The 72,089-nt window shown below is 38.0% G+C and overlaps 1 protein-coding gene across 2 annotated transcripts; it reads right to left on the bottom strand.

The window, feature by feature from the left end:
• Window positions 1–38,554: 38,554 nt before the first annotated feature.
• On the bottom strand, window positions 38,555–71,627 carry ramp1 (receptor activity modifying protein 1). 2 transcript variants are annotated; one of them, XM_053497076.1, is made up of 3 exons: window positions 71,600–71,627; window positions 51,505–51,640; window positions 38,555–39,837 (listed from the first exon to the last, which is right to left on the bottom strand). In XM_053497076.1, exons 2-3 carry the CDS (start codon window positions 51,618–51,620, stop codon window positions 39,582–39,584), a joined length of 372 nt encoding a protein of 123 aa, XP_053353051.1. In that variant the 5' UTR covers window positions 51,621–51,640; window positions 71,600–71,627; the 3' UTR covers window positions 38,555–39,581. The 2 variants fall into 2 exon arrangements, with proteins under 2 accessions (XP_053353051.1, XP_053353050.1); XM_053497075.1 differs by lacking the exon at window positions 71,600–71,627 and adding an exon at window positions 71,174–71,585.
• Between the last annotated feature and the right edge of the window lie 462 nt (window positions 71,628–72,089).

Genomic DNA, 72,089 nt, shown 5'->3' with positions numbered 1-72,089 from the left:
TTTGCATCTGACTGGAACAATAGCTTTGTGTAGCTTAGGATGTGCAGTGGTATGTATGTATTATTAGTGTGTGGTTTATTAATTGCAGATTTCAATATAACCCCAGGTATACCAAGCATGCTTGTATTAGTGTATATAACTCTATAAACAGGATGTAAACATTTCTTAATTCACATTTCCTAATAATGTGGGAGTTTATTAGCAGGTCAACTGAAAAACAAGCTATATGCAGAGAATTTTCATGCTTTGTTAAATGCATATTTTTTCATGTGTGTTTAAATATTCCAATTAAGCATGGAATTCATTGACAATAATGTGACATTCTGTAGGTTTCTTTTTGTATGTCAATTTTCACACTTTTAGTTCGTAAAAGCAGCATTTTTGATTATTTAAGGAATGTTTAGTCATTTTTATTGTTGCCAGGAATGATACTTTTTCACTAGATATAATTTTTACATATCTATATGCATAACGTTAAATTTATTTTATGAACATTTTAGTTCTCTGTAAGCCAAAAAAAAATAGTAGGTTAGGTATTAGAAGCAAAAACAGTTTGTCTGTGGCATCAGTTTTTTTAGGACGTTTATTTTTAGAAATAAAGAGTAATAGAGAAAATGTCTAGCAGAAGACTGATGACTACAAATATTACATTGGACTGTTTAAATGGATTTGTATAGATCAAGCTTGTGTCTTTTCTACATATTTCATACATGCCTAATTAATTTACTGTCAATTGTCTACATGTCACATTTAAATCTCATAAAACTTGGAGCATAATGGACACAGTGGCATGGTATAGTTTTGTGGCTTTGCACCTCCAGGGTCGAGCATTTGATTCCTGTCTTTGTGTCTGTATGCATGGAGTTTGCATGTTCTCCCCGCGCTTAGTGGGTTTTTCCAGGGTACAGTACTCTGACATGTAGAGTAGGCTGATTGGCGTTTCCAAACTCCCTGTGGTATGTGTTTGTGTGTGCATGTGTGTACTGCGATGGATTGACACCCTATCCAGAGTGTGCTGTGCTTAGCGCCCGAGTCCCCTGGGATAAGCTCAAGGTCTCCCGTGACTACAGGATAAACAAATAAGTGAGGAATAATGGTCAATTAAAATGTCAAGATTATTAACAGCATTTTGGCATGAAAGTAAATGCAGAGAGCCATGTCTTGTTTTTTACATGCAATACATGTAATTGTCTGAGTCTGTGTATTATCATCACACATCTCCTTTGCAAAAAGTGTGAAGTGTTAAATTTACTTTCTGTCAAGCTTTTGCTTGGCTTGCTTCCTCTTTAAATGCCTCACCATGTAGTGAGCCAACTGGGAAATGGGATAGATATTCAGATAACAGTAGAAAAGGAAAAAGAGGCGTACAGGTCACATGAATATGGAAATGAATGTACATAAGTTCCCAGGAAGCTTTGTCATTTGCAATAGTGCTCTACTGGGGTGCTTCGGGGCTTGATGGCTCGGTCTTGCTCTGTTACACACTCCATGAGGTCTTCTCACCTCACCCCTTCCTAACCCTGTCCTGATAAAAAATCTTTTTATAATACAAGGCACACACTAGAGGAGCCCATTCAACTCCAACAGTGTATTAAATATATAATTTGAATCAGAGGTTCAGAAGTGAAAAATGTGACCGAACACAAACTGCTTTATTATTATGAATCAATGTTGATATTTGAAGCTATTGTAAATGCATTAGCTAAGCATACACACAGCCAATATAGCTTGGACCAAATCGTCCAAACCGACTAAACTTTTTTGCAGATATCCAAGCGCTTCTGTTTATCCTCTTCTGTGAGTTGTTTCGACACCGGGTACACCCTCGGACCACACAAAAATGAATCACTGAAGTTTAAATATAACTGGAGTGTGGATAATTTTTGACTCACACTTGTAGAAACCACTGTGTATGCTCGTATACTCCTACACTACCACCTACCAAAGAATTATGCTTTTAAGCACTCATTTTCCATTTTTCAACATATTGTGCTTTTCTTTGCTTTCAACTGATTCAACTAATAAGGTGAGTTAATAAGAATAATCATTTAAATTAAGAATTGATCCTAAGTTCATACTGTAAAGAGAGTTCATCCAGATGCCTGAAGAACAAAGACAAGCCAGAATACAAATACACACCAGTCTGTTACACCCAGTAATAAAGCAAGTAGGAAGTAGAGCCTTGGAGGTTTTTATTTAGTGCCTAGGTTCGAGGTGTTTTTCTTGTTCTACACTAATGGAGGTTGATTGGGCAGACAGGTTAAATAACTCTATTTAATGAGTGCTTCCATCAAAGATAAGGGAACAGACTAATAATAAAAGAGAATTAGATGAATGTATCAAAGCATTGCCAGATTTAATAACCTGATCGTATGATCTGCTTATTTTGTGAAGCAACCTTAAATTCCTTATGCTGTTTGATTGCGTCTAAAGCAGTACTTGCAAACATCTCTAAGCTGATTTGAGGTACTATGTCAAAAAGAAGCTGAGGGAGAGAGATAGAAAGAGAGAATCAAGGAAATGAAGCTCATGGAGAAAAGAAGCTCATGGAGCAGAGCATTCTTGTCTTGTCCTTGGTGACTTTTGATCTGCTATCCAGGCTTCCTGGCTGCCGATCAGCATGGTTTGTTTTTGAGCAGTGCATGTGCATGTGTTGTGAAAGATAATTGAAAGATTAACAAGATTAACAAGATTAATCCCTGTGCTAGGTCTAATTAGAAGTCATCTTGCACCTTGTACCTACCTGATCCTAAGAGGGATTACTAAATGTTTCAGATACAGACTCAGAATCTCAAGCTTTCCTCTATTAGCCAAGCGAAACTGCTTAAAGGTGCAGTGAGTCCCCTGAGATATGTTCCAGGCCTCCGGTGACCCAGCACAGGGTATGTGGTATAGAGAATGACTGAGTGAGTTGTTATTCAAACAGCCTACTCTGTGTCTGCCCGGGTGCTGTTTGAATTAATGTCGGCACAAATGCATTTATCACTGGCTCGTCAACATAATTTCGCTATTATTCAATATTCACACTTCTGCGTTCTTCTGCGTCATTGAAGGCAATAGCAAAAGGAAAGTACCGGTACGCAAGTGTGATGAAAAGGATGACGAAAGCAGAAGGTCGAATTCACAAAAGGCAGATCTTTTTTATCCCATATTCCTCCTTTTTATTTTATTTTATTTTATTGTATTTTATTAACCACCATTTCAACAACAAAGTCTTGCATTGGCCAATTCAGCTTCATCGACCTTGGAAACGAGTTGTGAGTGCATGTGTGTGCACACTAGTGAGGGATGACTGCATCCCTAAAGTATATATCTCTAACAGCCGTCTGTCTCTGCTATCTGCTTTATAAAACAGCCGGCGTTGCCACTCTTTCCTTGCCAGCTGGCTCAGAGAACAAAGTAAAGGTTATTTTGGGAAGCCATAACCGGTTGTGTGATTTAAAACAATTGCTTTTTTTCCTTAAGACAATGACCACATCTGGTTTACATATGTGCCCATTGAATTGGAAATGTTTCACATGATTAAGGTGGGTGTTAAACCAGCACAGAAGAAAAGGAAGATTTAAGGGTGCTTGCTAGGTGTGTCAGCCAGTGAGCTATAGGTTGGGTTATTAATATGGCATTGAAATATTAACTAATGTGTCAATGATATGAATTAATCACAAATCAAAAAATCTAATATTTGGATAATATCTAATAATATGTGTTTTTGCACAAGAAAAAGGAAAAAGAATAAAAAATCAGCCCAGTGGTTATGGGACACTTTGGTCATTGGTAGACCCTTTAAAGGGGCCAGTTGGCACATGGAACCATCAGTAGACAATCGTTTATAATAAAACTAATTAAATTGTAATTAAAGTTTCATTTTTTTATTGATGAATACTTTTTTTTAAATAAATTAATATATAATATATATAAAATATAAAAATAAATAATTGAGTGCCATTTTTTTCAATTTGAATTCCTGAACATTCTATCACATAATGTTTCTGCGAGACAGCAACACATCTTTCAGTATTTACAGAGAACCCTGATTAAGCTGGCAGGTTAAAGTAATCTATAAACAGTTCAAAGCTTTCTACAAATGTTTTTCCCTAATCAATGTCCATCTAATGAACAGCATTTTTTAAATTCAGTGTGTATACTGTACATGCAAGAGTTGCCCCTGTTTAGCCCATGGGTAAGGGCCTATGCCTGGAAAATTGTCACAAGTGAATTCCACAGACGAAATGGATGATCAACGAGAGCGGTTAATTCAATAACAAAAATTTAAAGGCAGAATCATATGCACAGGCTCACTGGACAGTTAGGATCTTTCTTACTCTTCAACTGGTCAGGTTTGGCAAGTCTATGTCCATGATAGCTTTGATATAAAAAGCATACTTTTCCATTATAATAAAATTTTGTAGCATTGACCTACTGTTATTTACTCAAAGCATGTTACCTGAGGGTCTTCTTCCATGCATGCAAAGCGCTGACAAATTCAATTCTTCTTCCTGCAGCTCCTTCTTAATTAATTACTGCATCAGCATTTGAATTGATGAGCTATGCAAAAAAGAGACAAAAGCTAAGAAGGAAACTCTAAGAGGTTTTCTGTTAAGGATATGAGCAGGTGTTAAAGGGTCAATGTTTTTTCAAATTCTCGAATGTTTTAGACATAACCCAATCAGCCAGAACATTGCAACCCAAAACATTAAGTCCATTATTGTGTAGGTTCCCCTTGTGCTGTCGGGGCAGCTCTGACCCCTCTTGGTGGGTTCTGGTGTCTGGCACCAGGAGGTTGGAAATGGATCCACTGGGTGCTGTGGCATGTGGGCTGGGGCCTCTGTGGAACAGATTTGTTTGTTTAGCACATCCTTTGGGTGCTCAGTCAGATTGGGATCTGGGGCTTCATCAAAGGCCTTACAGTAGGGCCTTAGGCTCTTTGCTAGATGTCCGGCAGGTTGTGGTGCACTGGGTGTTCTGGTGCCTTTCTATCATGGCCAGCACTGAGTTTAATTGCTTATTTTGTGCTGCACTGGTTTTTCTGTGGGATCGGACTAAATGGGCTGGCTTTTGCTCCCTGTGGGCATGGCTCAGCCTTGGGCGTCCATGACCCTGTCACCAGTTTACTGGTATTTAATTGATAATCAATATTAACTTGTTAACCTTATGTTGTATAAATGTGATGGCCGATTGGTGTAACAGTTGCAGCAGGATAAACTTATTATTAGGGTTTGCAATTTTCTGTATTTTGTCCACAATAAATTTTCTTGCACAATGTACAGTACTTGGCCTCCTCTACCCCAAGCAACATTTCTGAATTAAGCTTTCTGACAACTGAAACCTTTCGGAGCTACACTTCAACCCATCAGTGATTAACCTGAGCGCAGGCAGCATTAGAGGGAAAGAGAGCAGGGTATGATTAGATAGAAAAGCAGGCGGAAAGGGCAAGCTGAACAGTGGCCTCTAATAATTACCTGGTCACTCGACTGAGTGGCATGGATCAAAGGTCTTTGTGTGGTGTGTGTGTGTGTGTGTGTGGTATCTTTATCTAGTATTAGAATTCTCACCTGACATCCTTATCCACCTGGATTTATGACTCAGTCTTTCTTATATACAGTAGATCTAAAGCTACATGTTATTAAATTGATCATGGTATATCCTGACATAAGTTTTAGATCAGATTGGAAAAGGACTGTGCTACCTTCAGTGAGGGTGACATGTCTTTCTGTGTTTTCGGGCAGACTGTGTGTAGCGAGTCTGTGAGAGTGACAGCGGAGCTCTGCGCAGTAAGTTCACTGGCACCTCACCTCAGTGAAGCGCACCAACCTACGCAGTAATCACATGGTATCACATGTCAGCAGCCTGCCTACGCACACACATTCACTCACCCAACTCTCTCTCTCTTTCAATCACTCGTACGTACTGCACGCACACACACTAGAGTAACTCTGTTCTTACAGAGACACATTAACTACCCTTCCACTGTGTCTGTTCAGTGGCTCTACCATTCTGTGCCATTTGGATACAGCACTGGAAATAGTGTTGCCATCCAATGTGAGATTTATACCGTAAACATTTCTCAGGACTCTTGTTCGAAAAATGTTATTCACAACATTTTATGTACATATGAGGGCAATTTCAATTTCAATCTGCTTTATCTTTCTTTAGGCAACAGTATGTGGAGTGTCCTCGATGGCTGCACTGAGCTGCTTTCCATGTAAAAGTAAACTGACAAGTGCTACAAAAAGACATGAAGGACTTTCTATCTCTGCCAACCAAACAGTCCAGACCAAACCCACAAAATTCATTTTTTTTAGTTGTTGTTGTTTATAACAATATTGCTGAATTACTAGCTATGACAGTATATACTGTACTTAACTGTCATAACTGGTTTTATTCTGGCTTTGTTGTTACATTTGTTTGCCGGTTTTCATTTGAAGCCAATTGTATTTTATAGGGTATTTTCTGTTTGTTTATTTTTTTATTTGTTAGTTGCCTTATAGTTATACATTATATTGGTCATATTATTATGATTATGTTTTGTTTATATTTTGGTGAACTTGAAAAATGATGTTTCAATTTTTCAAGTTTTTATTTGTGTTTTGGTCTAATGAAGAGACCACATGGGCTTTAACAATTTCAGTCTCCAAGGAACAAAATAAAATAATGTTACTGTATTACTCAGGGTTATAATAATAAATGTTATGCACAGGTTATTGGACAATATTTATCATGTTTAAATAAGATGAACCAATACTACCATTGTGGCACAGTGGTTTACAGTGGTTCAAGCCCCACCTTGGGTCTATGTAAGTGGAGTTTGCATGTTCTACCTCATACTTACTGTACTTTTAGGCATTTGGCAGATGCCCTTGTCCAGTTATATTTTTAAAACATTATACACCTGAGCAGTTAAGGGTTAAGGGCCTTGCTCAAGGGCCAACTTGGTGGTTGTGGGATGTGAACCTGGCACCTTCTGAAGCGTAGTCCAAGGCCTTACTGTAACTATTGAGCTACCACTGGCCCATGTTTTACCTGTGCTTGATGGGTTTCCCCTGTTTACTCCGGTTTGCTCTCACACTCCAAAGACATGCTGATTTGGCTAATTGGCATTTTCAGTTTGCCAATTGTGTGTGTGTGCTTGCGTGCGTGCGTGCTTCCATGATCTCTGATGAACTGGTACCCCGCCCAGGGTGTATCCTGCCTTGTGCTCCTTGTCCCCTCAGATAGGCCCCAGGTCTCCTGCAATCCTGTACAGAATAAGTGGGATAGAGAGTGAGTAATATCACCTTTAGCATTAATAATATATAATAATTAATAATATCTTTAGATATGTCATTTTATTTACTTGTCCTAAATGAACAACTGTAAAACCAAGAAATAATCTCTCTTTTTCCTTATTTAATGGCTCTCCACTGGTTCACATCTGATCTATTTATAGATTTTTTTTTTTTTTTACTTCTACATCTCAGGTTTAAGTGTTTCATTTCCTTTCCTTTTCTTTCCTTCACTTGCCACCAAAAGTCAAATGTCACAGCTGTAATTGCTTGGCTGCATTTTGTGAAGCGTCTGATGTGAACAACACAGAAGTATGTTTCTTCAGCTTCCATCTACTGGACAGAGAAATTCAGGCACCGGAGGTAATTTAATGGCTCAGTAGTCATTATAGTGCTTGCGGAAGCTTGAAGCATTTTGTGTTTTTAGGCGAGACGATGGAATTTCACATGAGACTAAGGTTGTTAGGAGGAGAAAAGCAGGTGATATGTATCCTGGTACACTTCCTGTTTTATTCCTGGGTTTTAACAACTTAATTGTCAACATATTTGTCACATCCCTGTTGTCAGGGATTAGCAAATCTAAAACCATGACAGATTGAAAATGCATGAGTGCTGGCAGGAAAAGGCACCATGCTGATATACTCTGAGGGGTTGTTCCATGTTCAAGGTTCGTCTATTACAGAGAGACAAAAACAGAGATTTAGTACAACAGTGTAGTGAATGAGGCACTGGACTGTTTCGATACAGAAGATAATTGCAGAGCATCACAGGAATTCAGATCACTTTCCTCATCATTGATCCTCTGCCTCTGTGACCTTGAGGTGCTCACTTGTTTTCCATTTGCCTCCTGTTAGGAAGTGTGTTTCTGTATTGGTCTGACATGGCTCATTGGGCTGTCCCTCCCTATTTTAGTACATAAAAATACATTTCATTCCATAATTGTTAAATGTCAGGTTGCACTGGTTATTTTAATCCAAAGTGGACGGCCTTGTATCAGGCAGGAAGAGCACAATGTCCACTAGAGTACCGTAGGCAAACAGAACACATTATTAATAATATACATGCCTGCCTCTTTCCTCCACTAGGTCCTTTAATCTGTGTCTTTATTTATCTCTGCTAAGGGTCTGCTGGTAGGGTATGCCAAAAACCCGGCACTGTACAATGTTCCTGGAATATGACATGGTTTCCGTGTTTATTGTCTTTTACTCTAACAAACCAGGGACTTTTTTTTTTTTTTGGCTAAAATTTTACCAGCCTATATACTGTAGCACATGCATACAATTACATAACATAATATGATTTTTTTTTTTCATTAAATGCTTCCTCATGCAGGTACAAAGTTTACGGAGGATTTTGCGGTAACAGATTTTGAGAAATGTTTCCCCCGATTACCTCGGGCTTTTTTTCCTTCTTTCTGCTACGTCAGGCCTGCTCAGGGGTAAAGTAAATATGTACATAAAGAATAATGTAAGTAAGTAAGTAGATAGATAGACAGACAGACAGACAGACAGACAGAGAGAGAGACAGATTTCTGTAGACATGCTTGTAACCGGTAAAAATTTAATAATACACTGCTGACAATTGGACAAGTCATTTATTGCTGATGAAACACAAAGAGACATTATTCAAACATTTCTGAGTATGGAGTGATTTATAGACAGATATGGATAAAAATTTCAAAGTAAGTCTGCACATTAAACATGTAATTTAAAAGATATTAGATAGGTATACCGGAAAGCTGAGTCATATTCGTGAACAAGAAAGAAGTCCAGTTCACATGATTTAACTTCCAGAGAACCTCACCTAGATGACTGAGGATCTTTACAGACATTAGAAAGATATGGAATATTTTGTAAAGTTGACTTTTCTTAGCCTTCTCCCTATAATGAGCAGGAGAGATGGGGAAAACATGTATCGCTGCACTGACTACAAAATAGATTTATTTTTTCCAAAAAAAAATCATTTAAATATGTTTGCATTTAAGATGAAAAAATGTAGCATTTTTTCTAAAGGTGGTGGATTTACAGTAAACTATTTACACACTGGCAGGCAGCACAGAGGCACATTTTATGCTAAGTTTGTTTAAAATTGCAACAAAATCTGAAAGAAACCAGTATTGCATTTAAAACTCTACGTAATTAAGATACTTATAGATTCAAATACAACTGAATACAATTCAAATCAGCATCTAGGTACTGTGATATTGTAATCGGGTAGTCCCTGGTGATTCCCATCCCTAATAAGTAGCAACAATTATAAGCATGTGTAAATTTAACATTGGTAACTGATCTCAGACAATCCTGGTGAGTTAATTATTTTTAGATAGATTTCTAATATTGCCTTGCAGTATTTACAGTGGGGCAAAAAAAGTATTAGGTCAGTGTAACGAGTTTGACCCGTTTTGCACGGTCGGCACCATAAAGAACGGAGAAGAGGCGAGGTCTTATGGGAAAAAGGGTAATTTATTTAGGTAAATGTGGAAGGAAAGGGTTAAATAAGGGAGTGTGGAAAGATAGGAAAGGAAGGTTGTGCACGTGTAGTTCTGGTGGGCAGTGCCCCGCTGGCATGGGGGCACAGGCTGGAGAGCGGTGAATATCTCAGCCTACAAAATTTAAGAGTCGCTCCTGCTGATCCTGCTCTCTGTGGATGGCCAGACCAGCCCCTCCCAGCTCTCCTCTGACGTCCGGCCGCTGGGTGGCTTTCCCCGGCCGGGAACAGGGGCTCGCTTATGAGCGCGAAAGAGATGCAGCTGTCCTTACTGTGGGGATCAAAGGCGTACTCGCCTCTTTGAAGTCCCTGGGGAACGTTCCATTGCTCCGCTTGCATGCCGCTCTTGCGCATTCTGCGCGTGCGTTGCACTTACACCGCTTAGTAAAGTCCAGTCTCCCAACTAATCCTGAGCTACACTCCCCGCTGTGTTTTAAAGCGCAGGAGAAGCCCGGGATCATTAGCGCAGATGGCTCACCAGCCGTGCCTAATTCCGCGGCCCTGCTCCTTCACGCACCTGCAGAAGGGGAGGCTGCCTAACTAGTGAGAGAGGAGCGATATTGATTTGGGCGCACGCCCATCACAGGCGCATGCCGTGACAGTCAGCCACCAATTGTGCAAGTTCTCCAACTTAAAAATATAAGAGAGGCCTGTCATTTTTATCATGGGTATACCTTAACTATGAGAGACAAAAAAAAGAAAAGAAAATCCAGAAAATCACATTGTAGGATTTTTAAAGAATTTATTAAATAAATAAATATATAAATAAGTATTTGGTCACCTACAAACAAGCAAGATTTTTGGCTCTCACAGACCTGTAACTTCTTCTTTAAGAGACTCCTCTGTCCTACACTCGTTACCTCTATTAATGGCATCTGTTATCAGTATAAAAGACATCTGTCCACAACCTCAAACAGTCACACTTCAAACTCCACTATGGCCAAGACCAAAGAGCTGTCAAAGGACACTAGAAACAAAATTGTAGACCTGCACCAGGCTGGGAAAACTGAATCTGCAATAGGTAAGCAGCTTGGTGTAAGAAATCAACTGTGGGAGCAATTACTGAAAAATGGAAGACATATAAGACCACTGATAATCTCCCTCAATCTGGGGCTCCACACAAGATGTGGGGTCAAAAAGATCACAAGAACTGTGAGCAAAAATCCCAGAACCACACGGGGGACCTACTGTAGTAAATGACCTGCAGAGAGCTGGGATCAAAGTAACAAAGGCTACCATCAGTAACACACTGCGCTGCCACAGACTCAAATCCTGCAGTGCCAGATGTGTCCAACCTGCTTAAGTCAGTACAAGTCCAGGACCGTCTGAAGTTTGCTAGAGAGCATTTGGATGATCCAGAAGAGTATTGGGAGAATGTCATATGGTCATATGAAACCAAAATAGAACTTTGTGTTTGGAGGAGAAAGAATGCTGAGTTGCATCCAAAGAACACCATACCTACTGTGAAGCATGGGGGTGGAAACATCATGCTTTGAGCTGTTATTCTGCAAGGGACCAGGACGACTGATCCGTGTAAAGAAAAAAATTAATGGGGCCATGTATCGTGAGATTTTGAGTGAAAACCTCCCTCCATCAGCAAGGGCATTGAAGATGAAACGGGGCTGGGTCTTTCAGCATGACAATGATCCCAAACACACCGTCCGGGCAACAAAGGAGTGGCTTCGTATCAGTGGTCTAGCCAGTCTCCAGATCTCAATCCCATAGAAGATCTTTGGAAGGAGTTGAAAGTCTGTGTTGCCCAGCAACAGCCCCAAAACATCACTGCTTTAGAGGAGATCTGCATGGAGGTATGGGCCAAAATACCAGCAACAGTGTGTGAAAACCTTGTGAAGACTTACAGAAAATGTTTGACCTCTGTTATTGCAACAAGGGGTATATAACAAAGTCTTGACCAAATACTTATTTTCCAACATAATTTGCAAATAAGTTCTTTAAAAATTCTACCATGTAATTTTCTGGGGGTTTTTTTTCTTCCTTATTTTGTAGTTGAGGTATACCTATGATAAAAATCACAGGCCTCTCTCATCTTTTTAAATAGGAGAACTTGCACAATTGGTGGCTGACTAAATACTTTTTGCCCCACTGTAAATTAAGAAGAATTTAGAAAGCCTGTCAGTTGATAGTGAAGATCAGTAATATTTAGTAAAAATCTAAATTTTTATTTAATTTTACTTTACTTTTATAATGTTTTTTTATTACTTATATAATATAATGTTTTTACCTTATGTTATTTCATTTAGCTTTATGAATAATGAACTGTCTGAACTATCCACAGCGTAATAGGTAGGGAGCAATTCGGCTCTGGAAATAAAGCGGATAATTTCTCACTCAGGTCATCCATCGAGACACATACGTAAACAATTATTCATGGGTCAGCACACCACTCTGTGGAAGAGAACAGCACAATCTGATCAGTTATATTTATTTCCTTAATTCAGAATAACACTTTAGTGCGCTGTGTTCTCTCTAGTCCTGGGGATAAAAAAGACTTAATATTTCATTCAAAATGGGCATTTCATAACTTGATGATTCTCTAAGTAAGAAAAAAATAATGGTTAGGAAATATGATTTATGACCCAATAAAAACTATAAATGTTCATTTTCGTTTAGTCACAAATTCATTAAGGAAATTTTCACCTTGCCAAGATTTTTTTTTTTTTTTATGATTTAGCTGAACTTTGCTGACCCATTGTAGATCATTACAGCAGAACATCATCTCTAGAATTGGGCAATAATTGGAAAGGTAGAGGTCATGATAACCTCGAGGTGTAGGCATTCACTTTCTACATACTCGTAGCAAGCCGACAGCTTAATAAAGGAATATATTTTTATAGAATGTAGGAAACACGCTGGTATTGTTTGGAAATACCATTTTTATTGTTAAATTGTTTTTGTAAAGAGATTAGAGATGACTAAATACAACTTGGGTGAGACAGGAGGTGGAATATGATGAGGTTCTTCCAGTGAATTGTTTACTCATTGTTTTCTTTATTACTCATTGTTTCCCAGAAATTATATTTAAAAAAAAAAACACTGTCTTGTTGAAGTGACTGATTACTTTTGCTCTGTACTTCTGGAAAATAAAAGCATGTAAATAATGACTCATAGACATATATACAAATAACAGATTAGTTTAGAGTGGCAAATGCAGTTAATCATGACAGAAACCATACCATGCTATAATACAACCAAGAGAACAGGCCACGTGTTAGCAGCACATCACACAACTACATCAAATCAACACTCGGGCTTCTGTAATAATTATAATTAGGGTCCTGAGTGGCAAGGGCTGACTTTATGTATGTGGGGAGCGAACGCTGGCCTGTATAGTCCAATCCAATAGAAGAACTAGTGTAGTGTAGCTCATATTGCTGAATTAGGTAATACTGGTGTCAGGTGGTTAGTTTTTAGACCTACTCAATATTAGGTGGGTGGTCATAATGTTATGGCTGATTGGCACATAGGCTACAAGTTGTTAGATGGCAAAAAAATTAATGAATTGAACACAAAAATACCAAATATAAAAAAATATTTGTAAAAAATTATCAATTCTCAGCAAAACAATGGACACTATTAGTGTATGGAGGAATGTATGAGCCAGTGTTTAGCATTTACATAACCACATCATTTTTTATTACATGGTCAAAACCATTGAATATAATAATACCTATACAGTGGTACCTCAGCATACAAATTTAATCCACTCCAAAGGCGAGTTCTCAGGACAAAAATGCGTATTGGGAAATGCATTTTCACATAGGAAATAATGTAAATGCAGATAATCCGTTCCTGCCACCCAACAATATTACTGATATTACAAATGTCCAAGACTCAAATATGAAATTGACAGTAAATAGACATGTTCGAGATACCACAGTATCAACTGTAGACTGGTGTACATGCAGAGATTTGATCTTCATGCTGCTGCTGCATTTAAGTCACATTAAAGCTTCCACAACCCTGTCAACGACCCACAGTTAAATATCTCCCAAACCAAACTGAAAAGCCAGAACACCGCCATGTAGAAGGACATTAATAGCAAGCATAAATCAGCCATTTGACTAGTTGCTAAGGTCATTTAGAAAGCTCCAGATATGCTGTGTGGAGTGCATAACCCCATCTGGCTAGTGTCCCTCCAAAAATCTTCCTCTTCATTTTAGTTTTTTTTTTTTTCTTGACAGCTCCAAAAGAGAACTGGAACAAGGCTGCAATTTTAAATGCCTCAGTGAGTTGCAAATTTACACGTTTGTCCTGTTTTTTTTTTGTGGTTTCCTCTATGTACAGTACTCTGGTTTCCCCAAATAGTGCAAAGCCCTACATTGTAGTCTGACTGTTATTCCCAAAGTGCGAGTGTTTGTGCCTGTGCCCTGCAATGCGTTGGTGCCCTATCCCCTGTTCCCTATGCCTGGTATTATGAACTCCATGTCCCTATACAGGCTTAACCTTAATAATTTAATTAATACAATTTTTGAAGATAAGTTTAAATCACAGACACTTTTTAAAGAATATGCGACAATGATAATTTTTTTTATGATTAATTAGCTTGTTTTTTCGTTTTCTTTCAGTGTTCTTTTATTCTTGTGATGATTTTTCTAAAACAAGAGAATTTACTTTTCACCAAAACACCTCTCCTCTAATCATCATTTAATTAAATGTCCAATTTATAATAATAATAAAGATGCACTTAATGATAATATTGTATAAATATATGAATCATTAGTCATTTATGACACATTACCATGCTTTTTAGGTTTCTCTGAAATGACTGCCTTCCCTGGACGTTCCCACAGAAAGGACCCTGCTGTCACTGAGACTCCTAAATTACTTGTCCCCTGTGTATTCAGAGAATGCTGCTTATGAGGGGAAATTGGTCTGATGAGACTATGACTCACTGCAGGAGATTCATGAGGCATCATTTTGATAGAGCCCCAAAGTGGAGTCAAACAAGTTAAGCACAAATTATTTTATTTTAAACTCTGTGGGTGAATCACACCTTTTATGAAACTCATTAAGGTCTTTTCACAGTTGGTGAAATCTGTGAGGAGTTCTTCAGAAGATCAAACTTTCACATATTAAAATTTATATTAGGTAACCACAAAAGACAGAACCAGTGCATCCAGAATTAGAGCTGGGCAATTCTGTATGGGAGGCCAAGCCAATCCTTGTCTGGGCTTTTAGTTTAGTTTAGTTTTATTTTTAGCGTAAAATAAAAATCCTCCATAGTAACTCCTTAGTGACATTATAAAAACGCAATTGGTTATGTAGGTATGTTTCAACATACAGTACTCTGTGACATGCGCCAAATTGTCATGGCTAGGTTAAAATGTCAGAGCAATTCCAAACCCACTGACTTTTTTTGGATGTTTCCAGGCTGCAGTGGTCAGGATCTTAAACGATAGACTGGACATACACGCTTCCTCCAGCTTCAACTGAATGCCATATGAGTTGCTGCTACTGCGCAGAAACCCAAATGTATAACATAGCTTTTGCTTCTTCTTCAAGTGATCGGTCATTAATGACATTAAATCAAAAATCTTGACAAATAATTAGAAAAACAATCACATATACAGTATTCGGAACAAATTGTTTTGAAAATCAGACAATTTATAATCTTCATTGTATGAATAAGTGGAAGGCAAAAAAGTTCACAATGACATTTCTTCATTATTTTCATGAGCACTTGTAACGATGTGGTTAATCAATAAAATAAAATAGGAATATAATAAGAATAAAAGTAATAAAGGAACGGATATAAAAAAGACTTTCTGCCATATTACTGTCTTTCTGCCATAGTAGAAAATTGTTATTTATTACTTGGTATCAATTAACTCATTGTTTTATCCAGTCTAAATAGATTCATTATAGCTACAGTATAGATGCTCGTCATAGAATTGAATGAGCTACAGTATACTGAAATGTTTATACATACAACTGCATACCAGAACAATATAACGATATGTATATGAAAACACATGACCTTGAGTGGTACATAGAGAACATAAAACAGAAAACTTGATTTCACACAGCCTTTGTCTCAGCATGTACTGTAGCAACAACCGGTCTACCCTTTTAGATGTCTCTGATTAGGACCTACCTAAAAGTGGTCCAATCTAGTAAAACTGGTAAACTGATGACAGGGTCATTGTGGGGGGGGGGGGCAAGGCTCACTAATGCTCATGGAGAGAGAAAGCCGGATCATTGTAGTCTGAACCAGTAGAAGAGCTACTGTAGCTCAAACTGATGACGAGGTTAATACTTGTTCTATAAGAAAGGTGCTAGAAAGCACATGGTGCAAAAGGGGAAACCTACTCAATATTAGGTAGAGATCTGGACACAAGTTTAAATTTATTATCTATATTCCAAAACAATACTGGAGATTTCAAAACTATGAAATAACACATATACAGTAGCATTGGGTAAGTAAATAACAACAACAACAACAACAGCAAAGGTCAGCTGTCCTTGAATAGTTCTTGCAAGAACAGTATTGTCAAGTAGATTTGCAAAAGCCATCAAGCACCATGATAAAACTGTCTCTCATGAAGATACACTATGTTCGTGTGTGCGTGTGTGTTTTATATATAGTGATCAACAAACATCATATATATATATATATATATATATATATATATATATATGATGTTTGTTGATCACTTTGCTTCACTCTCTGGATTATCTGCTTGATCCTCTTATAAACCTGCAACTGCAGCCTAACCCTGTTCAATCTCCTACTATACTATAATTCCTCTCTTCTCTCCACTGTCACCCTCGGCTTGCTCATTGGGAACAAACTAATAGTTATAGACCATACTTTTTCCTGTACATGTTCAAATTTATTTCCATATTCTTTTATTCTGTATAGCTGCTTTTTTTCAATGACAATTAGTAAAAATACAGATAAAAATTGAACTGAACTGAATTTGATTAAATCAGTAAATTGTAACTGCATCATTAAGATGATGACGTGGTGTTTTATGTGTGTACAGTATGCTCCTGGTTGTTGTGTCATGTTTCCGTTGTCTCTCTCTAGCCACGCTGAGGGAATAGGGGGAACGTGTGTGTGTGCACATAGTGTGTCCCTCATGCTGCACAGTAACTGCTTTTTTCTCCCCAGTGGTCAGCCACATGCATCTGGCCTTAAGAAAAGCTGTTGAGTTTAAATGCAGGCAATAGATTTATTTTTTTATCCATGCTTAGCAAAAAGAGTGGGGTTGTGAGCAGAGCTCTTTAAAACTGTGCAGTGTTTGTGAAGAGTCCCCTGGAGAGAATAAGCGCACTGAGGCATTTCTTATACTTTCAGAAAGATATTATATTCCTTATGCAAAACATTTTAAGCCTCTTTATAATCTTAGGATTTTGTACTTAACAATTTTCTTCCATCCAGATCTCATGTTTTTGAATATGGTTTAAAGTGACAGACTAAGAAAGTCATTGCAAAACCTTGATTTTGCATCATACTGTACAGCCAAGTTTTAATGTAAAATATCCTGGTACACGATAAAGCAATCGACCTTCACAAGAGCTCTTGAATGATTATTCACAAAGCAGCATAAAAATACAAAACCCTCAGTGGGTATACTGTGGATACACAATGCACTCATTTTTTGAAAGAAGAAAAAAGGGTATTATACATAAAATATGAACATTAACACAAAGCCTGGACAAGCATGAGGTCAACCAATCACTCACTCTCGCCCTCACCCCTTTGGACATGGGGCTTAAAACATGATGGGGGACACACCCCAGAAGGGTGCCAATCAATATCAAGGCACACATACAGTACTAAGGGTATGCCAGTTAGCCTACAGTATGCTGCATGTCTTGGGACTTGTGGAGGAAACCTGAGTACCTGGTGGAAATCCACCATAAACAGAACATACAAACTCCATGCACACAGACCCAAAGGCATGACTTTGATAAACCCTTGACCCTGAAAGTATGCCAACCACTACGCAACCATGCAGCTCCATGGTAAACCAGCCAAAATAAAATAAAATCCATCAACAAAGTCGGACCAAATGTCTGAAACACTGGCGAGGTGAAATTCCAAGTTGCAGATAAGTTAGATGAATTGAATCATTATCGGTGCCTGAGCAGAGCATATGAAATGTCAGAGTGTCTCCTTGCTGTCAGAGATACTAGGCAGAGACCAGTTCTGACCAAATACAGATTCAGTGTCCACAGAATTATCACCAAAAAAGGAGAAACAGCTTGTTGCACGGAGGAACATTTTGCTTGTTGCAGAGATACTATAAAAAAAAATATATATATAAAAAATTTAAAAAACACCCCCTATATTTTTCTAATCAATCTTCCCGGTCGTCAATTACTAGAGTTGACTTCTTTATGCGGGTATCATATTACAGTAGCACGAACACCCCTGTAGCTTCATCATTTAAACACATAATGATGGTTTTCTTTCTAGAAAATTTATAGCTTCTAATCAGCCAAACAGCAGTAATGTGATTTGGCGTACTCATGGGTACATTTAGATACAGCTTATGTTTCATTACCCTGATACAGCATGCTAAATTATGATCCATACAAGACTATATAAATATGCTTTGTACACTTCGGAGCAATGGAAAAAAGGTCACATGGTCTGATGAGTTCCAGATTAACGGGCAAATCAGGGTAAAAAGGGAAGCTCATGGATACACACCGCATGCATAGTACCCACTGTACGAGCCAGACAGTTTATACATTTAAGGTAAAAGATTATTAATATGGTACTGTAGGTCTATGAAGATGGTGTTCCAGTAACATTAATCAGGTTACTGAGTTTTAGATCCAGAAGCTAGATTTAATTACTCTTTTCAACATGTCTGTTTATGCTTCTTCTCTCTTCTTGTGTCCACTAGCTACACTAAATCACCCCTAGATGTGAATGGTTGAGTGATTGTGCGTGTGCATGTTGCCCTTGGATGGACTGGCATGCCGGGTTCCAGGGATTAACCATGACCTTGAACAGGATAAAGCAATTTACGGAAGATGGATGGCTAAATAAAGAACAAGTGTGGAGATTGGAGAGAGAGTTTGTTTAGAAATTGTGGAGAGAGAGATCAGATATTGTGGGTAAAGGAAATGGGCAGATTTATTCTCACTGCCTCAACAAAATAAAGTTGTTTTTTTTTAAGAGATGTTTTTTTTTTTTTTTTTCAAACAACAATTGTTAGATCAACCTGAATTGATTGTCATCACCTTGAAAGTGAATCAATTTCAATCTCACTTCAGAATTCGAGACTTTTCCAGTGAAATGAGTCTTGCGGTACCTAAACATAATTGGACAACAGATGATGCCCACATTCTCTAAACCAGCTTCTCATCTACAGTCTACAGTATGTCTTCATTTCTTCTACGCTTTTTCACTCTGGTATGCATGTCATTTGCTGTTCTAGTAATCACTGAACAACAACCAAATTTTTTTAATCCGCCTGAAGATTAAAAACTGTGAAATAAGATTTGACAGATAGCCATGTAGGACCCCCTACAGAGCCCAAGAGCTCTGCAGAACATTTTGAAGAGCTGTGTGAGTGCTGCAGCGTGGGAGTAGACATGGTGTCTTCATGAAAGAACCTGTTTGTGAAGAATTTCACTAATGATCTTGTCTGTTGCTGCCCATATTACAGATTGTAACTAACTTCTCTGAGTTCTTTCTTTCCTCAAGACATCTGGCAGTCAAGTGCTCCTGTTTTAGTTAAGATTTTGCTAGCAACATTATGCACTTTGTCCTTAGAAGTAGCAGGTGTGCCAATGTATTTAATGATGGTAGTGATACTAGTTGTTAATTAGCTACACCAGGACTCATCAACCGGCAGATCGCGGTCCAGGTGCGAATTAGTGGATCAATACTGTATAGTAACCATGAAGACAGAGTAGGAAAAAAATAGCTAAACTTGTGTTTTATTAACGTGTATGATCACATATTAAGCTACAGGCTTATCCAATTACATGCATTTATGTACTGTAGATGATTTAGGGCACTCATCACCAGACACCAGCCACAACTGTAGAGATCAAGCCAGAAGAAGGGTGAGTTTTAACACAATCATACTTCTTTATTGTAATGTCCCCATTTTTTGCAAATGGAATGTTTGAAAAAAGCATGAGAGAGAAGAGTATAATTATTCTGCAATAGTAATTTATTGAAACATTTAAATATTAATATGAAACACCATTCTGAAAGAAAACAAGCATAACCACTTTTCATCCATCCATCGACTGTAGGAACCTCTGTAGTCCAACTAGGGACCATGGAGGCCAATGGTGACCAGTGTATTCATTATGCATCTTTTCCTCCAGTCAACATTCACATACTACAGGGTGAGCATGTGAGAACATGCAACTAAATGCACACAGACCAGATGAGGGAATCGAACCAGGGACTTGGAGTGCTAAACACCAAGCCTCCATGCCGCCATATAACCACTTTAAATCATCTTATTTATAACAATAAATACTCTTTAAAGGTTTACCATTAGAGAGTTTAATGGTTAACCATTAAACAGTAAGATGCCTTACTTTTGCATAACTATGCATTCAACATGTATAAGGTTTTTCCTAAAGAGGCTAAAAGCATTTAGGCTCAATCAGGTCTACACCAGGCATAATTAGTACAGGTAAAGTACAGGTTACTGCCAGAGATATTGTATTGCATCTGTTGCCCCTTTCCCCTTTTATTATTAGCCCTCCCTCAATAAAAGCACACTTTTTTCATCTTAAAACGTGCAATATAACCTGACTTAAGTGTTCAGATCGACCAGTTAAAAAAATGCAGTGTTCATCATTCGCCGCTTGGTGTCTAGTCTTCCTTAAAATGCATGACAGTTTGCTTTTGTTATTCTTAGCAGCCTTTCCCTAAAGCCAAGTAATCCTGCATGCTTTATGTAAGGATTCATTACTAGGCAAGCATGTGGAAGAGGTAGATGTCCCTGAAGCGGAAGGTGTGCTTAGGGTATAATCGTCCTTAGGAAGTATGATTACCCTTGCGGTAAAATTTGGACTTAAGCTTTGATATGCAGCGTCTATCAGGACCCTAATGACATCCAGAGTTTAATCTACAGTACGTCATCGCCAGAGGTGGTAGGTAACTATGCAAAATGAATTTCTTACTGTACTTTACTACGTTTATGTATTTGAGTAGTTAAGTATACTCCACTTGAGTAATTTGATTAGTCGTATTTTTTACTTTTTTACTTTATCCCACAACAAACATTTATACTTCTACTCCACTACAGTTCTGCATGGCGTGCATTACACAATAAAGTGGTGCATTGTATTTAAAGTGGTAATAAGGGCCAATAGGATTAGCCTTAAATAATTACATTGCAAGTGTTCAAATCAGATGTTGAGACAGTTGTAGATAGCGATGAAACAGTAGCAATCATAGTCGAGGGGAAGACAGAGGAAGAGAGAGAGAGAGAGAGAGATTTTCTTTTACTACTGTAAGCTAATACAAGCTCAGTAAAATGTAAAAAGTTAATACTTTAGTAAATTTGAAATTCTACTTTTGCTCAAGAAAAATTGTAAATGGAGGACATCTACGTTTATATAAGTACCATTTTACGGCCCCTGAGTGGCACTGTGGTAAAGCACTCGTCCTATCACCCGGAGATTGCTGGTTTGATTCCCGGGTGAGGGCCTAGAGAGAGCTGATTGGGTGAGCTTGCTTAGCAGGTTGAGGTAGCTCTCTCACATTAATCACACACCTCTATAGCCAATCACGCGTGTCTGTGAGCTCATGCAAGCGGATAGCGCTGTCCTCCGAGTGTGTTATGCCGCCCCCAACGATGCGTGAGTGAGCATTTTGAAAAGATGTTGTTGGCTGATGTTGGATATGACCACATAAGGGGGGAGTTATATTTTACCTATGGTCTCTATCTCTATAAAAAATAGTGACTTTGCTGATAATCCCGGGTCTCATGGATTCTAAATGCTTAGAAAACCCCAGACTTTGGACCTGCAATATTTCCCAAAACAACCAAAAGATCCATTACGCTTACACCCAAAAAAAGAGGCCCTGTGAATAGTTTATCTGTAGCATGTTTTATAAGTCTTTCCTAGTTTAAAATGCAGTGGTTCAAGTGTGTCTGATAAAATACTTGAATTGTTTTTCTTCCCTGCGTTCCCCGGTGTATTCGCTCACATATACTATGACCTTTAAAAAATGATTAAGGGTAAGCTTGGCTCTCTATTTCCTTTGGAGTGATGCAACTCTCTGGTGCACATGTGACCTTTTTTTTCTGTCCATACCGTCTGCAGTACACTGACTGGGCATAATTGGTCTGTGGCTTCTCAGATCTACAGACTAGAGTGTACCCAATTCACCATGTTTCTATTTCAATCTTCATTCCATGTTTTATTTATTTATTATTCTGCATTAATCAGGTAAGGGGAAAAGACAGAACAAACCGAATGCCTCTAGCTGACTTAAATCTGCATGTTTCTATGGCCATGTTTTTAGGTATCACATTTTTGTGTGATTATTATATAAAGATATGGGACACAGAGGAGTCCTGTTATAGGGAAATAATCTACAACAAGGGGGTGTAGGGCCTCCCTGAAGCTTAATATTTCCAATAACAGCACATACAGCACATACAACTTGCAAACAGTTACATCTAATAGAGCTTTTATCTTCCTGTTTATAGCTACATTAAATGTTCTAAAACATCCACAAAACAAGTTCCTGATATCACTTATATTATAACAGCTCTAAACAGTTGTTCTTTAGTATTTCCTAAAATGAATAAGACAAAAACCTTAAAACACGAAGTACTGTGTCCCGCAGGATTTCTCATGGCTTATAGGTACCATGTGCTGCCATTCACAACTCCTTCCATGAATATTAAACAAACGTAATGCATTTATTAAATGCAACAAACAAATGAAATGCATTTATTTAATATAATTTTTAGTCTAGTTTTATTGTTAATTTTTAAAAATCAACACATTAGCAATAGCACATACATCTAAAGTGGTGATTTATTATATGTAGCCCAGCTCAATAATGGCTGGTTTACTATTTAAGGTAATAAAGTTATGTTTAAATGGCAGTAGAAATGGTCAGTAACATTAATTTATGCACATACAAACTTTTCCCATATAAATATTAGGATATAAAAATCACTCACTCACTTATCGTCTATACCGCTTTATCCTGTATCCAGGGTCACGAGGGGCCTGAAGCCTATTACAGGAGACTTACAGGGTGCCAATCCATTGCAGGGAACATACACATAAACACACTACGGGCAATTTGGGAACCCCAATTAGACTAATCTGCAAGTCTTTGGACTGTTGGAGGAAACCGGAGTACCTGACGGAAACCCACCAAGCACGGAGAGTACATACAAACTCCATGCACACAGAGACGGGATTCAAACCGGACCCTGGAGGTGCAAGGAGACAGTGCTAACCACTACACCACTTTATAAATAATGTCTATTATGAATTAGGTCACAGTGGTTCATCATTTTTTTAAGTGCATCCCTAGGGAAATACTGGCAGAAATCATCTGTCATAAAAGCTCCAGAAATTATAATGCATTATGAAGAATCCCATCAAATGCATTAGTCAGAAAGTAAAGTAATGTGAGAGTAACATGGATAAGATTCCTCCTTGGGAAGAGTGAATGTCATTTGCTCTCCATGTTCAGCTCTTCTATTTCACTAAGGTGGCATAAATGTCCCTCATACTGTAGCAATACAAGTGCACTATTAACCACGCAATAATGAAATTTCAATTATGTGATATAACAGAAGGCTAATTTCCGGAGAAAACACCTCATAGCTCATGATTTCCATTAGCACCATGTCTGACCTGTCAGAAACTCCAAAGGTCTCAGTCTCCTCTTGAACATTTAACAAGCTGATCAGGAGATGTGGGGATTATGTTGCTGCTTAGCTGCCGGAAGTACAGAGACGTGCTGTAACCTTTACTTATATATCAGAGCCAGGAGTGAAACAAGACCTCTTGGAAACCGATCACACCAGCATACCATTTTCTATCTTATTAAATTTTAATTCCTGTGCCTACAGCTTTGCCGTGACTGTTAGCGTTATCTGATGCACTGCTTGCTTCTCTCTCCTCGGTGTGCTTACCTCTTGCATCTCTACAGTACTGTATGAAGCCCTTCATCTTATGCACTGCATTGTTACCTTCTCCCACGCATGGGCTCTTAATTGTTTGGGCTCTCATGCACACTGTAAGTGTGAGCTGAACAAGAGTACTTGCATGTGGTGTGTTCATATTGCATTATTATGCTTCAAAGACTAGAATAGAGTGTGCTGAATAAAAATAGACTGAGAGAATAAAAGGTTGTGTGTTTCTGAATGTGCAAAAATGTTTAGATTTTCTGAAATCTTTTTAAGAATGCTCTGATCTACTGATGGACAGAATTGAAGAGTAAGAAAGTTTCAAGTCATACTTCATAGGTCATATTTTTAGGCTTTGCTTTTTTTATCGTCCGAATTGGCTTGGCAATAAATATCAATCTGTTTATTACTCTGATGTCATATGGAACAGTTCTGTATACACTAATAAATTTTTATAAATATCAGGAATATAAGCATAAGAAATATACATTAATATACAATACAGTATAATACTGTAATAGAATACTTTCCAAATGATTAAAAATGCAATTTAGCTTGATTCCAGATAGTACTCAAAAAGTAGTGGCATTTATTCTATGCACTTTAATACCTCCAATAAATACCTTAATGACCACATCTACTGAAAATGATTATCAAATGATTATAGAGGAAATAACAGATGACATTTTGCATTTTTTTTTCTTACCTTGATATCGCTTATACTACCTAACCTGTTACAATGCACCAGACTGGAAGCATTCAGGAACACAGCAATGCAATATGTTGTTTAATGCGTAAAATCTCATGATGCAACTATTATAGGCTCGATTCCCGTCTCTGTGTGCATGGAGTTTGCATGTTCTCCCTGTGCTTGGTGGGTTTCCCCCAGGTACTCCAGTTTCCTTCCACAGTCCAAAGAAATGCAGATTAGGCTTATTGGCATTCCCAAATTGCCTTTAATGTGTGTGTGCTCTGAGATTAGCACCCTGCACAGACTGTACCCTGCCTCGTGCCCTAAGCCTTCTGGGATAGGCTCCAGGTCCCCACAACCCTAAATACAGGATAAAGCAGTATAGAAGATAAATGAGAGTGATCATTCCCTGCAGTTACAATAATCTCATATGCAACATAAGCACCAAATGAACAAACACTAGGAAGTAAGCAATCATACCTTCTAAAACTGGCCACATTAAAACATTCATACCATACAATCTTGATAACATAGGGTGAGTCCAGACAATTAGATTATACATTTTGTTTGTTCCAAAGTAAGTGAGTAAACCTGCTCAAATCTGCTTTCACTTTTGGGTTAAAAACCTCATGTACTGTAGAGTGCATACATCTCATTATGCATCTAGGGTTTAGGGCCTTGCTCAAGGAAACAACAAAGGGACAAAGTGGTGGTGTGGGATTTGAACCTAGCTACCCCTGACCCCCAGTACAATTTATTCAGAGCAATTAACATTTTTTTCTACAGTATGTCCCTAAGCATGTAATAAAAGCACCAACCTTATAAGAGTTTCTACTCATTAGACACACTAATGCATCTAATGAAAGCTGCCTTTGTAAAATGACCCCAAAGACTGAATAACTTTGAATGAATGCAGCTCAATTCTATAGCAAGTGACATATTACAGCCAGCCTTTTAGCCAATAAAAAGCCCTTTCCAATGATAAGGTAAGCTCCCATTATAAGAGTCAGTATTTGCTTTCATAGCCATACTTTTTCTTTAAATGTCTTTTAGGCCCAATAGCCAAAATAAAGACCTGTGTGATTTGGCTTCTGTCGTTCTATATTAAAATGACTGACATTTAATCTAGATAGTATCAAAAAACCTCCAAGGGTTGCCTTTTATTAGAGACCATTGGATTATAATTGCAGCTGAAGTGCTTTTAAAGTAGTAGGTTTTTCATTTTTAGCATGCTGTGTTTCTTTTGGGGGGGGTCGGGGGGTAAATTACTGTATATTTCTAGATAGAGCACATATGGCATCAGGTCATTAAGTAACAACAGCAACAACAACAGCAACAGTAGTCAGTTGTTATTTTAAGACATGAAGGTCAGCTGTTCTAATGCATTTGCAAAAACTATCAAGCACCATGATGAAACTTGCTCTCATGAAGACCATCCCAGGAAAGCAAGCCCAAAACGTACCTCTGCTACAGAAGAGAAATGCATTTAGAGTTACTAGTTTCAGAAAAATCACCAATTAACAACCAGCACCTCAGATTAGAGCCATTGTTTTCCAGCACAGCCTTAATCCTCCTGGGCCTGGAATTCACCAGAGCTGCACATGCTGTTACAGGGATCCTCTTTCACACCTTCATAATGATATCACAGAGCTGCTGGATGTTGGACACATGGTGCAAAAAACTATATATATATATATATATATATATATATATATATATATATATATATATATATATATATATATATATATATTTATATATATATATATATATATAGTTTTTTTTTTTTGTTTGTTTGTTTGTTTGTGTACTACTAAAAAGTATGATACCTATGCATGAACGTGGCGTGGCGGGGAGGTGATGAGTCTGTAGAACCGCTCAGGTGTTATGGAAGCCCATGTTGCTCTGATACAGTAGTGGCCTTCGACTCTTCTGTGTTGTTGGTTCTGGTGTCTGGCATCTTCCTCTTCACAACTCCGTAGGTCGTGCAAGTTTGCTGGCCAATTAAGCACAAGGATACCATGGCATATACTGTATATAGGTTGAAATAAAAAAACAAAAGGAATAGGCATTGATAAGGTTATGGGTATATTGAGTCAGGCAAAAATAAAATTTTAACCCCGGTTACTCTGTGACAGTATCCTTTCAAATGAGACCAAGATCATGACTGTAGCCCAAAGTAATGTAGGAACATAGTAGGAAAGTAATGCTCCATTTTCTCAAGTTTTTAACTAGAAACAATAATAATGCATGATTTTGATCGGTTAATTCAGATCCTCACAATAGCAGTTGACAATCAATAAAATACGACTAAAAATTTGTTGGGGGGGGGCACTGAGGCGAGAACTTAAATATTACATAATAATGTTGACTGCTTTCAAATTATTAACATTATTACCGAGCAAAACAATGTTATTTGATACATACAGTACTGTATATAATAAACTGTGCTGTCATATACTGTATGGATCCATTAACTGGTATTTGGTGTCAGTTCAGTTCCAGTGCTTAAAGTTGAGCTCTGTGGTCATTAAAATGGTCTCAGTGATGTGTCCCATGTCACTGGTGATCATATTCCACAGAAGTATCTTTTCTCTCCGTGTAGTCTGTGTGCCAGGCAAGATTTGTTGGAGAGGAATTCAAGCATAGAGTAACCTAGAGGGAATTCAGCAGTTTGGAAGAAGCGCCAGTATTCCTCAGTGTGATCCTTTCAGCTGTCAAACTTCCCTGAGCTATCCAAGATAGCTTTATGTCAGCACTTACTGAGGCTTTTCATTTCCACTGGTCATTTGTTTCAGACCAGTCACAGGGGCGAGTGCTTCTTGTGATTGATACCCCCCACCTAATGAAGGAGCACTCCAATCCTGGACACACAGATATCCCAGATCACACAAATTGGGTAAATGATATGCTTCTGAACCAAGCTGAGTGCTGGACTTCAGGATCGGAATAAGTTTCAAATTTAATATCGTTATGTAAAATGCATGGCAGTGTCAAACTTTAACTCAGATCCGTTTCATAGCAACAGTAACAAGATTAATTATTTTGCCCTCTAATTTGTTGTAGGCACTTCTCTTTGCTAATTACCCAGAACCAGATTTTTTTTATCCTCACCCAAGGGTGTATTTATTTATTTAATAAGTGGTTTTGTTAATCATGCAAAATGAGGTCAAAGCTGAAAACATTCTGTCTGTTCATATTTGTCAGAATAGAGATTAATTATTGATGGCATATTAACTTAAACAAGCTGTATACACTTAATAAAATGTACGGCAGTCACATTACATCAATACATTAAATTAGTGGGTAGAGTCTCGCATATGAGATCATAGGATTATAAGAATTTGAGATTAGCTTTAATTAGTATCCCGATATTTTGATTTATTTTGAAATACCCAGGATAGAGCTGTTTCTAGTCAAGGCTGTTTCGGAGAGGTTTTATGTATTGAACTGTTTCAGACGTATTGGCATTTTTATTTAGACTCATCTCGGTGTTTGGGCCATTTGTCTTTCTAAATGTGGTTTTGGTCTGCGCTAAAAGTAAAATGATAGCAAGTTACTAATTTACAAGAAGTAATTGCTTCTTCTACAAAACGTAGACTAATTATTGTCAAAATTGAAAACTGAAAGTGCTTAAGCAAAGCCATGGCCTCAAAAAATGAGTTGATGGTTTGGGTCTCTATCTCACCTTGGCCTTAATTACAGAATACATGGACGTTACCTGCACATATCAGATTGCTAACTCTGTCTTAATTGTCATTAAAATTAAATAATTACGTTTTATTCATGCCAAACTACCACTTTATTAGAAATGTCTGCACACCCTATCATGCAATTACCTGCACTCACCAAGACTAGACAGCTGGAGACTAGAAAAACATAGCCTGGTCTAATGAACCTCGATTTCTGCTGAAGCAAACAGATAGCAGGGTCAGAACTGTGTGTGTGTGGGGGGGGGGGAGTGTGGTGAATGTTTTCTTGGAATACTTTTTTTAGGCTTGTTAATACCAGTCAATCATCACTTGAATGCCACTGCCTATTTGAGTGTTGGTTCTGACCATGCACATTCCTTTATGCACACAATTTATCTTCTAATAAATACTTCCAGCAGGACAACGCACCATGATATAAAGCAAAAGTCATCTCAAGCGGATTTCAGGAGTTAACATAATGAATTCAGTGACCTTCCCAGTCATCAGATCTGGATCTAATAGAACGTTCATGATGCACCTGACAAATAGGAAGCGTTAATCGCTGAATGCCGTCATGTCGACAAAAGATTATTATTTTTATTTCTTTTTTTTTTTTGGAAAATCCATTCCACAAAGAAATAAGGCTGTTTTCAAAACAAAGGAAAGAACTTTCCAGTTTTGGTATAATGTTAAGCTCAGTTAGATTATCAACATACTGTATGAGTAGTGAGGAACAAAAACAGAACCCTCACTAGAAACAGGGTTTTTGATTTCAGTTTGTGTTCCTTGCACATAACTCTTCTTATGTATTATTTACATATGCATATCATTTTATCATGCTATACTGTATATCTTCCTCCATTGCACTTAGTGTATATAACCCTTTCTCTATATAACCCTTTCTGTGTACAGTTTGCATATGCAAATACTTTATCATGGTATACAACACCCTTCTTATCGCACCCACTGATAATCATTTGCTTATTTGTACTCATTGTATTTACCTCCCTCACTGTATACTATTTATATATGCAAATTATTTTGCCCTGCGAAAATGCATGTCTGGTTAGATGCTAACTGTATTTTAAAATCCACGTGCAGTGACAATGAAGTTGCATCCAATCTAATCTAATGTAAACAGAAGATTTGAGCAGAACTGAGTCTAATAACAGAATCAAATCGTTACAAGCTTTTGTGCCATTATCTGTGTATGCAAAGACAAATACAGTAAATAAAACAATATAAAATATAGTTATAAATAGTAAGTAAACATCATTCCTTTACATTCAAATTTCAAAGTATGTTATAGTAATAATGCATTTTACTTTACAACTCTAATTTCTTTTAAAATCCTATCCATTACTAGCTTTTTTAAGTGTTGCCTTCCTACACCTCCAGTATGTAAATGATATTCATATGAAATGCTTTTTGCTGTATTCAATGTTCTGTAAAATGTCTTTTACTGTATATGCCCTTTATCACTTTGCTTCTGTACCAGTTCATGTTTACACTCGAGTCTAGATGAAGCATCATGGGTATTATCAGTGGCTGTTTCAAGGGCTTTTTATTTTGTCCAAGTGGAGGTGCCGAAGGAGAAGAATGCCAAACCTGTTTGCAGTTCTGGATAGTTGCTGGCCCTGAGGGAGGTGTGAAGAGAATGACAGATTGGACTGTTTGCAATAATCTTTTTTGTACTCCACAGCCATCTCTTCCTTCAGTGCTCTCTTGGCATGCAGCCTAAGCGCTTAGTATCTCAATTTTGGGGGGTTATTTTTTTGTCTTCTATAACCATTAAGTGAATTTGATCATGTTTGCTGCGGTACAATAGGTCAGTGCCTTATTGTTTGACTGATAATCAAATCTAGAAATACAAAAGCTATCACGTAGCTCTGGAATGGTACGGTAACCATACTCTACTGTTTCAGAGACGGTACCAATGACCTTGCGGTATTACTATAACTGTGGTGTTAGGTAGCGCTGGGGAACCTAATCCCTGATGCTTTGGCCAAATATAACAATGATTCATATCCACCAGCTGCCATTCAGTGTGTATTTTTATGGTTTTTATGTGTAATTTTCTGATTGTTTAATAGTCATACCTGCCTCATCCCAATCTTGACAGAAGTTTTTAAAAAAAATACTTTTGTCATTTTACTCAATTTTTTTCTTTAGATTTTTCTCCTTTATTACTCGGTCTTACTTCACTTGATATCCTAAAACGATTAAGAAGCCAATCCGATTTAATCTTCTATTTTCCTGTGACCTCATATCAGACGATCCCTTCCCCGGGTTGTTGTTCAGCGCTGTTTTTCTCTGGTGGGTGTGGCTGGTCTTCAGGGTGACTATTGTAAAGGTTTGCTGGATGCACAAAGCCACATAAATAATTCATTCATTCATCTTCAGTAGCCACTTTAACCTGGTCAGAGCCTGTTTTAGGAACACTGAGCATGGGATGGGAATACATCCAGGCAGTTCATCATGTTGCATAAATTAAATCAACCAAATTAAAAACATGAAATGCAGTAGCAGTGTTTGGAGCTTTCTTCCTGTGAGATAATTGTGTTGTGGCTTGTGATACACCACAGAGGCATTTCTGATTCTAGCTGTGTTACTTTGAGTACAATGGTGAGATTAGGTTAACCAGTCGACCTGGGTGTGCACCTATTCAAGTTAAAGAACTTTAGAATTCCAAACATGGCACTACTGTACTGTATGACACTTGCATAGTTATGCAAGTAAAATGCTTAGGCCAAATGAGCATTAACCTATTTCCCCTCGTGTACCATGGAGGACCTGCCAGGGTTTAATTCCCTGATGGGTTACCCCAGCCACCATAAGGCCATAAGGCAAGCCACTTTCAGTGCCAGTCCTAAACCCTGGGTGGAACCCTGAACCCGGGATGGAATAAAAAGGGGCGCATCAGAAACACACTACCTATTTCTTTTGTTATTGTAGACATTCAGAGGGGTTTCCCCTGAGCCTGTGCACAATGTTTTTTCAGGACAATTAAAAAGAATGTCCATGAGATGAACCTTATCACCAGCTTGGCTTTCTCTGGGCTAAAAAAAATCCCAGTTTTTGTAATTTTTTTTCCTTTTTGGAGTGACCATAGATTAAACAAGCCAATTAGATTTACCCCCATTTTCCCGCACATTTGGAGTAGGAGTAAAATAAAGGGAGTTTGAGTTATGAAAAATGCATTACCTAACACACACACACAGAAATATAGGACCTTTAAAAAGTGTGACAGATCAAACATGCAGAACATAAAATCCATTGTGGTGCACGTTAACAGAGGCAGCAAAAAGAAGAAAAACATCCCAAAGAATCAACTTACCTGAACCATATCATCAGCTTGACTTCCTTTGACGTTTGCACTGACGAATGTGGGAGAAAAAGGATCAGTCTCTTGCTGTCCATTCCAGGAAATGAATTTCCACTTTTGAGGCTGGTACAGGGCCAGGAAGCAATGCTATTTCACACCAGCTCAAATGGCATGCTTGAATCTTGACACTGATCAATGCCCTCTGACCGCTGAAGGATGTCGGCTTACAGTAAAGCATCTCTCTTATATAAGAAGGTGCTATACCCAGCATGTAATATTAGGCATTTAAGAAATAGCATGCAGAAATAAGTGCAAAGGCGCTATTCGATATATTTCTGAAACATCACTAATAATCTGATTTTATTATTTATTTTTTTGTTGTTCATGAATAAAGCACGTCATCACTGATTTGTTATTCATTTACTTTTGTATTCATTTTAGTTTACACACTTACCGACCTGGAGCATCTTTAGCTGTTCCATTGACTGAGGAGGACAGGCTTTGAGTCTGCATAGTTTACTTTGAACTGTTCCTCCAGCTCATCAAATCCGCCCACATGGGGTGAACTTGAGCAGCATGCAGTACTCGGTGGAGCGTGCTCTTTTTTTATAACAGTAGAGAAAAAAAATTCCTACACACTTCACATGTGGGAGGCATTGTGAAGTGGTTTTACTTCGTGCAAGCAAACACCCTTGGTTGAGTTAAATTCAATGCTGAAAATAGGAGCAATCATCAGGTACAGATATTGATGGACATTGCACCCACAATTTATTCATGTCAGCAGTAATGGAGGTGGCATGGTGATGTAACAAGTGGCTTACATGTTCAGGGTTCTTGGATCAATCTTGATTTTGGGTTACTTTGGAGTTTTAGGTTGTTCTTGTATCCCTTCCTGGAGGTATTACCACCGCATGTCATAGTGTTTCTGGATTACGTTCCAGTCCACTTGTTAATATTCAATTATTATAAGATCTGACATTTTAATAACGTAGTGGGAAAAGCTAATTTTGCCGAATTATGTGGTTTAATTCTGAAAAACAACCAAAAACAACCAGTCTATTTTAAAGATATTGGCCAGCTTTGACTCCAATCTTAAAAACCTTTTGATTAACATTCTGGCATAGCCTTAGATAAAGAGGCAACTTATCAAACAAACACTCTGCTTACGGATGTTTAAACCTCTTGCTTGTAACAGTAGCTAAATATGCTTTCCTCGTACAGCCAAAGTCTGACGTTCGAGTCCTTGTTTGCACTTTATGCCCTAACGATGGAAATCTAGATTGAGTTGAGATGGCACTGGACAAAGCTCAAAATGGTAATGCTAATGAAAAAAATGCTAATGATACAAACCTAGAGAGCATGAGGATGCTTTTTCTGTACAGGTGCATGTGTTATTCATTGAGGAAAGAACGATGATAAGGCTGTGATTGACATTTACCTTAAGAAATGAGACATGAGAGACTGATGTGCATGATACTATATTCATATACAATGGCTGTACCGAAAGTAATGCAAATATGGTTGTTATATTAAATAACAAAAAAAAGTTTAAATTATGTATGTTGAGTAACATATGTTGGTGGAGTAAGTCTTGCAAAGGTACTATTCAACATAATTTCTATCACAAGCAATGCATTTGCACCAACCTTGAACCCAACCTTTAAATCCTCTTTGACAATCCTCTTGTTGCAGTTGATGGTTTTCCACTGCATTATAGAATGTTTACAGAAAACCAGCATTAAAGACAAATAACGCAGTGGCAAACCATCAGCTGCAGAGAAGACTCGAAAGCTGAATTCAATGATGGTGTCAATGCATAGTGATGGAGACTTTATCACGGTTGATGGTCTCCCACTGCAAGGTTCATCTTCAATGCTGGTTTCCACTTATTTCAACTTCTTTATGTACCTGTGCACATTGCTCTTGTCAATGAACATTCTGTAATGCAGTGGGAGACAATCAACTGCAACAAACGGGATTTTCAAAGAGGATTCGAGAGTTGGGTTCAAGGATGGCACAAATGCATCACTTGTACAGTAATAGAGTCTATGTTGATTAGCATCTCTTCACAACATACCACCTTGTGCAATTTGGATGACGCATGTCATTCTAAAAAAAAACCTTATGCATTGGTTATGTGTATTAGTAATACATACAGCACTTTTACAGCACATATTTTATTAGAGTCAATACAAATTGGGTAAATATTAATAATGATTTAATAATGGATCATCAGATTGTCTGTATGTTTAAGTCCAATCTGAAATAAACCTTTTAAAATGCTGAATTCTCTACTTCCACCCTACCATAACTTGTGCATGAGCTACATGCAAGAGAGAAAGAACTATACACATACAGTATACTAGCTATGAAATGTCAAGACTTCACCATGGTATGTGCTCTCTAGGGGCTCCACACATTTCTGCTTTTACATTTTCGTGATATTAGTGGTGTTGTTCTGCTAATGAACACAGGGAGAAGCGCAGACTACACAACTTAGATGGATCACTATGTCCTTTATACAGTATAAATTAAACTGGGTGCTATAAAATGGGGTCCTGAACCAATGTTGCTGTGTCAGCACTATACAGGCAGGCCCAAAATTGGATCCTATTTAAAAGTTTATATTTTTCATTTTAACTCACACCCAAGATGAAATAGAAACAATAGAAAATGGACTAAAACCAGGCCTAATTCCTTTGCGCTCATCTGAAGATAGAAGTCTATGGAAATCAGGCCACATTAATCATTGCACTAAAGGAGAAAAAGGTTTACAGAGCTTAACGCTCTTTCATTCATTATACAGAACTATAAAATAAAACTAACTGTTGCATCCCTTAAAATGCATTAAAGCTTCTCTTGTAAAATGGACATAACCTGCTTCCCCTACACTTTAACTACCAGCAATGACTTACTGTAAAAAATATATATATTGCTTTGCATTATAGCGCTTTTTTTTTTTCTTTTACAAGATTTCACATAAAGGCTTTTTTTTTTTAATCCTACTGCATCTGACTGTCTTTCATGTGGATACCCTTTCTGAACAGCTGCTGATTATGAATTTCTCTTGGTACCTTTCACTCAAAGGTCTAATCAAAAGCCTCAGATTAATAATAGGGTAATATAAATAAAATGATATTTACAAAACTTGTATTGACCTTCACCACTTTAAAATATATATATATATATATATATATATATATATATATATATATATATATATAATATTATATTAGATGTTATATGTAAGGGATGTTGCCTCACAGCCAGTTTCTTTGGTTGCTTTAGAAAATAGTTGTAAATGCGAATTATGTAGGAAAATGTATAAGATTTGTCTATTAACATGTAAAATCTTCTTATGAATAAATTGTGGTTCCTTACATTTCTCTCTTTCTTCCTGCTACAGTTTGCCTAAATCACGTTACTGGTTCACCCACTTGTCATTGAGACAGAAATTAACATGCATAATTACAATTAGTCTATTGCACCTTGAGACTGATGGAGGCTGCGTTTCATTAACGATGTGATTTTCCTCTTGAAAATTGTGTCTCCTTCTGAATGACTAAAGTGAAGTGTTGAAATTTTTAAATCTCTAATTCTAAGCATCGTAAAATAATTAAACCAAAAAAAAAAAAAAAACTGCTTTTAAGGCACTGAAGTCAATATTATGAAAATGTGTTTTTTTTTATACTAACCAGTAAATGTCCCAGTATTTATGGTTGCCATTAATGCTACTGTACAGTGCTGTTGCAATTTCAATGCTGATGTTTGAGATGTTGAAAAATGTTCTATAACAGCATTATCCTTTCTATAGGAACCTCAACAGGACTTACTCCAGACACGCCACATAAACAGTGTAGAAATGTGTTTAACTGAAAAAATAATGAAGGTTTGTATGAGGAGCAAGGTTTAGATTGCAGCATTTAATATCTATTCAAAGAGTCTCCAGAGTCAGTGCTTGGTAACAGTTTGTAGCATTTCCAAAATCTTTCAAAATGGAGGTTTCTTAATTACACACCAAACAGCATTAAAAAAAAAAAAAAAAAACATTTTAAAAGATTGAAGCAAGAGGCTGGGGAGGGTCTGACTGTTTATAACGTAACTCGCTCACTCATTCTCAATACCAATTATTGGGTTCAGGGTCACAGGAGGCTTTTAGCCTATCCCAGGGTACTCAGGGCATTGGTGGGGTGCCAGATAGGGTGCCAGTCTATCACATGGCATACACATAGACTATGGACATTTTTAAAATGCCAATTAGTTTAATCTGCATGTCTTGGAAGCTAAGCACTGGGAGAACACGCAAACTTTACTCGCACAGAACCAGAGGGACTCAAACACTTGACCCAGAAGGTCCAAGGCCACAGTTCTAACCACCATGGAGGTGGCTTTAAAATAAATACTACAAAACAAAAACATTTAAAAGTAAATACCGTACAAGCGTGATAGTGTTGAAAATGTGCTGTGGGAAACATTTTAGTATATTATTGGAAAATCATCAACAATTATCAATAATTACTTAATGCAGGTACTTTGCATTAAATTAACTTGTGTTAGATTTATGAACTCCTGGCAGACTGTGCACCGCAGAGAATGTGGCAAAACATATTTAGTAAATCGAACTAAGGGCACAGCTGTTTCCTTGTGTGTCAGGTTGTGAAAATATTATGTTAATTCAAATAAATGAGGAAAAATGCCACCTTATAAAGCTCAGTGGTGGATTTGTGTTGATAGGTTATTATTATTTCTGTCAGTTTGTAATGTTTTTTTCTTTTATTCCCCTCTACAACAGTACATGCAAAAACTAAGATTTTCTCAATCTTTCATTTATAGATTCACCCAGCCTTAGGAACAACTTTATCCTGTTGGGGATGTGGTGGATCTGAACACTGGCCATGAGATCGGAGTATACCCTTACTGAGTTTTTGGTTAATTATACTGCAGAACACCATACACACATCCATTCACATACTATAGAGATTTTATGTTCTACCATGTCAATCCCATACTGGTTTGTTCATAAGATATACGAGGAAACTTTGAATAAAGTCATACAAACACAAGGAGAATAAACACTGTCAACTAGGGATCAAATCTGGGACCCAGAAACTGTGAGACAGTAATCCTCAAAGAAATGCAAAAAAAAAAACAAGAGCTACATCTCAGACCTTACAGGTCTCACTAAGCCTGTGAAATATTAAAGTCCATGACAGCACAATTAGAAGAAGACTGAACAAGTATGGTTTGTTTGGAAGGGTTAAATAAAAAAAAAATCACATGAAAACACAACTAAGGTTTGCAAAACTGCACTTGAACAAACCAAAAGACTTCTGGAACAATGTCTTATGTACAGATGAAACAAAGGTAGAGTTGTTGGGCCTTAATGCCCAGTACCATATTTGGGGAAAACCAAACACAGCATTTAAGCAGAAACACTTCATCCCCACTGTCAAACAAGGCGGTGAAGAGGTGATGACTTGGGCTTGTTGGGCAGCCACTGGACCTGGGCATCGTGCAGTCAGTAAGTCAACCATGAACTTCTCTGTATACCAGAGTATTCTAAAGGTCAATGTAAAGCCATCTGTCCAAGATCTGATTTTTTGGTCAAAATTAGGATATGCAACAGGACAATTATCTAATGCGCCCCAGTAAATGTACATCGGAATGGCCAAAAAATAAAAGCATTAAGGTTTTGGAATAGCCTAATCAAAGTCCAGAACTTAACTTAATCGAAATGCTGTGGCAGGACCTTAAGAGAGCTGTTTATAAGCAAATGCCCGAAATTTTCAAGGAACTGAAAGGTAAAGAATGTTTTAAAGAAGCGTGAACCAAGACTATGTGAGAGACTGAATAAAATCATAAAGGAAACTATAAGAGGCGGCACAGTGGCACAGTGGTGTAGTGGTTAGCACTGTCGCCTTGCACCTCTAGGGTCCGGGTTCGATTCCTGGCCAGGCTTGAGTGTGCATGGAGTTTGCATGTTCTCCCTGTGGGTGGGTTTTCTCCGGGTACTCCGGTTTCCTTCCACATTCCAAAGACATGCAGGTTAGGCTAATTGGCGTTCCCAAATTGACTGTAGTGTGTGTGTGTGTGTGTGTGTGTGCTCTGTAATGGATTTCCACCCTGTCCAGGGTGTGCCCTAAGCCTCCTGGGATAGGCTCCATGTCACTGTGACATTTACATTTACATTTAGGCATTTGGCAGACGCTCTTATCCAGAGCGACTTACAAAAAGTGCTTTAATGTTTACAACATTGGATACATACTTACACTGGGTTAACTAAGTTAGTGACCCTGAATACAGAATAAAGCAGTATAGAAGATAAGTGAGTGAGTGAGTGAGTGAGTGAGGAAAATATTATTTCAAGTAATTGGGGCTAAAGGTGGATCTACAAGCTATTGAATTATGAGGGGGGGACTTAGTACTCCATCAGGTCTCTCTAACTTTGTCCCCAAACCATCCTAATCCTGTCCATTCTTGTCACTCCCAAAGAAAATCACATCATATTTAGCTTCATTCGTTTAGCTTTTGGCTTTGTTTTTGTTAAAGGTACAGGTACAGTAAAAAAAATTATATGTTGTTATTTTTCCGATGTTCTAATTGCTCAATACTGAGATCCACTATGATCAGATTATTTTTATTATGTTTAAAACATAAAAAGGGGGCGGGAGGGGGGGGGGGGGTAAAATGACTATGTTAAACATTATCACTGGCCAACTGGCACGAAAGAAGTCTAAAGTGATCTCAGGCACAGCCAGCAAGTCAGAGAGAGAGAGAGAGAGAGAGAGAGAGTAAGCACATGAGTGTGTGAATAAAGCAAATGGAAGTGAGACAAGAAAAGTATTTAATATTTATATTAAAGGGGATTTCGGACTAATGGAGCTATGATGTTCTTGCTTTACAGGAATACTGATAGTTGCAAAAATATTTACACATTAAAAAACCACCTACTGTATACGTCCTTTATGTTTTTTCCATATGCAAATTTATTTACAAGTGATGCAGTACACAAACGAAGCATTGAGCTTAATGTTAAGAGGCCTCCTCAGGGGATTGGACAGTTCCTTTCTGACAGTCTTGGAATTTGAACTCATAACCTTTCAGCCATTAGAGCAATTTTACTAAAGCAGAACCAATAAGCTACCATTGCTTCCTTTTAAATCCTCCATATTTTTGGTTTATATTTTTTTAGCCGTCAGGACACAAAAGAATACAGGATAAGAAATAGAAGAGACAGGTGCTGAAGTTACCGGCTTTACCAGCTTTAAGACAAATGAGCATTCAATTACACAAAGTCTCTAATCATCACAAATCATGTTAACAAGCTTCTCAGATCGCACGGTGTAATTAAACCCAGTCGTTTCAAGATAGTTCAAATTTTCGTTCACCTCAAATGTTTATTCAACAACAAAATTAAAATGCCATTGACATTTACACAGTTTGAGAATAGTCACATGGGTTATTCCATTAAAAAAAAAAATCCAACAGCTAAACTAAACATTATTATGATTTGACACAATGCACAGCATAAGAATGCATAAAGGTGAAGGGAAAGGGAGCTGTTTGTCTGGAGTCCAGTCCTCACAGATAAAGATAATGACAATAATCTGCTTTTGTGGTGTGTCTGATTATAAATTAGTATCATTCAGTCATTGTCAGCTCCACTTGTACTGCAGCTGTTTCTCCATTGAGGTATTGTAATGAAAAATGTCACTACTTCAGATTTCAGGACCTTGCAGACATATGACAGAAGTCTAAGAAATAAAGTTTTGCTTGTACATTGTATATTTTAAAGGCAGTCGCTTGTACAGTTTCTTTCAGGTTATTTGTGTGTGTATGTGTACGTACGTGTGTGTGTGTGTGTGTGTAAGCAGCAGGCTGCGCCGTGCTTTAGCTATCTGATGCGATACGAATCCATAATTGAACATCTCTTTGTTTTAGCAGCATAGTGCGTTGGTAATAAGAGCCTCGGTGCTTGTGAGGGTCACTGGAGCAGAAAGATCTGCATTACACAATGCCCTCGCTGCGTTTACTCCTCCACACCACCAGGGCAGTCATGAGCAACGTGACCACAATGGGTACTATGATGAAGGGCCCTAAAATCCTGTTGGGTGGGTCGTGAGGAAGTCGGCCTGTGGGCGCGCAGTTGTGGAAATAGTGCCGGTGAACACTTATGAAGAACTCGTCCACTAGCCTGTTGGGCCAGAAGCAGTTCATCTTCCAGGCCACCAGGAACGTGCAGTTTGTCAGCTCTCCATAAGACCTTCAGGGAAGAAATGCAAAAGATCCATTGAAAATATGCTCACAGAAATGTACACATTTATTAAAATTAAAAACATTGTGTGGATAAATGTAGGCTGCGTTATCATTCATGTATTCATTCATTAATTTATCATCAGTTACCACTTTAACATAGAACAAGAGCCTATTGCAGGAAGTGAGGTGGGAGTACACACTAAATGGGAAATCTGTCTATTGAAGGGCATTATGCACACACCTAGGGGCAATTTAGTGTAGCTAATACTGTTATCGTTTGTTAGTTTTTTTTAAGAGGGAAGAAGGAATCCGTAAAACCTGGAAGAAACCCACAGGGACACGGGAAGAACATGCACAGAATCTTCACAGAGAGATTAAGGCTCTAATTAGGAATCCGTACTGTAGCTGTGATCCAGCAGTGCTATCTTCTGCACCACCATGATACAGTTGACCTTCCAAGAATGTAACAAGGCGTACCCTGTGGTTTCTTTGAAACAATATATTCATCAGGTCACTTTATATTATGTGGGTTGAAATAAACAATTAAACCTAATCAAGCCCACACACTGTCCTGTAAAAAGAAATTTACTGTTTAGCTTGAGAGGAGCCACAGGAATATAATACATACATACATGTGCATATACAGAACTGTGCAAAAGTCTTGACACCCCTCATTTTGCTTCCATGGTTCTGCATGTACATCCAGTCTGTGCATGAGCGAAATGGCTATTTTACACTACAGTATGTGCACGCTGTTGCACTGGCTTAGTAGCCACTGTTATCTGTACTGACTGAGAGATTTTTGTAACTGGTCATTTTTATTGTATATGATCAGCTATACAGTAGTGTGCAACTCATTTCATTACTTATTTCTTCCTATTTTGCTTCCCAAACTTTCTTGTATTTTTAATGTAATCTAGATGTTTTTCAGAGAAATGTTTTATTTGTTAAGCCGCATAGTGTCCTTTAAATCATTCAAGCATTAAAAAAAATAATAATAATCTACATGAACCAGTAGGAACAGATGCAGAAGATGAGAGATGGTCAGGCCGGTGATTATAGTACTGGTGATGCTAAATGCACGTGGTTGAAACAGACGAGAGGGGAAATGAGGTTGCTGCTGAAGTTGTTACATGAACAAACCAATTTTTTTTATTGTATCTTCGGGAACTTTGCTGTCTGTCACAATAAAACATTTTTTTTTTTTTTTTTACATTTCTTTAATTTGATCTACATAATAAAATTTGATTTAATGTGAAGAAATAAGGGCTGGCTCAAGAAATATGCACGGTAATGTACATGCTCACATCTTTAAGATTTGGTTCTAAACTGAAATATTACAGTCAGCTGAATCCCCTAATCATGCTTAAAAATACAACAGCTTTAATACTACTCTTCTGATTCAGTGCATGTTAAAGGAATATTTGATGTGTCAAAAATATATTCAATTACATGAGATTGTATAAAATGGCTTTTGTTAGTTACACCATTAATAATTAATATTAATGACTTTACTTTAATTAAATTTAAGTTAGATACTTAGGAAATTACAATTACACATTTAATTTAATGTAATTATATTTTAATTATAGAAATTTTAACAATGAACAATGTTAAAAAGGGAGCTTTACAGGACTTTGTATAGAGAAAAATGTATCAAAGAGACGGTGCCACATAAAACACGCCAGAAAAACACATGCAATAAAATTAGACCAATGGATAGATAGATGGACGGACGGACGGCTGGATGATTGAATGGATGAATGTACTTTCTTGATCCCCAGGGGGAAATTTAGGAATGTAATACACAGAATCAAAAAACGGAATATGAGCACATTGCCTCGGGTAGTGTTGAGAAGTAGATAGCAATAAGTAAATAAGGTATATATAGACCTATTTTTTATGACTTATGATTTATATAGTAATCTTCCATTTCAAGCTGTTCATTGCTGTCACTGAACAATGGGTCTGAAACTGGGTGATTTGTACTGCATAGCAATGCCTGAGAGAAGGTGTCTGCTATTGTTCTGTTAAAATATAAATGTGTTGAACGCTAATTGCTTTTATTTAATAATGAAAAAAAAAAATGAATGGCAGGTGATTTTAGCCTTATGCTATAATTACATGCTCACAGCACTTAATTTTACAATAAAATCCTTCATTAACCACGGCCATGTTTCTAACTACCTGAAAAACCTCTTTTCATTTCATCCCCCCCCATTTCTTCTTCAGTAAACCTGGATGATCTGGAGCAGATATTTGACTGCTATCTCACCCTCACACAGCCACCCCCATAGTGCCCTCCCCAGGCAGTCTATTTATAAGGCCATTCAGGTATGTGTGGGATGCCTGGGATGACACTGTTGATACAAACCTTTACTCAGCAAGCCTCTTATACAAAGCTGTACAATAAAGAAATAAAGAAATAAAGAAATACACAGACTGACTAGACAATTAGATGGCGTTATGGATTAAATGATATTGATATAGTTGTTTTCATAAAGATTTAGATACAGACATCTGTTAGGGGACAGGATCAGATGACATAACTGAACAGTGTAGGAGCTACTCAAAGTTCTGTTGGGGTAAGAACTGTCTTGGTATGCTGAAGCATTAAGAATTCCTTATACTGAAACTAAGTGACTCCAGTGAAAAAACACCAGTTCCAGCACGCCTGCACCAGTGCACAAAGGTTCATAAAGACATGAATGAGCAAGCAACAACATTTATACACACAGACACAGACACATATATGTGTGTGTGTGTGTGTGTGTGTGTGTGTGTGTGTGTGTGTGTGTGTGTGTGTGTGTGTGTGTGTGTGTATATATATACACCAATTGTGCAAGATCTCCCACTTAAAAAGATGAGAGAGTATTTGGTCACCTACAAACAAGCAAGACTTCTGGCTTTTACAGACCTGTAACTTCTTTAAGAGGCTCCTCTGTCCTCCACTCGTTACCTGTATTAATGGCATCTGTTATCAGTCTAAAAGACACCTGTCCACAACCTTAAAGAGTCACACTCTAAACTCCACTATGGCCCAGACCAAAGAGCTGTCAAAGGACACCAGAAACAAAATAGTAGACCTGCACCAGGCTGGGAAGACTGAATCTGCAATAGGTAAGCAGCTTGGTGTGAAGAAATCAACTGCGGGAGCAATTATTAGAAAATGAAAGACATACAAGACCACTGCTAATCTCCCTCGATCAGGGGCTCCATGCAGGATCTCACCCAAAGGGGTCAAAATGATCACAAGAATCATGTGAGCAAAAATCCCAGAACCTGCAGTGCCAGATTGTTGCCAAAATGGATATCTGGATATCTTCCTCTAGACACATACTTGTCTGGAGTGTGACTTATGTCCCAAACAAAATAAAACAACTAAAAAATGAGTATAACCTTTAGGTTTCAGGGGGGAAAGGGAAAGGAAATGGATATTTAAAGAGATGTGATGAAAAACATCCCTCTGGACTTATTTATTTTTTTAACTCCACCAGCTGTTAGTCACAGAAAAAAAAAAATGACAAAGACAAAATAACGTAAATCACAGCTGTACTTTATGTTCAAAATGTAAAGATTTGAGGTTTTAAGACTGCTGATTAAATGAAGCTGTCTAAGCTGAGGAATACACATTAGCAAGTATGCTCCTATACCTGAACAATAAGAGATGTGACACTCATTGATTCATTATTATGCATGTCTGCATTGGAATAGACAAAAAAATTATGCACATTTAGGAATAATGTAGTTAACACCTAGAGCAGAGGCTACATTGAGCTTTTCAGCTGAGGAGTAAATGAACATATGGAGGCTTCGTGCAGTACCCATATGCTGTAGGTTGGGAGGGTGAGCCTATAGCAGATGTCACTCCTATGAGTCAGTAGATTGAATTTCCGAGTGGTTTAACACCACCAAATATATCTGACTGGAGAAACTAGAGACAAATAACAGCACAGGGTGAACATGACACCTTAGACTTTAACTGTTATTAACTTGAGATTTGCACAGGAATGAGATATAAGGACAGCGTTAAACTTTATTCCATGGTGACCAGGGGAATAGGAATAGATTTTACCACATACAATAGAGATTGTAAACTCTTATCCTTCCCACTCGAAATTGCCTATATTAATCTTACATTAATTAAGCTGGGAAGTCCATGTATCGAGCCCGTACACAATCCTCATCAATTACTGCTGCATTGTGCCTTTCGGACCGCGAAACCTGGATATCATAGAGCGCAGACACAATACTGTCACCACTGCTTGTCTCTATTCCACACCCTCTCGAAGTCATTAATGTCACTAAGTGATCCTAGATTATATGAGTGGTATTTAAAGGTTGTTTGACCTGAGTGTGTTCCATTGGAAGCTTAGCGTCGAGCACATGGAAACGATCCTGCAAGCCTTGGCATCAAGTGGAAGTGCCTGGCTGAGCAGATACAGTGGGGGGAGCAGAACGTCTGGTTAGGATCAACTCTTGAAGCTCGAAAAGGTTCATCATCGAGTTACTGACGGAAACTGGGATAAACATCTGGGATAAACATCTTTAGATCATAGCACCGTATCAGTGTATTGTTACACTCTTAATGTAAGTGTTGCAGTCAGGTCTATTGTACCTACTGCCCAGGATTGGGACAAACACTCATACACACATGTATACAAATCGACACGAACACACACACACACACCAGCCAATGTGGGAGCTCTTAACACAAACAATTTTTACAACATACTGTAGGACATGTCTGATAAGTTGCGAGTGATGCAACGCCCTACATTTTTGACCATCATACTGTACAGTAGTTTGATTGTACAAGGTGGTTTTATTCCGCGCATGAACAGACTACTACAACCTCCTGGGCCCTCTCACCCGGCCTGATCCCAGGACAGCTTTCTCTGGTCGTCCCCCTCTGATGGCGGGGGCTGGCTGCAGCTGTTGTTGTTGTTCATGATACTGTATGCACTTACAGGTCTGCAACACTTCCTGACCTGTGTTAATTTTAAACTGATGGAAACAGCGTGTGCAGTTCTTAATTCCCAGACAGCCCCTGTATGATCCATTATTTAAGGATTCCCTTGTAGTGTAAATAAAATATTTAAGCATATCCCTATTCTATAATAGCCTGACAGACCATTTCTTCTTCATGATAAACTGCTCTATGGATTGACACACTCAGGCTCTAAATGATCCCCCCCCCCTTTTTTTTTCCCAGCATCTCTCTTATTTTCACTCATGAATGTTTTGACAGCTGAAAAAAATCATAAAAACTACCATGCCTCACATTTTTCTAAGTCAAGGGTTTAAGTGCTGATGGATTTAGCAGCATGAAAAAAAGGAAACGGGATCTAGACCTCCACGAGCAGTTTCAATGCAATCAATGAGACAAGTTTTAGACTGTCAGTAACCTCTACATCCTGATGTGATTGCTGTGTGGTCTGTTTTCTTATGTAAAAACCTTTCAAATTGATATCTTGAAAATCTATTATTCAATTATTCATTAACCTCAAGTTAAATATTCAACACTAATTGTATCTATTATTGATTTCTAATAAACTATATACACTACCGTTCAGTGGTTTGGGATCACTTGCAAATTTCTCTCTTTTTGTTTAGTGATTTATTTTCGACATTCTATAATACTGGGGATTTCAAAACTAGGAAATAACTCATATGGAATTAGGTAATTATGTAACAACAACAACAACAACAGTCAGTTGTTATTTTAAGACATGTACAGTAGGTTAGCCTTTCTGGAATAGTTCTTGCAAGAACATTACTGTCAAGTTACTCTCATGAAGACCTTTCCTGGAAAGCAAGACCCAAAACTTGTTCATTTAGAGTCACCAGGCTCAGAAATCACCAATTAACAAACAGCACCTCTGATTAGAGCCGTTATGAAAGCTTTACAGATCATGAGTAGCAGATACATCTCAACTGTTCAAAAGAGATTATTACATATTTTGGTTGCCTTCAGCATTGTTTTACAATGTAGAAAGAAATAAAAAACAGGAACAACCATAGAGTTAGACAGTGATCCTAAACTTTTGAGCGGTAGTGCACACGTTGGAGTATCTAATTGTCCATTTTGGTATAGGCAATGAAACAAGTGATCAGCTGTTAATAGCTTTAGCAGATGCAGATTGTGCGCAATGAGCCTTTTTATGTTCATGATCAATTTAATACTCTCTATGTGGGAACAGATTATTTTTACATAAATGGTCTCTCAACACCCTAGTGATGGTTTGTCATTTCATTTGTTTCTTTTTTCCCCCAGGACTCGGAGAGCTTCCTCTGAAAATGCACACTGAAAAATGCACACAGGAGGGCTGGGTTATTGAGAACTGTCTTTTTCTTATTATCACTGTGGCGTTTTAAATGTTTAAGTTTCTAGTAACAAAGTCAGTAGTTATTTGTTGATAATTGTTATTGCATGTCTTACTCTAACCCTTGACCCCTTGGCCTAAGCTAGTGTCTCTGTCCCTGTTTGTGTTGCACTGCTGAGCAGGTAAGAGCAAGTTTTTTTTGTCATGGGTACTTTAATGAGCTCTTTAATAGATGGGAATGACTGATCTTAAAGCCTGGTGAATGCACCACTCGACCTTGTCACGGGAGAGCACATGGGAGCTAATGCACAACAACACATATAGATGTCTGGATTAAACTTCTTAGGCACCAGCTGATGTTCTTAATCGTTCGAACTAAGAAGTGCTCTTCGAAGGTAATGGCTCACTCACATCCACAGTCAAGGGGTTACACATCAATATATTTGCACAAGATATTTATATATTTAACCTATATATTATACTCCAAATCAGGCCATACACCATACAGTACTATGATTATGAAACATAATTGTGGCTCTATAGCATCTAATAACATATAATTCTCATCCACTGCAGATCCTTTCTCGATCTTATCTCATCTCGCTCTTGCAATTCTCTGAAGCGTATAGCTATAGGAATGCCTACAGTATTAACGTTCTAAGTTAATGTCAGCTTTTGTTTATAAGTTGTGTTTATAAAAATCAGAAATGAATCCGGAATGACACGGTTTTACCCCAGAGCATATTTTGCTCTATATCGCTGTCTCTCCTATTGAAAAGCACAACAGAAATTCATTGCTAGTGTCCAAGGTCAACCTTGTCCATCACAGCAAACATTACTCATAGTTAGCATAACAAATGACTCACTGTTGAAAGGAGAGGCAAACAAACCAGATAAACAAGTCAAACTTTCGGTGTGTCTAATTAGCAGCGGTAACCCACTCATACCTCAAACACATTTAAAAATCAAATGCCTGGAAACACGAAGAGAAATACAGCCAACATGCATTGCTTGTGCAAGCAATATGATACAACATCTTTAATCTCTCCACTGTGTTTCTGTCTTAAAACCCTCTGCATGATGGCTTAATGTGCAAAAACCCAATGCGTCTCTTCTCTTGTGGCCTAATCAAATATCACCCCCCCCCCCCAAGTGGGTATAGAGATAATAATTATCCTGGAGCCCAACTGTATTAATCTGCATGCATCTTCCTGTTTTTGCTTCAAATAGAATAAAAAAACAGGTTTCACTGCTCTCTGACGAAAATTACTCTCTGTAGAGAACTGGTTACTTTAGTTTATTTATAATGTGAAACCTAAAAAAATATGGTCAACTAATAATAGTGCTAACGGTGCTTACGGGATTGGGGCAGAATGATTCAAACTACTGTCTTGGTAGACCTGCCCTGTCAACAGCTTTGCCAGAGGCAGGTTGGTGAGTTGAAAACCAAAAATTTTCTCGGGCCATAGAGACAGGAAACAGCTGAGAGTGGCAGGCTCTTGAACCTTCCCTTGACTTGAATACAAGCACTCCAGAACACTGTTACCATCGAAATAACAAACACTGTTTTGGTAAGGCGTAGTTGTGATTTCTGGGTCAATTAAAACAGTTGCTTTAATTATAGCACAAATGGGCAACTCTCGTGAGATTAAAGGTTTGATGTACTGTTCTGCTCTTGTAGCTCCTTCTTAACAACATCTGGTGCTTTATACACGCAGATGCTTTTTTGCTTACCATGGTTGCACAGAGTGATTATTAGAGTTTCTAAATCTTTCCTTGCAGCTCATACAAAACGTTTTTCAACAAAGTGTTCCCATCCGCAGAACTGTTGCTAACCTGCTGTTTTTATCCATCAAATCAGTCCATCAAAATCTTAAGACCAGGGAAAATATTACAAGTTTTTACACTTTGCACAAAAAATAATAATAATAATTCATCTGGACGGTCCTGATGGCTTCCAACAATACTGGCATAGCAGGGAGATCCCACAGTGGAGGAGGCTACATCATGATGTGGGGTGCTTTTTACTTCAATGGGAAAATGGAGCTTCAGGTTGTGCAGGGACGTCAAATGGCGGCTGGCCATGTGGACATGCATCTCCTCTGTGTGGTAATGCTGGGGTCTTTCAATAGGTCAATGATGCAATTCACACGCCCGCCTGATGAAGGACTTCTTCCAGGACAATAACGTTGCACTTCTGGACCATCCTGCAAGTTCTCCTGATCTAAATCCCCTTGAGAATGTTTGGGGGTGGATGGCAAGGGAAGTTTACAAAAACGAAGGTCAGTTCCAGACTGTGGATGCCCTTCGTGAAGTCATCTTCATCACATGGAGCAACGTTCCCACCAGCCTCCTGGAAACAGTTGCATCAAGCATGCCGAAACGAGTGTTTGAAGTTATCAACAAGAACGGTGGCGCTACTCACTACTGAGTCCTTTTTTTGACACTTGTAGTTCTGTTGTGGGTATTTTTGGGCTATGGTCTTAAACTTTTGATCAGCTGATGAACAGCCTGAGTTCAAATGCAGATTTCAATAAATTGCCAATCTTTCTTTTTTGTTGTTGACATTTTGAAGCAGTTCTTACAGCCTGGTTCTGATCCACCAGTAAGAAATGCGAATACTTGGAATGTTTTCCCTGGTCTTAGGATTTTGTTCAGTATATTAGGCAGCAAGTGAAAAGGAGTTCCTGAAATTAATGTGTTGTAAGCAAGAAAAAGAGGCAAAACAAAAAGGTCTGAGTGACTTCAACCACGGCCTAAATTGTGATTGCTAGACCACTTGGTCGGAGCATCTCTAAAACGGAAGGTCTTGTAAGGTATTCCAGGTATGCACTGGTTAGGACCTACCAAAAATGGTTCAAGGAAATATAATCAGTAAACTGCACACAGGATCATCTTATAATCATGTTTTCTGTTATATTGTGTGGATAGCTGGGTATGTGATTGTCCATTACATACCTGGAGAAGAGATGACACCTGGGTATACTATGTAAAGAAGACATGCTGACAGAGGCATTCCTCTGGTCCTGGCATTCATTCTGATGTTACTTTGACATGTACCCCCTACCTCCCATTGTTGATGGCCAAATATACCCCTTCATGGCAACAGAATTCCCTAATGGTAGTGGACTTTTTCAGCAAGATAATTCCACACTTCCACACTGCAAAAAGTTTTCAGGAATTCATTGAGAAACATATCAAAGCGTTCGAGGTATTGACTTGGCCTCCAAGATCTCAATCTGATTATGCATCTGTAAATTATGCTGGACAAACAAGTCTAATCCATAAAGGCCTCCACCATCTGCTGCTAAGCTCTTCGTGCCAGAGACCACAGCACACCTTCTGAGGACATGCAGGATCCATTACTTGATGGGACAGATCTGTTTTTGGCAGCATAAGGCATAAGGTAGACACAATATTGGGCTGTGGTTGTAAAGAAATATTGACTAAATCTATATAATGAAAGAAAGATGCAATTGAGTCAAACCTGCACACGTTTACAATGGCACGCTCAAACCCTGCCAGTGATGCATTACGCATAAATTGCTGCTTATCAAGAACAATTTTCTCCCACCTGAGGCTTATGAATTGCTGCTGTTGGCAGAAAAGTGTAAACACTGCCTTAACTAATTATTATCCAGCTGTTAATAGTGCTGCTTTTCTTTGAACTTTGAGAGCACATTCTGCACTATAAGCAAAAACATTTCGATTGTTTTTACAAGAATAGAAACTATTTTTGCCAAGGATTTAAAATTTTGCCAGTACAGTAAATCAGAAATTCAAGGTTAAAAGGTCATTCACAAACAAATCTCTTTCCAAAATGTAGCTACTACACTTTTGCAAATACATAATCCTTACGGAACTGATTAAAGAACTGTAAGTGAGCATCATGAGCCTAATTTAAATGCAAATAAATAAATAAATAAATAAATATTCCCATTTTATCCAGACATACAACGCCCTACTGTGAACCTGTTTTTTATCAAGTTTTGACCTTATTGTAATTTGCTGGCATCTTCCATGCAGCCTGATTCCTGTTCTCCTGAAAACAGTCAGCGGTTTACATTCGGACCCATCAAAAAAGTTGGCAAATGTGGTTGGAGACGTTTTGAATAACTAAATCATGCACTTTCACTTTCAGTAAACATGGCTGCTTTCCTGGCTATCCTTATTTTATATCTGTAAATAATTCGGAGTTGCTAATTGTAGTTTGCATCCCAGTTAGCATCTATACCGCTTATCCTGTGTAGGGACATGGGGGCCTGGAGACTATGCCAGGGAACACAGGGTGGGATAGGTGCCAACCCATCTCAGGGCATGAGGACAACGAGAACATTTACACACCTAGTCATACATTAATGTCAAATGCTAATCAACCTACACTTCTGACTGTGACTGGAGGCATCAGCGCTAACTCCTAAAACACCATGTCCTCATATTTGGCATCATTTGTTTCATCATTAAGTCAGTTATTGGCCTTTCTGACTCAAAGCACGAAATCAGAACAATCAAGCTGCTATTATTATATCTGAGCAAACACTCTCTGCAGTGGCACTGTCTGGTCTTATTTACATTATTAATATACATTACGAACCTTAAAACTATGAAAATGAGGTGCATCTATTACTACTAAAGAGAAAATTCCAGGTTCAAACCCAACCACCAAGTTAACATTGTTGGGCCCTTGAGCGAGGCCCCTTAACCCTTAACCGCTTTGATGTATAATTAGATAAAATGTAAGTGACTGTGGATAAGGGCATCTGCCAAAATGGTGTAAATATAGAAACTGATTTCTCATTACTATACCATCGAGTCTCATCAACATAATTTTCATTAAATAAAAACCGTGAACAATATTGGGATTATGTAAACATTCAGGAATTATTTTAAAGGATTAGTTCTGATTTCTTCCAACTGTTTTATATTAAAGCTTAAAATAAACTGCATCTGCTAAAAAACAAAAAAATATATATGTTTAATAAATAAATAAACAAAAAAACTAATTTTTTAAAAATTATTAACTCAATACATTATTAAGTAAATCGTTCTTCCAGGGTTATTTACTTTCCTGTCTCCCTAGTATTCATTCATAAGATTGCATCCCCCAGTTCTGTTAATATTGTTTCGAGTTTATGTTCATGTTAATATCATTTTTCGACCCATTTCATAAGTTAAAAGAAAGAAGAAAAAATACAAGTTGTTTAAAGATAAAGATTTCCAGATTAATAGCTTCAGGGGTTCTGGTTCCTCACGTAGGTTTTCTGTGATCTAAGACTGTGGATGTTCATTTTAAGTATACAGGGAACTGGAAACAATAGCGATGTTGTGTGAAATAGGCTGCTACTCACTGTACTGTGTCTTCCCAGCTGCACCAGTGGCCCTGGTCTAGAGCTTCCATGTCCTCCTTGAACTTGGCCAGACATAACTCCTTGATAGCATCTTCATAATAGCTGCTACAAGCCATCGCTACTGCAGAGAGAGTCGCTGAAAAAAGAAAGATAAATTGATTCAGAGCAATTCCACTACTTTCTATATTTATCTTCTTATTAACAAATTCATACTTCATCTTATGATACATTAATTCAACACCAGAGCTGAGATCCATTGCTTTGGTCAAAATGCCTGGCACAGATTCCAGTGCCTTTACTGTTTTTTTTTTTTTTTTGTTGTTGTTGTTGTTTTTTTTAATGACATTAATTAACTGCCTAAAAATCTCTTTAACATGTCTTGTAGACTTCTAGATAAACACTATTTGGTGACTTTTACTCGTTTTGGCAAATTATTTTCTGTCTAACACCGAAGTTGGTCTATAACATAATCTTTAATTTAGAAACTGCTATATAATCTTATTTTAAAAGCTTTAAATGTTCATGTTTTAAGTAATTGATGACATCTAGCAGCCAAGTTTATGTGACGAATGTGGCAGAACTACGGGCTGTGCAAGACAGTGGCTGCTGTGAGTGGATTTAATGGTTCAATGGATTTGCAAAGAATGTTAAAGTTTAGTAAATGCTCGTTTACACTGTTAATGTCATTGCAGTCACTTAAGCAGTAATACATGACAGGTATGCATTGCCTAAAGTCTGTGATAAGTTCTATTATGTGATTTACCCTACTGTACTGTGCATCCCATATTATAAACTTAAAGCTATATGGGATACTGTAGTGTAAGCATGGTGGTAACCTTAGTTCGTAGTGCAACCTTGAAAGTTTCACTTCCCAATCGATATATTTTCCTTTTTTTCCCCTTTCTCCTGATTTTACTTACACTGGTTTTATTTATTGTATTTGGGAGCCATGATACACTTACTGTACCATTTTTAATAGAAAATTAAGCAAAGAAATACTGTTACACTACTCAAAATATGAATGAGTGATTTGTGTAGAAGAGACATGAGATGTGTGCTGTGTATGGAAAGGTGTTGCCTGGTTCCATCTTCTATTACTGTAATGTTATAACATAAAGGGATGACTAACATATACTTTATGCAGTCGGTTGACGCACGAACAGACATTAAACGCATACCTGGTAATGTAATAGGGAGGTGTCGTCAACTAAATTAACTGATGCAAAGGATGTGGCCTTTAGTCCTTAAGTCACTGCACAATAAAGGATGATGAGAAGTTGGGTATTATACTCGTGCTTTGAATAATTGTACATGAGCTACAGCTTAGTCCGAATGCTTAGTTATAATATACTTCCTGCCCAAAGAAGCGTCACCACTTCAGAAGGTATTGGCCTGCATCAAGCAATGAAAACAACTAAGGAGATTCAAAATGGCATTGATATTGGGTTTAGAACATTATTAAAACCTGATAGGATAGTGAGTGCCAGTTAACTTTGCAGAAAAAAAGTTGCATTATATTAAAAAAACTGAAAGTAGAAATCACACCTGTGTTTAATAGTGAAAGTAAGAACATTTCCACACTCGCCATGCAACAACAACTCACAGGCTGTGTGGCCAAATGAAAACCACTTGTTAATGAGACGAATCAGAAAAAAGCTTCAGCTTGCTAGGGAGCATAAAAATTGGGAAAAAGAGCATGTGGTCTGATGAGTTCAGATTGATCCTAATGCAAGTTGATGGATACGTCAAGGTAGGAAGGTAAGTTGGTCATGTCTAGGCTCGGGAATGTTATGTGGCAAAATAATTAAGTCAGTTGATGACCTAAATATACTGAATGAATGGTATGACGTCAGCAGAGTTTTTCTTCCTTTATAGCACAGGCATATTCCAGAACATGAATCTGCCACTATTTGTCGTAATCAAAACTAAGAACGGAATATTAGAGCTTGTGAACATACATGGGACAAATTAGCACAGCCAATCCTACCCTGTTTAAGGTCTAAGGAAACCTACTGTACTGTATGAGGGCAAAGAGAGAATGTAGAAACACACAGTACAAAACCACTGGAGATCATTAATGATGTCTAACTCGTCAATTCATAACTCGTCAATTCATCTTTTTTTATGAATTTATTTAATGATGATTGAAGATCATCTAAATTAAAACTGTGCAATGTCCTTCATTTTACTGTCTTAAAAACTTTAGTACAATCCAAAAAGAACAAACACAATTGGTTTAATATTCAGCACAACAACTCGTTTCAGATGTGCTTTGCAGTCTCCTTTTCATTCTGTTCTTCGTTCCTATCTTGTTTTGATCAAAGCATACAGCGATGACCCACTAAGCCTGGGCAAGACTGGGCAGGACTGCCATCACTTTTACCGCCTTGGACATTGTTGCAGGGACACCTTTATATTACATCAGGAAACGTCAAGAATATCAGTTCAGTCATGTGACACACAAAGAGACCCTGAAGAAAGAAGAAGTCAGCCACAGATCAATGCTTCTGTGCTTCTCCTTCTGTGTGGGAGTGTGTGTCAGTGTACGTGTTCGAATGTGCGCTCTGTGCTTAGTGATAAGGATTCTACAGTCATTTCCTGGCTATTACATGACAATAGCTGGATGCTAAAGACAGCCTGCAATAAGAGGCAAACACAATTAAAATGAGGGAAAGAACAGCACAGTTCACAGGCAAATTTACAGCTTGACAAAAATGATCTAATCAGTTAGATAGATGTTTTTGTTGTTTAATGGTGTTTGTACTCCTGCTTTCTTCTCGCTTTCTCTTTTTGTACACGCAGTGCTCTATGCAAAACCCACAACTTATCTATTCCATGGAAAGAAAAAGGAAGAAGGGAAATAATGCATATTATTCTCTGTACATTGCATTATTTCTTCGGTTTGCTTTTTAACCTTATCATCCAAAAAAAAAGCAAATAATAAGTGTAGATAATTTTTTAAAAATAAAAACTCAAATCACTAACACTATATTAACATACATATATACAGTATTATATATAAATATAACACTATATTTATTTTATTGGAGGTTTCATACCCAGCATAATACAATATCTTAAACAATATCTAAAACCTACAACCAAGACCCGTGGTAACATACTTACTGTATATGCACCTCGATTTTGCCAAAAAGACAGACCTGAAAAAATTTACTATCCTTTTAAGAAGATTTAAAACCATGGATGGGCTTCCCAAAGAGTGAATTAAGGCTAGAGTCAGAGCGTCAAGAGCCACCACGCACGGATGTCTTCAGTAAATGTGCTATGATTGTTGCATTTCTAGTATCTAGGAAGCAACATCTGGACCAGAAACCTAAGCTATGGAAAAAAAAACTGAACCATTGCTCAGTGATCTAAAGTCCTCCTCTCAGATAAAAGTAAATGTGCGATTCATTTGGAAATCAAATTCCTAGAATGTGGAGAAAGGGCTGAAAGGCAAAGAATCCAAGTTGCTTGAAGGCCAGCGTGAAGTTTCCACAGCCAGTAATGACTTAAAGTGCCAAGTCATCTGCTGGTGTTGATCCACTGTCAACACAGTCAACACAGCTGTCAATCAAAAGATTTTCCTTCTTTCCTTTTCCAGCAGGATTTAGCACATGTCCACGATCCCAAAACTACCACTACCTTATTTCCTGATCGTTATAATATTGTGCTTAATTGGCCAACCATCTTACGTGGCCTGAACCCCATAAAGAATCTATGGCATATTGTCAAGTGGAGGATGAGAAACACCTGACCCAACTATACAGACATGCTTGAATGCTGCTATCAAAGCAACCTGGTCTTCAATAATGCCTCAGCAGTGCCAGTGTTTCTCTATTGTTACGACTGGTGTCCTGCTTCTGGTTGGAGATTTCGTTGCATGGATGCCACGTGTGGTCTGCGTGTGGTGTCTGGGGACAGTTCCACTTTTCCCTGAAGACGGTCCTGGCCTCGGCTATTGCTGACAGCTGTTCTCTGAGGACTCATGACTGAAGTTCAGGACTGGAGTTTCCTACAGTCTACTTGAGCCTCAAATAACGAACTGGAGTCCATATTGACTTAACCACATCTTCTGTTATACTGAACTTCCAGCTTCCTAACACACAGTATAACTGTAGATCAATCCCTGCTATCTGTTTTCACCCAAATAAAGGTGGGTTCCCTGTTAAGTCTGGTTCCTCTCAAGGTTTCTGCCTACTGCCATCTCAGGGAGTTTTTTCCTTCCAAGCTGCTTTGTGACAATGTCAATTCTTAAAAGCGCTCTACAAATAAAATGGAATTGAAATTAAATTGAAAAACGGTGCAATGGTAACATGATGCAATAGGAAACAAAAACTCATTCTTTATTCAAGGTCGGTTGTTGGGAAAGTGAGACAAGTCTATGATGAAAGATCATCTCTCACCTTCTCTCTTTTTCCTTCTCCCTATAGTAATGGAAACACTACTATTGTATACGTATTACACAATAGACACAATGAATTTCAATTAATTTTCCACTCTGAAATGTCATTGTTTTGCTGATGATAATGAGTGCATGTACAGAATGATGTAGTGTATATACTGTATAACCATACTGCGAACAAAACAAAAATATAGAGCCTCGACTGCCAACCAACATTACATTTGTGTGGGGGTTTCAAACACAAGTTAGCAGATGAAAGATTTAATACATCTCTAGCTAGCTACAGGCACAGAGTTCCAGTGAGATGTTTCTGTGACCCTCTTGTATTGGTTCCCGTCAAAGCTTTCCACATATTCAAAGCCTGACACATGGATCTCATGCCAAATTGATTTCTGGAAAAAATCTGTTTCTTTTCTTTTTTTTCCCATTGGAACGGTTTCTGAGTCGTCGATATTGGAAAACAGAGAGTACTTAAATTGCCATTTTTTGACTTAATTATCCATTGGCCTTTATAGATAATTGAATTGAGTTTAAAGTCCCATTAACACAGTTCATGGAGATGTTCATTGTTCTCGCAGTGTCTTTTATTAGAACTGTCGTGAATCTTTTGTCATAATCATTCAGATCCAGTTCTGGCGATATGAGGGGCTCAATAAGCACATGTACTGTGCTCTCAAGATAGAGGTGACTGTCACTGGCTAAAGGTCACCGTGACACCACAATATCCGATAGTGAAAATGCTCGGCCCACTCATAGGCAATTCACGCAAGAACAAGCTTTTACCGAGTAGGAACTAAGGGACATGAATAATAGACCGGAACTTCATGTTCTGTCTTTGTAGCAGGAAGAGGGGGCGATTTTGCCCTAAGTGAATTCCAAAGACATATTGTGCAGCAACGGTGGGCGGCATGCTGTAGTCAGTGTCCTTATGTTAATGCAAAAAAAAAAAAAAACACACACACACGAGTCATTTCAGACAGCTGAGTGTGCAGTTCACGCCAACTTCACTCAATTGGTCTGGAATAAATTAGTGGAAAAGTGATTACTGACCCCTGGGGATGTTAGTGTAAGATTGTACATGCTATAATCTGGTAAAGCTGACAGAAGATGTCCTAATGTTTTAAACGTTTTCAGTAGAGTTACATGTGATAAACACCTGATATGTAGCTTACATAAACAATAAAATGATGCTAAGGTGTTTCAGAGTATCTTAATGGGCCTCAATAAAAGAAATGCTTTTTTTCGTGTGTGTGTGTGTGTGTGTGTGTGTGTATAGTGACCCAAAATTGGTAATTGGTAACTAAATTATATTGCAAATATATTCTCAGCAGCCACTTTAATTCTGCTTATTCATGCAGTTTTTTTAATCAGCCAATTGGGTTTTACCAGTGCAATGCATAAAATCATGCAAATACAGGTCAAGAGCTTTAGTTAATCATCATATCAAATATTAAAATGGAGAAATGTGATATTAGTTATTTCATTTGTTGTTAAACCTAACAAAAAGTGCATTACATAGTAGATAGTAAATTTACTATTTATTTTTAGAATTATAAAAAAGCGTCCAGTTTTATCAGGTCTGATATGCTTTAATTTTTTACTGGATTTCGTGTCAGCTTTTTCTGGCTACACTCCTGTCACCTCTCTCATCGATATGGCCTTTCTGCTTGTAGAAGTCCATGCATTTATTATTTTTCCAGCCCCATTGTGTATAAACCCTGAAGACTGTTATGCATGAAAATCCCAGTAGATCGAAAGCTTTTGAAATACTAAACCACCGACATCCATTCCCTGATCGAAATCATTAAGACCTTGATCACATTTTCCCATTCAGGTTTTTTTAATATGTACATTAAGTGAAGCTTTCGTTCTGTATCTGCATGATTTTATGCAGGTGTTCCTAATAAAGTGGATAGTTACAAACTCATTTTCTTAATTTTTGTATTTGTCTTATTCTGTAAATCTGCTTTGCAAAAATGACCAGTGTTAATGCAGGAGTACACTTTTTAGTGCACATACATCACTGATGCAGTTTACTCTATTAAATCAGTAAGGCATAGCCATGTAAAATAAAATAATAAAGCTTCCTGATCACAGTGCTGTGTGTAGAGTAACTGCAGGAGGTGTAGGAGGCATCAAATTCAGTTCATCTTAGATGCCACTGACACACATTAAGCACACACTCTTATTTATGTTACGCTTATGTAAACTTAGCTAGAGAGCATATGGTGAATAGGAAAACTGGCTTCTAAAGAAATGGTAAGAATCCTCGGAGACGCTGAAAGCTTATTAAAGTCCAATGTAGTAATTGGCTGTTATGCAGTGCTAGAGATAAACCAGTGATCGTCTTTCTATTACATTTAGGTCAAAAAAGGGACGTGAAAAGTTCGATGTGAAATAGATGAGAAAGAGATTCGACAAGTCTCACGCTCAAAATGTGGACGAAGAAAAAAATGACAAATAATCCGGACATTTTTGAGACACAATTTTGCTCTAAAATGTCACATTTGCAGAGAAGCAGTCATGACGCTCCCACATATTAGAGTGTACCGTGGGTACGATGTTCACAAGATCATAAACTGCAGCCCTAGGGTTAGGACAGTCCAACCAGTCCGACTTTGTGTCCAGGAGTTCGTCTACGAGTGCCAGAGAGCACTACAAGAATAAATTGGATCGATTTGTTTTTTTTATGAAAAGTCTAGGGGGAAAAAATGACATGTCCAATAATTTCATAGGTTTATGTCAAGATTAGAGAGATTTAAGAGAGACTTGGGGCGTTTTAACAGAGTCCTATGAGAGCCCAGGACAAGTTCCAGGAAATCTCCAGGAGTACGCTATAATTTCTTGTCAAAATCACGCTACGAAAAGGGCTTAAGATTGTTGAACGTATTTTATTTTATGCTATGCTACATATATCAGACTGGAAATGTTCTTACCTCATTCGCTTAAATTGAAATAAAATGTTGTATTTGGATAATATTTAGAACCTGGCCGATGTGAAAGTTTTCGAGCAAGTTCAAATGCGATCAGGCTTCTCTATTGAAATTTATCTAATGATATTCTAATTGGTTTTGACTCGACTCACCTCTATTTACATTCTCCTATCTCGCCAGTAACACTAATTATCTATGGCAAATTACCTGTAAAGAAGCTGTGAGCAAGAGAAACCCAATTCCCTAGGCATATCCTGTACCTGTTTGTATGCATACTGCATTGTTCCTGGACAACAACAAAAAAGGAAAAAATCTGCATGTCTTATAACATGTCACATGTTTTCTTATCTACCAGTAAATAATGTATGAATGTCATTTGGTACTCTTTATCGCCGACTATTCCGTTAGAGCATAACGTCAGAGACGCTAGTGCCTTTTAATATCCCTACCCCAGTAGAATCCTTCACCTAAAATGAAGAGCGAATTAGTCAGACAATTTAAATGAACTCTAAGGCACCATGCCGTCACACACACAAACATTTGGTGGTGCGGCTCAGAGTTATAGCACTGTCTTTTATTAAATACCCAAATTAAACACGGGCTTTGTTACGATGTCAAGCTGTCATATGCTTTTAGAGCGTTATTGCCGCGTAATCTGGGAAATAAGCGCTCGGCTGGCTGGGTTCCTCCAGCCAACGCACATCGAAAATTAAAGCCTGTAGTGAGAGGTTTCTTAAAATCTGATTCAGAGGCACAGGATATGAGCCAGCGGCTAGAGCCAGTGTGGCCGAAGTGTTGAGGTCGAAGAGAAATAATAGGCATGCTTCCTATTAATTCCTGCTATAAACTGTGGGCAATATATCAAATATTACGTTCCCTGTGGTTCCCTAACAAATTGTGGTATTGATATGATAACAGAAAACAGGAAATTAATCCTCATTTATCTTCCACAGCATTTTAGACGCAATGTTTAATGGTGCAAAATATATATTTAATACTTTTTTTTATTATTTAATATATAAAAGTTTAAATTTTTCCAATCCTTACGTCAGCTGCACATATTCGAGCAGTCATTTATAATGTTTCTGACCGAGATTGAGAAATGGGATGCTGATGGGATTAGGCCTGAAACACCACGAACAGATGTGTAGAAAGACTAGGAGACCTATTTAAAAAGTGAGCAGACAGAGAGCACATTAATCTTGTTGATGCAAGCAAAAGAGCGGGAGAACATGGAAACGAAGATCCTTTTCAGACCATAAACATATAAAACAGTCCAAAAAAAAAAAAATATATATATATATATAAACACTCATTTTGCATTTTTCTTCGCTGCTGTGGGAAGGCAATCATTTCCAGCTAATTTCCAGCTCGGTTTCCAGCCAACTGCCCGAAGTGATGAGTTCAGTTTAGGTGCGGCATACAAAGTTCAGCTTTGGGCTTGTAACGATCTGTCATGGAGGAAAATAATCTAATGTGTTGTCGCAAATTGTTCCTCGCTTTGTTCAGCCTTGCTCATTTCCAGAGATGCTTTACGACTATCGATAGAAGTCAATGCCCCGAGCCCTTTGCTCTCCCCCTAGCTCACACAACACACACCTGAGCACACGCACGTCAAATTTATCATGGCCTCCTGTAAAATCCGAGATGGTGCCGACCCTTTGGGATGTTGTAATTACAGGCAGAACAGAATGTCACCCCACTCGGCTGTACTGGTGATAGATCACTTTACAGCCATTACATAAATGCTGATTCCCATCAACAAAGGCATTCGCTACGGGCTGCAGTGACTCACCACTGCAACGTTTCATCTCAACCTTGCACTCTGATTCGCTGCTGGCCATCGGCTTGTGTTTTTAACGGACCACAGCTAGTGAACATAAACGGAGAAGAACTATATTTAGTCAAATTATTAGTTTGAGCTTTTGATCTTTTGGTATTTATACAAGTCTTTAAAAAATGGAGTAATTGGTAAAGTTATTACCGTTGCTATAATATTTGTGACATTTATTGAGGCCCTGGAGTACAGTATACAGTATGCTCACCAGCTCCTTTAAGAAGAACACTTGTACACCTGCACATTCATGTACTGTATTTATATAATCAGCTATTCATGTGGCAGCAATGCAGTGCTTACAGTCCAAATGCATACAGTTATAGGTCAGGAGCTTCAGGCAATATAAAAAAAAAAAATACAACAATGGGGACGAAACATGGTCTGATCATAGTGTGATTTGCTGATGCTAGTATTGTTGGGTTGAGTATTTCAGAAATTCTCAAAAGCAAGTCAAGTGTCAGCAGGGAGCAGAAAAATATAACTGCGTGGACGGAAAACTAAATCAAGTCGCTGGCATGTCTCACAAAAACCACAGCACAGATTACTAGCCTACATACTAGAGTATGGATTACTAAACCGTTTAGTAATTACAGTACTAAATTTAAGAGTACGGCTTAATAGACCGAGAGTTCACATTTCAATAAGTCAAGAGCATGGATTACTAACCAGAGATTATGGCTTATTGAAACCAGAGCACAGATTACTAGACCAAGCGCATTGCTTACTAAAACAAGATCACAGATTACTAAATAAAGAGCATGGATTACTAACCTGAGAGTACGGATAACTAAGAGTACAGAGCCTATGGATTACTAACCTGAGAGTACGGATAACTAAGAGTACAGAGCCTATGGAGTACTAATCTGAGAGTACGGATAACTAAGAGTACAGAGTCTATGGATTACTAACCTGAGAGTACGGATAACTAAGAGTACAGAGCCTATGGATTACTAACCTGAGAGTACGGATAACTAAGAGTACAGAGCCTATGGATTACTAATCTGAGAGTACGGATAACTAAGAGTACAGAGTCTATGGATTACTAACCTGAGAGTACGGATAACTAAGAGTACAGAGCCTATGGATTACTAACCTGAGAGTACGGATAACTAAGAGTAAAGAGCCTATGGAGTACTAATCTGAGAGTACGGATAACTAAGAGTACAGAGCCTATGGATTACTAATCTGAGAGTACGGATAACTAAGAGTACAAGGCCTATGGATTACTAATCTGAGAGTACGGATAACTAAGAGTACAAGGCCTATGGATTACTAATCTGAGAGTACGGATAACTAAGAGTACAGAGCCTATGGATTACTAACCTGAGAGTACGGATAACTAAGAGTACAGAGCCTATGGATTACTAACCTGAGAGTACGGATAACTAAGAGTACAGAGCCTATGAATTACTAATCTGAGAGTACGGATAACTAAGAGTACAGAGCCTATGGATTACTAATCTGAGAGTACGGATAACTAAGAGTACAGAGCCTATGGATTACTAATCTGAGAGTACGGATAACTAAGAGTACAGAGCCTATGGATTACTAACCTGAGAGTACGGATAACTAAGAGTACAGAGCCTATGGATTACTAACCTGAGAGTACGGATAACTAAGAGTACAGAGCCTATGGATTACTAACCTGAGAGTACGGATAACTAAGAGTATAGAGCCTATGGATTACTAACCTGAGAGTACGGATAACTAAGAGTACAGAGCCTATGGATTACTAACCTGAGAGTACGGATAACTAAGAGTACAGAGCCTATGATCTAATCTGAGAGTACGGATAACTAAGAGTACAGAGCCTATGATCTAATCTGAGAGTACGGATAACTAAGAGTACAGAGCCTATGATCTAATCTGAGAGTACGGATAACTAAGAGTACAGAGCCTATGGATTACTAATCTGAGAGTACGGATAACTAAGAGTACAAGGCCTATGATCTAACCTGAGAGTACGGATAACTAAGAGTACAGAGCCTATGGATTACTAACCTGAGAGTACGGATAACTAAGAGTACAGAGCCTATGGATTACTAATCTGAGAGTACGGATAACTAAGAGTACAGAGCCTATGGATTACTAACCTGAGAGTACGGATAACTAAGAGTACAGAGCCTATGGATTACTAACCTGAGAGTACGGATAACTAAGAGTACAGAGCCTATGGATTACTAACCTGAGAGTACGGATAACTAAGAGTACAGAGCCTATGATCTAATCTGAGAGTACGGATAACTAAGAGTACAGAGCCTATGGATTACTAATCTGAGAGTACGGATAACTAAGAGTACAGAGCCTATGATCTAACCTGAGAGTACGGATAACTAAGAGTACAGAGCCTATGATCTAACCTGAGAGTACGGATAACTAAGAGTACAGAGCCTATGGATTACTAACCTGAAAGCAGATCCTACTAAATCTGATAATAGATTACTAGATCAAGAGCCCAGATTCCTAAAACCGTGGCATGATTTACCAAACTGACATCACAGTTGACTAATATAGGAACATGGATTATGTATTTCATCCTGATGCATTAATAAACCGAGTGCACAGACTAATAAACCAAGTATAATTTATCACCTGCATGCTACTCTCTCTCTCTCTCTCTCTCTCTCTATTTCTCACATATGTATTGCTTGGATTTAACACTGTTCTTTTTTGTGATATTGGACTGAGATATGTGGATATACTTTAGGTTTTGACTTTTGAACACAATCCTGTGTTATCTTTGAGATCCTGTACACAATTTATGGATCAACTTAGGGCGTTTTCTCACTGAAAACCGTTCCCGAGAACACTTGGCACTGGGACCAGCTGATTTTTCTTTGTGAGCATGCAATCATTCTGAGCTTGGGAACCAGTCTTCGGCATTTTCTCAGTATAGGAATCTGTCCTCTTGCTTTATTAATCCATGCACAGAGTTTATTTATGTCTACTCCATGGCACCTCCCAAGCTCTGTGCAACAGACACGGAGTGGTGTACCCTGGACAGAAATGGTCAGTTAATAATGGACAGGCTAGTTCAAACTAAAATAAGCATTTTTTTTTGTTACAACCATGGTGAACAGAAGATCAGCTTGGATAACGCAACATGTTAAAGCCTGAGGCAGATGAGGTACAATGGCAGGAACCTACACGGAGATGCAAAACAGGAATCTGAGGGTAGTGTGGGCACAGGCTGACTGAATCCGAACATTTGATGATCAGATAAATATCGGCTGGTCTTTTATCTTCAGTTGTTCAGGTTCACTAGCCTTTAGTACTTATCAAACAGTGAAATGATCACACTGGAGGGAAATAAAATGAACAAATCTTCCGAAAAGCAAAATCCCAGGTGCTCAGTTTGCCGGGAATATAGCTCTAACCCTGAAAGCGTTGTGCCAACACAAGGAGCTTTGTTGTGGGGCAATAAGGAGAGTAATTAAAAGTCTAGAAAGTGCAGTCTCCGTATTCAGCGAGACCTAATTTCTCAAAGTGCAGCATGAAAAGATCTGTTGTGAAGGACAGTACAGTGTGTCTTGCTACTGAACGGATTGTCAGAGTCAAAGTCTTAAAAATTAATCATGCCCACCTTGGCAGCTTTCAGAAATCACAATCACGCTATAAACGAGCGGGGCCGTTGTCCCTGACAAAGTTGTCTCAGAAACAACCGTCAATCACGGATGAAAACAGGAAAGATAAATCACTCCCACCTTGTTTTCTCCTTTGTCTAATATATGCACTGCATCACGGCACGGTTCGTTTAGCAGGCTCGATCTGCATAATGAATAATCAGCTAATGCAAGAGGAGATCCCATTCCATTCCATTCCACCCAGTACGTTCCCTACTGACGTCACACCTTAGTTAACTACCAATTATTTACAACCGCTGTAAATGGAACAAACTGGACAGCCTGAATGTGCGCCCTCTCCCCACAGCGGCAACGGTTCGACTTGGATATGTCTTACAAAATGTAAGACTCCCAGTTTGAACTGTGCGATTAAAGCTGCCTAGGCATTTGCAACAAAACATAACCGAACTGGAATTTGCCCAGAATAAAAGCAATACCCCAATGAGAACACTTCTTTGCTACTTCAGTAGTTGGTGTAACACAGCACACTGCTATTAAATAGGCTCCCAGGCATGGCTGTCCTCATTCTCCATCAGTGCTGCTGCTGCAAAATGCAACTGAAGACATTTAAAAAGGCAATAATGGCGCAGAACACTGTGATGATCTATTTTCCATATACACTGATGGGCCCCATTAGCGATTACTAATGGAGACACTGGGAATGTCAATGTTACACAAGGGCTTTAGTGTTAACAGACCTTTCAGAAACAAAAGTAACCGAATTCAGTTCTTCCAAAAAGTCGCCGACTACGCTAATAACCTGTTGTATCCAAGGGACTAGAAGTGTCTCCGTGAGTGTGTTTGTCTTTGGAGCTTGCCATGTCACAGGCTGTTTAGGATAGTATTCCTATTTATAATACACTATTTATATCTGTAGATGCTTGACATTGTTTACTCATTATATCAGAAAGCCTCTGATTCTACTCCACTAGTGACTCTGGCTAGTGAAGACAAAAAAAAGTGTGTCTCTCGGGCACTAAACTGCAAAATACAAAGCTCTCCTGGCAACGAGGAAGACATAAAGCACGTCTGAATTAATCTCCATTTATTAGTGCTGCCTGCGCTACCCACCATCGTCCATCTCTCTATTCAGCCCGAGCAGAGTAAAGCTTCATATATATATATATATATATATATATACTTTATCACTTTGTTAATCGTTTGTGGAGACCTCGGTATATTTTGTGTGTGCGTGCAGATGTAGTGCTTTCATGTTTTGCTCATGACACTTGCTTGTCTACAGGTTAACCCCATAGAGACTGTGGCTTTCTACTAGGGTGAGAGTGTTCACACTTTACAATAACAAGATTTAAGTACATGCTACAATGATCTACATGCATGCACATCATATTAAACGTAAACAGATACATGTGGTGCCATGCCCAAGTTCTCTATTTCAGCTGTACACATTTGTTTTGATGTGTTGGTGGTTTGCACTGAAATAATTGAGTTGGTAATTTGCCACCACCCAGAGTAATGGAACAGTATACTCTGCTGAACTGATCTGCCAAGGCAGCATCTCTGGGAAAAAAAAAAAACCTGGGACATTTAATTAAGGACATCAATATGCGTGTTGTTTTGCGGTTTTAAAAGAATGGGATCAAATGCACTAAGGTCAGCATCACTCCTACTTGGTTTCGATCCACGGTTTAGCAGCCACATTAAAAAACAATTTTATTAGTCATAAAATAAGGAAGGAAATAAAGAAAATAAATATTTTTTTCATAGGTTTTAAGTATTTGAAATATATCACTGAATACCACAAACAATAATTTCAAGACATTTCCCCATACTAAGAAAATATGCTTATTTAGATTTTAAACTAGGGCTGTATGATTTGACTTTAAAATAATTATCATTCATAAAATTCATTCATCATAAAATTGCAATTATTAAGAAAAAAAAAAGAATGTGATTTAAACTGCTATCTATACATATAATAAAAATGTAAAATTGGCGTGCCTGTAAATGGAAGATATTTGCAGAAAAAAAATTAGATGAAGAATAGAACACATTAAGATGTTTGGTGCGTGCATTAGTCTGTTTGTGCATGCATCACATAAAAACTACTGAATGAATTTTAATGGGGTTTCACAGATGTGTTTAGCTGAGCTTAAGGTAACATATAGGCTTTAGTTTATCACAAGTGGCCCATGAGATTTTAAACTAAAAAGATCTTTATATTATTAAAAAAAATCAACCTAGAAAAAATGTATCTGCACATTTTCAATTGCGTATGAGTGTGAAATTGAAATCTACTTAATAATCACACGCCTTCATTCCGCGCATTTCACGGTAACACATACAAATTTTACTTAATTCCAAAATTCAACAGATGGCGTTGTACAGTTTTTAAAACGCACATATGAGTGTGCAATTAAAGTTCTTGTGGACTAAACCACCAGCTAGTGTATGTTTTAGAAATTACCTCAATGTTCAGAAATTACCTCAATTAGAGGCTGTTTGCCAATATTTATTAACTTAAGATAAAAACTACATAAATTCTTAACTGTGTATAATACCTCTAATAAATTGCAGCCTGTTAAATATATGCTATATATCCTATCCCAAGATGCTTAGGGCACGAGGCAGGGTACACCCTGGACAGAGTGCCAATCCATCGCAGGGCACACACACACACACACACAATTACACACTTACACACTATGGGCAATTTGGGAACCCCGATTAGCCTAATCTGCAGGTCTTTAGACTGTGGGAGGAAACCGGGGTACCTGGAGGAACCCCACCAAGCACACTCCATCAAGGGAAAACATGCAAACTCCATGCGCACAGAGACGGGAATTGAGCCTGGCCAGGAATCGAACCCGGATCCTGGAGGTGCAAGGCGACAGTGCTAACCACTTTTGTAGAATCAGCTCAAAAATTATTTAGACAAAGCTATACAGTAGGTCACTGTGGCTAGATCAAACAAAATAGGATCATTGTAAAAAGTTGTTTTTGTTACAATGTTTTCTTTTGTATAAACAGGTCTTAATTAACAATAATTACTTTATATATCATAAAGTAACAATAACAATAATAATAATAAAAATGTTTATTTAAAACATAGATGAAACTAAGATGTGATATAACAAATGCCCTTACATTTCGATTCTAAATGAAATCTGAATAAACAGCTTTAATAGTCTTTACCCCGGGAAAAGTTACAGGCAATAAAAATGAAGCTGTAAATGTTTCTGGCATCTTTTTAACAGCAGATGTGAATTATCTACATTAAAACGCCTGCTTTCCATTTTAATCCAGCATTCACTTCAGATGTAACACAACCAACTTCATTTTAATTATGTTAATGCATAAATCAGTGTAGTTACTCAGTTATATAATTAAGATATTCTTGGAAAGAAGCACAGCCAAAATTCAGAAACGTACAAACGAAAGACATTTAGGCGCCAGCGTGTAGAGGAAACCATTTATGTGTTTTTAGGAACACGATGCCAACATCCAAACATCGGTGTTCTTCAGAATCATCCAAGCGGCCCCATGTTTTGCTAAAGACATTTTTCTATCTCAACTCCATACACTATTCCATGTAGCTTTCTCATCCCTAAACACTTCTTAGTGGAACTTTACTTAAAGTCATTTACTTAGTGAATGGATACAGAAACCAATTTCCAGCAAGATAACATGTACTATTAAAAGGTTCTTTTCACTTGCAGTACATAATGGCATAGCATTAGGAAATGATCTGTGCAGAGGATGGCGTGGAGCTTTATTTATATAATCTTGCATGACCCCTCGACACTTTAGTCCTAGTTCGCTCTCCAACACTTCCTACACTTTTTATATTTAGTAGAAGTCTCAGGTTAAAGCTGCACTCATATTGGTAGGGTTTTTTTTTTTTCTTAAAGAAGAGAAAAAAAAGAAAATCAGATAACCTGGAGACGAAGCTCTTTTAATATAATACAAAAGCATGCTAACAAGCAACTAGGCTGAAGCAATATACAAAAAAAAAAACTTCTACTCATTTTGCACAGGAGCCGTTCGATTTGACATCGCTAGTACAAGCTATCACTCAAAAATCCAGCAATGGACAAATCCTTTTCTCCCCTAAGGAAATGGGAGATGAGTGACATATGAATCTAAAATGATTTGCGCAGGTGTTAACCGACACTTTCTGAAAGCATCTCATATGCTCACATATTCATTGTTAAACCTTTTTTATTATTTACAGTATATTTAACTTACTTTTATTTAACCTTTTAACCAAAAGAGAAATAAGGAGAACACACCCTTAAAAATAAATTAAAAAATTAAAAAATGTATAAATCATAACATAAAACATTATGCCCAGTATTGTGTAGGTTCCCCTTATTTTTTCCATCTGTAACCATTTCCTAACTGTAACTATAACTATTATATACTAATAATACCCATTTCCTAACTACTCACTTTTACTGCTTCTTTTTCTTTGCGTTAAAGATAAACCAATAATATTTTGTAAACACATTTATTATTAAATTTTTTTTTTTGGTTGTTTGTAGTGCAATGACCAATGACTTCTATCTGCAAAAAAAAGATGTAATCTGTTCATTTCTTTTCCTCCTAAAACTTTATTTTATTCTGTTTTATCCTGGGTGTCTTCAGAAAATCGTCCTTCACAAAACCTTTTGATATGCAAATGACTGAATGAATATGCAAATTACAGTGACTTTTTGAGCATGCATTAACTTGTTTAGTTAGAAAAGTTGCCAGCACCATTCAGGATGACTAATAGTTCACAAGTGGTGTATTTCACTAAATCTGTTGTTACCATAGGATTGTTTAGATAGCGTGAGTGTTACTCATCACATCTGATATGAAGAAGTGAAAACAGTGTCCTTGATGGATGAAGCTATCTGTGTCTGGGGAAGAAGCTGATGCAATGAATGCAGTGTGTGTGTGTTGATGGTTAAAGCCATCAGAAACTCCAGCTTACTTTTGTGTGCCACATATGAGGACAAGAAACCGCAGTGTGGACTAATGTCACAACATGGATGCGTTTTCAGCACCCATGCAGTCAATCACTCGATATGAAATCATACTTACTCACAAACCAAACCCAATATACAACCGTGTATTTGTGTGTCTGTGCAAAGCACCAAAAACAAGAGTGTGTGACCGAAGCAGATGGTAAAAGTAAGTGAGGGAAATAGAGAGACAGAGAAATTTGCTAGCATATGCACAGTTAAAACAGAAGCCTCTCATGGATCTTTCTCAACCTGCAAGCAAACCTGGCAGGAAAGGTTTGTTGGGTATGCAGAGCACACTTAAGTGAGGTTTAAGACAAGCAAACAAGCCTATCCATCAGGAGGTGCTCTCTGTACATTATTAATTATCCAATTAAAGCACTGACCCATGCACACACCCAGGAATAAAGCTAGCGGCCTACAATGACAGATACTGTGCATCTTTCTATACATTTTAGGTTTACTGAGGAAATGAAATGTATACCCATGATTAACTTTACAGTAGTGGTCTTTGAGGATTATTTGTTATGCGTTGCTTTTTTTTTTAAAAGGTATATACAGACTAAATGTCAAAAACATATTCCATTAATGGACAAGGCAAAGTGTCAGGTATTTTTATTCTTAGAGTAGTGGTAGGCACAGAGGCTGAAAGGTTAGTACGGACGCCTCACACTTTCACTGGGCTCTTTAAATCTTGCATCTAGTCTGTGGGCAGGGAGTGTGCATTTTATTCTTGTGTTTTGTTGGTTTCCTTCTCACTGTCCAACCATGCGCAGGCTGTTGAAAAATTGCCCGGAATGTAAATGTGTGTGTGTGTGCGCATCTTTACGTTGTGTCCTCAGTAACGTAACTTCCCCTACCCATTATACTACTACTGCTGCTGCTGCTAGTGTTGCTTCTGATAATAATAATATAATTATTATTATTAATAATAAGACAATTTAATTAATTAATTAATTGTCATCTAGGCTTTATGGGCTTACAACAAAAAAAATCACATCACAATTCTTTTGTGTGGCACGCTGACTTTTAAGTCTTGCTCTAATATATACAGTATACACACACACACACATATATATATATATATATATATATATATATATATTAATTCTCATTATTAATCCTGGTCAGGGTGGCAATGCACACACTTCAGGAACTTAGGGTGTTAATTTTGGCACACCAATTAACTTCATCTGCAGGGTTTTGGACAGAAACCGGAGTAACCACGAGCATACAGACCCATGGCGGGAATCGAACCCTCAACCTTAGAAGCGCAAGGCCACAGTGCTAATCACTAAGCCAGAGAGTTGTAGGAGAAAATAATTAGCTTACTTTGGTCAGAATTGGGATACAGCGGTACCTCTGCATACAAATTTAATCCGTTTAGGTGACGAGTTCTTAAGGCAAAATTTCGTATCCCAAAACACATTTTCCCACAGAAAATGGTATTAATGCAAATAATCCAGCAATCCAAAAATTTTAACAATATTACCCAATTCCAATACTGTAATTATATTTTTGCATGTAAAAACTATTAAAAGATTTAGAGAAAGATCTTACACCTGAATTAATCTTAAGGTATGATTTCTACCTACAAAAAACAGAACTGAACAGAACTACCGTCTTTAATAACATTCTTGAAACCGGTGCTATGTCTTCACTAAATCCTGCACAAAATGCACAAGAAATGCAAAAAAGAATTGTAAACTTGCTTCACTTGGCCTTGCACTGACAAAAACAAGTCGTGATATTTACAGAATCAAAAAGCAAACCGAACCGGTACCGAGGTATCGTAATAATATCGTATCGGGAGATCCCTGTTGATTCCTCTCTCCAGTGTACTGTATGTAATGTGTGTGTGTGTGTGTGTGTGTGTGTGGTATATGGTCAGTAAAACTCACCCAGTACAACACACACAGCTGCATGCCTCCTGGCCGGTAAAACGCCTCTGATTCCCATCCTAAAGCGATATTTTCACCCCGATGACAAGTTTGTCTAGTCCTCCTTTCCGCACAAGTTATTCGTTATTCGGTGTCTGTGCTCTATAACACATGTTTATACGCAGCGGATCGACACTCTGCGCAGGTCACTCTGAGACACTCTGAGACACAGAGTTACAGCTCGGAGGAAGAACAGCGACCGAGCCTGGCGCGTGCGACAGCGCGAGCGAGCGAGCGAGCGATCCAGAGCGCGAGACGAAACCAATCTACATTCTGTCCTGAAGTGTTTCAGTCCAAAACGACTCGGACTCTTCACGGACGTAAAAACGAGTCCGGTTTACACGGAGTCAAATAATAATAATAATAATAATTGTAAAAAACACACACACAGTAGATCCTGAACCGTCGGGAAAACCGGTGCGCTGACCGGAGCGCGAGCGTATTTGTGTGCGCGTGTTGGAGCGCGCGTGCGGGTGTAGAGAGAGAGAGAGAGAGAGAGAGAATGAAGCTGCAACACACACAAACACACGCGCGCACATTCCACTGGTATTATACAAGTATTGCAGCTACATTTATGCCATACTCACACCTCACTCTAACCCTGGCCTCTAACTATTCACTGACTCACTGTGTATACTTTGCTTTTCTATATTTGCATTGCTGATTTTTGTCATTTCTCATTGCTTTGCAAGTAACTGCACGTATCACTGAATTGACTGGAAACAAAAAGTAAGAGGTGGCAATTGACTTGCTTTTTGTCTTCCAGCCTGTGCAGACACACAGCATTTTACATAAGCAAAATAAAATGTTTACATACAGGTAAGCAAAGAGGGCCTTATTTTCTTGCGATGCAAATTTCTTTCTCAGTCCTACCACA

Source organism: Clarias gariepinus, chromosome 5 (assembly GCF_024256425.1).
Source record: "Clarias gariepinus isolate MV-2021 ecotype Netherlands chromosome 5, CGAR_prim_01v2, whole genome shotgun sequence".
Classification (NCBI taxonomy): domain Eukaryota; kingdom Metazoa; phylum Chordata; class Actinopteri; order Siluriformes; family Clariidae; genus Clarias; species Clarias gariepinus.
This window is presented reverse-complemented; position numbering and strand designations above follow the sequence as displayed.

Bases quoted from the DNA above. Each gene is read 5' to 3' on its own strand.
- ramp1 (XM_053497075.1), bottom strand. From the start codon at position 71,231: ATGGGAATCAGAGGCGTTTTACCGGCCAGGAGGCATGCAGCTGTGTGT. The intron at 51,641-71,173 runs GTGAGTTTTACT...TTCTTTTTTCAG, and splicing joins AGCTGTGTGTGTTGTACTGG to CGACTCTCTCTGCAGTAGCG. The intron at 39,838-51,504 runs GTGAGTAGCAGC...TCTTCCCTGAAG, and splicing joins AGCTGGGAAGACACAGTACA to GTCTTATGGAGAGCTGACAA.